The sequence below is a fragment of the Carica papaya genome, chromosome 8 (assembly GCF_054855325.1).
Source record: "Carica papaya isolate Zhongbai chromosome 8, ASM5485532v1, whole genome shotgun sequence".
Classification (NCBI taxonomy): Eukaryota; Viridiplantae; Streptophyta; class Magnoliopsida; order Brassicales; family Caricaceae; genus Carica; species Carica papaya.
In genome coordinates, this window is record NC_142316.1 from 20,485,832 (window position 1) to 20,557,920 (window position 72,089).

The following is a 72,089-nucleotide window of genomic DNA, read 5'->3' on the forward strand; positions in this document are numbered from 1 at the left end:
GATTTGGACCCACACACTGTGTGCTCGCAGTGAGCAACTCATTGCAACCATCCCCTTCGATGTCATATGGGAGGAGCCAACATAAAACGGATGAGTTCTATGAAACTCAGTAAAATATACAATATTAAATTAACATAACTAAGAATTTTATAAAAGTATAAGTGGTTTAGAAATACCTTTTTTTACTTTTCATTGCAACGATCCATGGGAGTAGGATTAATGTAAGAAAAATATTTATTTAGAAATATCAAGATCATTAAGACAATGTAATAATACAGATAATAAAACAAGAGAGAAAATCAAACAAATAAATATAATTACTGTTATAAAGTCTTTTACCATCCTCCGTACGAAGCCCGTTGCAACTTTTTATCTATTGGCTAATACTGACTTCCAACTACCACTATGGTGACACTATTGGCAATTTATGACTTGCTCAACTACATCAGATTTACAGCTCACTACACCATAACTGATTTGCAGCTAGTCACACCATAGCAGATTTATGGCTCGCCACACCATAACACGATCTATGACCATGGTTATGCCAACCACTGTAGTCCTAAAGACTATTACCATGATCGTACTTTGCCATAGTGGTTCTAAGATTTTGCTATGCACTTTCACGCTACCATTCACAAAGAGTGGTCATCTCACATCTTTTAAGACAAGGTGGGGACAATAGAAGTAGATAAAATAGTCTAACGGATTAATTTATATTTCATGTATCCACTCATGCTTTCTTGCAATGTCAACAATTTCACATAATCCTTTATTGTTTCACTTGTATTTTAATTCTTATTCATGAAATAACAACGTAAGCCTTTACATAGTGCATGTATCTAAAACATCATTATAATTAATAACTCATCACACTCTCAAAATCATATCACAAGTCATGCAATAAAATCAATATTTACTTTTTATATTTTTTAAAAAATACCTTTTAGAATGTGAAAGAAAATACTGAATACATTATCGATGACCAACGACTCTTTATAAGTTAGCCCCCCCTTTTTCTTCTCTTTTTCTTCCTTATCTCTAACTTTCTCTCATTTTTCTCTAGAATTTCGGTCTTAAGGGTGAAAATGGGTGAGGAAGAAGGATGCAAAAGGTCCTTATAAAAAAAACTGTCATATTTGTGATAAGTGTCACAAATCTATGAAGAGAGAGGAAATGATGATTTCATCATTGAATCATCCAAGTCAGTCAGCCAAAGGAGGAGGCAGGGCTACCAAGAGCGTGGTGCGCGGCACTCAAGATGCCGCACGTGCTATCCAAGTATGTGGTGTGGTAAGCTAAGCCTGACACGCGTGTATGCTGAAGTTCCTTTGCACGCAAGTTATTTTGCACAACTGAACAACAAGCTAACACGCGCATTGGGTGGGGTCAATGCGTGCGCAGTCCATCCTACACTGTCGCATTGTACAGGCGTCTGATGCGACCTATCTATGGGTGGGATCTGTGCGCAAGATTCATGCGTTAGGTTGGGCCGTGCGCTTGACATGTGCATCTGCATGCGGGATTTGTGCGCAGATTGGCCACAGTATGGGTGCCCTGGTCGATTTGACATACACCTTCATGCACGTCCTGCGGGCCTGGCACTCGTGCGCGAGGATGCATAATGCACAAATAGTTCTGTACGGGTGTGCGGGCGTCTTATGTGGGCTTGCTTGCTCACAGCATCATCGTCTCCCTTTTTTGTTCCTAATTCTCATTTAATGCATTTTTAAGGGGTTTTCTTAGAATCCTCAATAATTTTTAACTACTTTCGTAACATAAAATAAATTAAAATAATATAATATTACACCGCAGATGTTTAATGGCTAAAGGCCTGAATAAAATGAAGTCTTAATGTCATATAAAGTGTGAAGGTGCGGGGTGTTACATCCTACGTTCCTTTTCTTCTTTCCTTTCTTTCTCTCTCTCTATTTATAAAGTTTTTAAATGGACTAAAATGAAGATGGTGTGTGAAGAAGTGTTGGGAGGGGCCCCTATTTATATATTAAATGTGTCATCGAATTCTTGGCAAGTGGAAGGAATCCATGAGAAGAGAGAAGGGGGATAAAAGTTGACTGCGCAACGTGGCAACTGACAGACAACCTATAAGATGACAGTGATGCAACAGCTAGTGCGAAGGCCGAGGGTATATTGGCCAAGGGACGACAACACGATAACTAGTGAGATATGATGCACGTGTAGACTGCATGTCTCGCACCTCGTGCGGGCGGGGAAAATTTTCTTGTGGCTTTTCTGAGGGATTTTTTGTTGTTTTCCCTATTTCCTTAAATTTTAAAAATTAGTGATAAAAATTATAAAAATATATAAATAATAATAATTTTTTAAGTAAATTCAAATTTATGCAAAAATCTAAAACATCAATTTAAATAGTTAACAGCCTTTGGTCCTGAATATATAGGAGTTTTATACAACACATTAAGCACAAAGGTTCTGGGGTGTTACATTTCCCCCACCTTTAAAAGATTTTATCTCCAAATTTGTTATAAACAAGTGTGGAAATTTCTTTCACATTTTTTCCTCTAGCTCCCATGTTGCCTCCTCCGAAATGCGGTGTTGCCACTGTACCTTCACCATCAGAATCCTCTAGTTGCACAAGACCTTCTCTATTCAATCTAGAATCGAGGTTGGGACTCCTCATAAGTCATATATTCTTGAACCTAAGTTTCCTGGTGCGAAATAATATGGGAAGGGTCATGGTGGTACTTTTTAAGCATGAAAACATGAAAAACATCTTACAAACCTACGAACTTCAGAGGTAGAGCGAGCCAGTAGGCCATGGGTCCAATACACTCCAAAATCGAAAAAGGTCCCATAAATTGAGGGCTCAATTTTCTTTCTTTTCGAACCATATTTTGCCTTTATAGGGGAAGATTTTGAGGAAGACACAGTCACCAACAACAAACTCTAGTGGTCTCCTATGCTTGTCGGCATAACTCTTCTGATGACTTTGGGTAATGATAAGGTTCTTGCAAATAATGGTGACCTTGTTATTTGTTTTTTGGATCTAATCTGGTCCTAAATGATGCCTGTTCCCAACCTCGTTCCAACAAGTAGGTGAAAGATAGGGCCTTACATTCAGGATTTCATATAAAGCCATGTTGATGCTTGAATGGTAATTGTTATTATAAGTAAACTTGTAAAGGAAAAGATGCTCACTCCAATCATCACCAAAGTCGAAAATACAGGCATGCAGCATATCCTCTAATGTCTGGATAGTTCGCTTAGACTACCCATTGATCTGGGAGTGATAAGCAATGCTGAAATATAGGTCGGAGCCAAAAGTGTCCTATAAGCTATCCCAGAAATGAGAAGTGAACTAAGGATCTTTGTCAGAAACAATGGAAGAAGAAACACCATGAAGTCAAACAATTTCCTTGACGTATAGGTGGGCTAACTTGTTGGTGGAGTTTGTTGTCTTAATGGCAAGGAAATGGGCAATCTTGGTCAATCTGTCTATTATTACCCATATTACATTGCAACTAGAGCTAGTTCTGGGTAAACTAGTGACGAAGTCCATAGTCACATATTCCCACTTCCACTTTGAGATAGAGAAGCTTTACAATAGTCTGCTGGGTCTCTAATGTTCTGCCTTAATCCTCTAACAAGTAAGGCACTAAGAGACAAAATCAACAATGTCCTTCATTTCAGGCCACCAATAATTGTGCCTCAAGTCATGGTACATTTTGGTGCTTCTCGAATTGATGGATAATTTGGATGCATGGGCTACCTTAAGAACATCCATCCTAACTGCAGCAGGTAACAGACCATCATTAGTGATCCTAAAATTAGAAAATTCGTCAAAAATAAACTAACCAAGGTTATGTGAAATCTCAGAATTTGTGGACTGAGCTTTCGAAATCTTCATAAAAAGATTAGGCAGGGCCCAAATTTGAGCGAGATAAGCACCATTACCATAATTATTCAATCGAAATGATTGCATCACATCAACTAGTTTCGAACTTGAAGCCATCATCTAGGCCAACATAACAGATTCCTTCTAGCTTAATGCATCTGCAAGCACGTTTCCCTTACCAGGATGGTAAAGGATCTTGCAATCATAGTCCTATAAAAGGTCAATCCATCTTCTTTGCCTCATGTGCAACTCCCTATGAGAGAATAAGTAGTTTAAGCTTTTTTGTCATTAGTGTAGATCTTAAAGGTTTAGCCATATAAGTAGTGATGCCAAATTTTTAAGGTAAAGACAATGGCAACCAGTTCCAAGTCGTAAATGGGATAACACTCATGAAGCTTCAGCTGCCTAGAGCCATAGGTGACTACACAACTATGCTACATGAGTACGCATCCCAGACCTACACGAGATGCGTAATAAAAAACCTAAAATCATCCAGTATGATTAGGAAGGATCAATACTGGGGCAGTAGTGAGGCAATGCTTCAATTCAATGACACTTTCTTCACAATGATCATCCCAATTAAAGTATATACCCTTCCTAGTAAGATGAGTTAAGGGGGACGCAATCTTGGAGAAACCATCAATAAAACATCATCAATAACCAACTAATCCTAAAAAACTGCGAACTTCAGTAACATTGGTCGGTTGGCTCCAATTGATGATAGCCTCAACCTTGGAGGTGTCGATAGAAACTCCTTCACTTAAAATCACATTACAAAGAAAGGAAATAAGGTCCAACTAAAAAGAACACTTATTTAACTTGGCGTATAAAAGATGCCGATGGAGGGTTTACAAGACATGGAACAAATGGTCTACCTGCTCTTCACGGTTCCTAAAATATACTAAGATGTCATAAATAAAAACGATGACATACTGATCTAGTGCATGATGGAAGATTTTGTTCATCAGTCCACAAATGCAGTAGGGGCATTAGTTAATCTAAAGGGTATAACTTTAAATTCGAGATCGTACCAGCATCGGAATGCTGTCTTACAAATATCTTCTTCCTTCATTCTCAGTTGATAATAACAAGATCTAAAGTCAATCTTGAAGAAGACCGAAGCACCTTGCAATTGATCAAAAAGGTCATCAATGCATGGCAAGGGGTATTTACTCTTAACCATCACCTGGTTGAGTTCTTGATAGTCTATGTACAATATGAAGGAACTATTCTACTTTTTCATAAAGAGAACAAGGGCATCGCTGGAGAATGACTGGGCGAATAAACTTTTGCCCAAGGAGCTTAGAGAGCTGGCGCTCTAGTTTAGAAAGTTCGATATGACTCATACAGTAGGCAGGTTTCGAAATGGGTTGGGTTCCTGTGGGTAGGTCGATGGAAAAAACTATTTCCCGAAGGGGAGGTAGTCTTAACAACTCTTTCGAAGAGACATTCAAAAAATTGCAAACCATAGGGATCATAAAAACTGTTGGATCAAGGTCCATGTTCCTGTTCACCACAAGGTTAGGAAAAACAAACAATGTATAAAATTTTTTGAAGTATAAATTTTCTTTTATAGAAGAAGTTTTCAATTTACTTTATTTTGGCTGAGCAAATTATTACAACTTTATTTTTACAATTAAAAACTACCCTATATTTTTCCAACAAATCTATACCTAACATTATGTCAAATCTTGAAAAATCCAGGAGTCTGAGTACCAGTAGTTATATTCTTGAGGCTTTTATCTTACAGTTCTTATACACACAATGAGCTTCTAAATGTCCTGTAGATGGTGTTTCTACTGCTAATATTTCATTCAATGGTTTAGACTTAATGTCTAAATTATAAACAAAAGAACAAGATATAAAAGAGTGGTTAGCACCTGTATCTATCAAGGCTTGGGCACTAGTATTGTTGATAGAAAACATACCTTGAATGATGGCATGAGTGCTAAGGGCACCAGGTTCATTAAGGTGGTAGACACCCCCTTAGGCAACTGGTCAGGCCATGTCCTTAATCCTTTGAGGGCAATCCCTCAAAAAATGTTGAGTGTTCCCGCACTAGTGGTAGGAGTTGTTCAGATGTCGGCAAGGCTGATCATCATGGAAGCATTGAAAATACTAGCATGTCTAATGGTGTTTCCAATGGGTGGGGGTAGGGCAAGACCATGGGCAACACAAGGTCTCTTGTTAGGACGATCATTGCCAAGGTTAGGCAACCTTCTCCTCTATTGTTATGGCTGATGTTGTTGCCCTTTGGTGCAGATTTGAGTGATGTGTTGGTGTTGGGTCAAGATGAGGTCTTCGATCAACTAAGCATGTTCAATAACCTCAGCATATGAGCTGCACCTCAGAATTGTTACACGATCATAGATATCTACACAGAGACCCTTTAAAATTTTTTGGGCCTTACGATTTTTTAGGGTAACCATCAGAGGGACAAACCTAAACAACTGGGTGAACTAGGTGGCATACTAGTTAATAGTCATGTTTCCTTCGTAAAAGTCTTAAAATTTCTCCTTTTTCTTCTCTCTAATGTATACAGGGAGAACGTTCTCAAAGAAGACATCCATGAAAACTTCTCAAGTGACGGGGGAGGGTAGGACATCTTTCTTAAGTCGCCACTAGTGTTTAGCTTCACCGGTTAGCATGAAGGTGGCAAGAAGAACCTTCTATTCCTTTGTTAGGTCTGGGACAAAGAAAGGTTTCTCTATTTGCATAATCCAAGCTTCTACAGCCAAGGGGTTGGGTCCTCTTCAAAGTGGGGTAGGTTCAATCTCCTAAACTCGACAATGGAGATTGAGGAGTCAATAGGGCAATAGTCCTGGGGCTGGGGGATGTTAACACTAATTGCCTTGGTTCTGTCCTACAGCTATGGTTAAGTTTTGAACTGCTCAAAAAAGCCAGATAAATTTAACCCTTGTTCAGTGGGTCATGGGCCTCAGGTCTCTTGATTTTTTCTATTAATAGTCTCCCTCGAGTCATTGGTCCTATAAAAGAAAAGGGAGACAACGAGTTATTAAACTAGTTTCAAGAAAGGAAATCTCCAAAGTTCTCTAGAGTGGTTTCTAGACCATAGCCTCAGTGTAAGCGATCATTCCGCATAACTACTCTAATGCTATTTGTGACATTCTATATACTAAATATAACATAAGGGAACTAGATATAAAAATAGATTATGAGTACATTAAAAATAATTATATGTAGCAGAATAAATATTACAATCTCTTACAAAATATAAAATTTGAGTTCTAAATCTTACAATACTGAGGCAAAAGTTTGGAAAAATAATAGATACAAGCCTCTTCAAAATGGACTCATTAGAGTAAGGAACAAAACATACACTTGTAATGGTTCATAGATCCACGAGATCCTCGAAGGCTTCAATGGGTAAATCAACAAGCGATTCCTCACTGTCATCCTCAACTAGGGGGACATGGAAAGGGGTTAGTTTCATAAACTCAATAAGAAATATAGTATTTAAACAACATTTTCAAGATTTTAAAAGTACTTAATCTTTAAAGAGATGTACCATAAACCACTTACCATCGACAATCGTTGTAAGTTCATTTTAATATTAAACAAAATATTTTTTTTTTATTAAGAAAAACATCAACATCAAGCCAATCATATCGTGCATAGAATAGAGAAAAATAAAACAAATATAAATCATATCATGCTTTCTTTTTCATCATTTAATGATTATTTGCGTGAAGCCGTTTTGACTTATATCTACTGAGTGCAATATGGATTTTTGACTGCCAGTGTCGAATGACAATATCCAAATCAATTCAGCACATTTATAACTTGCTAAATGTGACATCTCAAATGCAAATTAAAGCATAATGGTGCTAGATATAAAAACATATTACGAGTGTATAATAGATAAATGTATGTAGCAGAACAAATAATTACAATCCCTTACAAAATAATAATAGAGTTCCATACAATACTGAGGTAGAAACAAAATTAATTATATACTTCTACAAAAGATGGACTCATTAGAGTGCGAGACAATTATGCACTCATATAAGTTCATGGATCCACAGGATCCTCAAAGGCTTCAAGGGATAGTTTAGCAATTGGTTCCTCACTATCTTCCTCATGTCAAGGGGGAATGAAAAATGGTGAGTTCCATATACTTAGTAAAGAAAGTAATATTTAAAAAACATCATAAGGTTTTAAAGTAATTAAAAGTACCATCATTACTTACCATCAAGAGTCATGTCAGGATTTTTTATTAATTATGAAAATGATTTATTTTAATAAAGAAAACATCAAGTCAAAGTCATATCATGTCAATCAAATCAATCATGCTGAAAAAAGAGAAAATCAAATAAATCATGACATGGACTATTTATCATTTTACTCTTCGTGCGAAGTCGTTTTGACTTCCATTTACTGAGGGCACACGGATTCCCAACTACCCATGTGGAATGACCAATTAATTTTATTTATATCAATAATTTGCGACTTACTAAACCATGACAAGCATAGTGGTCTTACATGTTAACTATGCCCATGACCGTGCTTCACCAAAGGTAACCCCTACAATCATATCACGTCACTACTTTCATCAGAGGGTACATCATCATCCACATAGAGCAGTCCTCTCACATTTTTTCAGACCAGATAAGGGAGAAACAAAAACCCCTTAGAGATAAAAAAAACCTAATAAAATTCTTTATGAATGATGCATGGCAATACCAATAGATATTTCTCATGCTTAAACATCACTTCATGCTTAATTATTTTACCATCGTATAATGTATCATATATATTAACGTTTATCCCAAACATTTAATCATTTAAATTAAACATTTAAATAATCGATTTGCTTAAGTTCATAAAACATGTATTAACATGTAAATCTTTTCATTTAAGCATATAAACTAAATCACACAACCATTTAATTTAAACTCTGTTAATTTAATCTAGAAATACTCCTTACTGAAACTTTGTTATTTCCTACGCTTTTTCTTGTTCTCCTCTCCTCCTTACTCTAGATAACTCCCTGTCTCTCTAAAACCCTTTGGTGGATAGAAGAATGAAGTGGAAGTGATGAGAAAATGGTGAAGTTAGGGTCCTTATTTATAAAAAATAAGGACCGGTAGATTTGCACCAAGTGGCAAAATTTGGTGAAAAGAGAGAAAGTCAAGGTGAAATGATGAGATGTGACAACCGACAGATGTGACTAACGGATGGACGACGCAATATGACGGTAGTGCAAAAATTAGAGGCATGTCACCTAAATGACAGTGGCACATCACCTAAATGACAGTGGCACGTTGCCTAAATGACGGCGGCTTGCTGCCTAAGCTGATAATGGCCCAACCCAACTAGCAGCGCATGCCTCCAAAAGGCGGCACATGGTGCTCGAGGGGCCGGCACAGACTGCTTGAGGCAGCGTGCGCTGCCCCAGCCTGCCGCACAGGCAGGCCTATCGTACGCAGGCCTGCTACATGCTGGCCTCCCGTGTGCAGGCCTACCACGCAGACGACGCGCACACAAGGTGCGCAGAGTTGTGCGCTCATTTGTGTGCGATGGGATGTACACGCAGACCACACCTCATGCCATGCGTGGACAGGATGTGCAGCACAGTGCATATGAAAATACCTGGAGGATTTTCTTGCATTTTTTATTCATTTTTCCCCTAAAATCTTTTTAATGAATCTAATTATAAATTATCTACAAACAAAGTAAAATAAATAATTTCAATAATTATTTAACCAAATAATGCATAAATTAAATTATGAAATTAATCCAAAATTTCAAAATAGAAAATTAAGGAGTTTAAATGGCTTTAGGGCTCGAATAAATATGGGTTCACATTACAAATTAAGCAAAAGGTTTTTGGCATGTTACACTAAATCACGACTCATTTACAGCTTCCCAAACAATGACACATTCTATGACCACGGCCATACCAATCACAGTGGCATTATCTATAAACTATAGCCATGGTTATATGTCGCCACCCCTACAGTTATATTACATAAGCACTCTTGTAAGAGGGTATGTCGTCATCCACAGGGAGTGGTCTTCTCACATCTTTTCAGACCAAATGGGGGGAGAAACAGAACCCCTTAGACATGAAATCCTAACGGATAATGATAATTTAAAATTCCATGCAATAATATTTCGATGATCATTTTCTCATGATATCCATGTTTTTCATATAATATTCATGCTTTCATGCTTCTTGAGTAAAATCATAACATCTCATGCATTACACCACATATCATCATGTTCATATCATGTAATTAAATTTCAAACGTAAATAAGTTTACATAATCATGCAAGTATTATCTTCCACTTCTCATAAGATATTTAAATAAAATGTTAACAATTACTAAACATACACATGCCATTGCTCATGTAATCAAAAAATATTCCATTTTATTATTCTAGAAATACTCCTTAAAATGTACAAGAAAATACCAAAATCTTCCGTACAGAAAACTTGTAGATTTCCTATGTTCCTTTTCTTCTTTCTTTCCTTTCTCTCTCTCTCTCTTTATAAAGCTTTTAAATGGAGTAAAATGCAGATGGTGTATGAAGAAGACATCGGGACGAGCCCTTATTTATAGATTAAATGAGCTGTCAAATTTTTGCCAAGTGGCATGAATTTGTGAGGAGAGAAAGGGAGGAAAACGTTGATCGATGCAACATGATGATTGACAGACGTGATCAATGGATGACCGATGAGATGACAGCAATGCGACAATTGACACAAAGGTTGAGGGCATGTCTGTGACATCCCAGGTGCTAGTTAAGCCCAATGGGTGCAAGATACATATTCAGAATAACAAGTGCATGATAATATTTATGCAGCGGAATCAAGGCCTTAACAAATCCCTTACAGATACATATGTATTTTTTCCAAATACATACATCACTAAGGCCAAAAGTAGGTACAAAATACAAAGCATAATAGTCACTTCTTTTTCATTATGTTATTGGAATTCATCAGAGTGCGGGAACAGACATGCACTCAGACTTGTGGATCCACGGGATCCTCATAGACTTCTACCTGTGGTTCCTCATTTTCTTCCTCATATGGGGAGGGAGGAATGAAAAAAGTGAGTTCCATATGCTTAATAAGGAAAATAATATTAAATTAACATCGTAAGGTTTCAAAAATTTATTACTTTATCTTACTATTTAGCTTCCTCGTTTACCTAACTCATCATTGGAAAAATATTTATTTGAATATCAAAATAGTACATTAGTATAGAAAATCAAATATACATATATCACACCAAATAATAGAGAAAATTAAATAAATTATAAAATGCTCAGATATTTCATGTCATGCTTCACGAAGTCGTTACAAACTTCCGTCTCTGAAGGAAGATACAGATACAGATTTCTAACTGTCCAAGTGGAATGAGTAGATTAGATATAGATACAGCAATTTGCTTAGGCTCACTTCCAGTTGGCCAAACCATAGTACGATCTATGACCACGACCATACCAACCATAGTGGTCCTAATAGATAATATATAGTCACGATAGTATTTAGAGACAAGTGACCCCTACAGATAGTGCGATATCACTCCTGTTAGAGGGCACGTCGTCATCCTTTAGGAATGGTTGTCTTACGTCTCTCTAGACTAGATAGGGGAGGGGGAAACAAATACCCCAAAAGGCAACGAGAACAGATATCCCTCACAGATAAAAAGGGTAATGAGACACTTGATGCAATATACATGTCAATACAGATATATTACGGACCATACAGGCTTTATTCCACTTTTCTATTTTTATTTTTCTTTTATTTTACTTTTAGCATCATGAACTATATATTACATTTATTACATGTAAATTCATCAAGTGTCAGTAAATCACATAGCATGTTTGAAAATTAGAAAAAATTGACTCATTCGAATACAGAGGCACACAAAACAGGCAAAATAACTATTATATTAAATTTGCTTATCTAAAAATACTCCTTAGGACGTCAAAAGTAATACTAGATTCCTTACCAAAACCATGTTTTCTCATTCACTGTTTTCTTTTCTTTTTCTTCTTCTCTCACTATTTTACTATCTCTCTCTCTCAATCTTTGAAAAACGGAAGAAATGGAAGTGTTGAGAGGAAGGGAAGGGGAAGGGCAATTTATAGACATTTAGAACCATTGGATTCACACCAAGTGGCAAAATTTGGTGAAGAGAGAGGAGGAAAAGATTCTTAGCAAAGGAGAAAACATTTCTCCACCGGCAGCGATGGTGTACTGCCCAAGGCTGTGACGGAGCTCTACTCGAGGTGGAAGAGCTTAGCTGGTGCGCTGCAAGCTAACCTGAAGGTGCAAAAGCCTGCTACTGCACATGCAGAGGCTAGCCTGTGCGCACGCAGGGCCTTAGCGAACTGGGCGCTGCGCACGCAGGCCTACTATGCACTGGCTCCAAGCGAACAGGGCCTGTTTGCATAGGCCTACTGCGCGGACGGCCCGCACATAGTGTGCAGCGCTAGTTCGTGCAAGAAGTGATGTGCGGATGGCCAGTCTACGCATGATAGGACGTGCGCGCAGGTCCTGACCCCGTGCTGTGCGCGCAGATGGGATGTGTGCGCTGTGCGCACGTCCCGTGCATGCGTGCATGCAGATGGGACGTGCGTGCTACGTACACACCTCCCAGCCACTGTGCGCGGATGTGGGCTCGCACAGTGCCCAGCACCCGCGTGGGTAAGCTACTTTCTCGCGGGATTTTTCCTGCTAGTAGGTTTTCTCCCATTTTACCATTTTCTAATTTTTTACTAAATTTTCCCTTTGAAATAAAATGAAATAATTTAAAATAATTTAAAATAAAATGAAAACAAAATTAATAAAATAAAATAATAATAAAAATAATAAAATAATTAAAAATAATAATAGATCTAAATCATAAATATCGAGAAATGTTAAAGGGTGTAAATTATTTTAAGGTCAAGGTGGCCAAAGGCCTAAATAAATAGAGTTTTCGAAGCATTTTATTGTAGTGACAAAGCGGGGTGTTACAAGGTCCCTTCAAATTTCATCCCCAAATTCTATCAATCTTGGGCCCAGGAAGTGTTTTAAGCACTAAAGGTCACTTTATATTACTAAAGAGATTTCTCTCATAATTCTTAATATTTTTTTTCACTTTTCTAAAACTTTTTCTTACCTTTTAGGATCTCTTTCTAGCCTTGAGAAGCGTTTCCGGACCTAGAAACTCAACTTTTCTATATTAAGAAACGAACTCTTTCTAATGGATTTTAGTTACCTGAATCTCATCATTTTTGCTTAGTTCACAACCGTATTACATCTTCCTTATACATATACCCACTTTAATCAACCATACCAAACACACGAGTTCAGACCACTAGTCGAGCTATTACATCCTCCCCCCCCCCCAAAAAAAAAGGAATTTTGTCATCTAAATTCAACTTACTATGAGGGTACTTTTTCCTTCACATCCTCTAGTTTGCCTCAAGAAACTCATTTATTTTCACATACTAAAATCTTGACTTTTCAATGTTTCTATTACTTTAACTTTAAGGGTCATAAGTACTCCAAGGTTAGTTATTTCTTTTTTAACTTCCAAAGATAAAAGTTCATTCATTAGGAATTTATCTCCAAATCTCATCAAATTATTTCATGTTACATAACTTCTCATAGGGTCTATACTACTATCCTCAAATGTAGTGAAGTCCAAGTGGTCTCTAAATAATAGCTCGATATTTGGTCAAGTGCTCATAGAGTCTTTAACCATTAAATTAATCAAATATGGAACTCTTCGTAACAATATAGTAGACTTTACGTCATGTAATTGCTTTTATGTTGCCTCAACATCATGCCTATGTTTGTATTATTCTAAATCAAGATATTTTCTCCTTCCCCAATGACTTGATATCCAAGCTACTTACTCTTTGTAGTTAAGTCCTATGGATCCTCAAATTATCGAGGCCTATTCTCTCCATCCAAGCCCATTAGGATTTGATCATGACTCTTTGATTTCTTTTAGAACCTCATTCTCAGGCTTATCATTTTCTAAGGGTCTTATATACTTCCAAAATAGGGCATCTCTTTTTTTACTTCCAAAAATATATGGGTGAATTTAGGAATTCGTTTGTACTTGGCATTAGAGTATACTATTAGCCTTAAGTTTTTTCAGTAAGGGACTCCCAAAATCCCAATCATTGATTGGGTTCTCTTAAAGTCTTTATGTCTGGAATTCCTTAATATTAAGACTTATTGGGATCTTTCAGTAATCAAGTCGAGCAAGGATCTTACTAAGATTGGTTACACTCAACAGTTGATTCCGTCTCTCTAAGATTAAGTACTATAAACTTCCAAAGATTTCAAATGTTCACTTTAAGGCGCGATTAGTAAATATTTAGTTTCTAAGGTGGTCTCCTCTATTTTACTTTATTCACTCAGGATATCTAAGAAACATACAAGTCCAAGTTAAATAGGACCATCAGTAATTTTTAATCATCTACTTTAACTTAGAAATGGGAAATTGGTCTTGATAGTTATTCTACTACTGGTTGTTGTTCTCCAATAATACTAGTCTATCTCATCACAAAGTTTCAAGAGTATAATTTTACTTCATTCGAAAAGCTACTTTAGGAATATGGTTTGCTTATAATCCTCAAATGGGTGATAATATACCTCTTCTTAGGTTCTCAACTTATTCTCTACTTGAAATGGAGGGTAATCTTTACAGTGGTGTTGTACACTTTCATAGTTTGAATTAGCCTTTACTAATGGGGTAATAACATTCTGTCCTTCTTTCTTTCATTAATAAAAATAGCTAACTCCAAAACACATGTTTTATTCACATGATCTCATGATCTGTAACATTCATTCTTCCAATTCATAACAATGCCTGACCTCAATTCTATCAATAAGATGTTTACACATAATCTTTTATCTCTCAACATATCATATTTTATTCCAACTCTCACCATAAAGGCATATACACTTGTCTCACTTGGTAATTTCTTTGGTGAGGGCAATTCTTTTGCATTTCTCAAGGTTCGATCATGTAGGACTCCTCTTTACTTCTCAAAACACTCATCCATATATTTGTTATTCCTTAGATCCTTAAAAATTCCATGAGTTTTAAAATATCTTGTCCACGTCTTTCATTATACGTATATGCCTTTTAACATTCTATTTGGCGAGACCTTCGTATGTAGGCTTTCTCCTTGCTTAATATTATCTTCATTCGGACACTTTAGGATCAAGAGATAGTTCCTGTTATGTTTTACTATATTCATCCTAAGTTCCACTGCACTATCCTATATTCCATGTAACCCGAAGCCTTGTATTCAAGGGATGTATCCTAGAACCGTTCTCTGGTACCACCTATTGTTGTCCCCACCCTCTCTTATAGCACATGTCCATAGCACACTTACACTTCATATAAAATTAAATTACAAAAATTAACTTTAATTAATATACAGAGTGCGCAGAAGTGTTACATCCCTTGAAACATATACATGAGATACTTACGAGACTCTAAATTTTTTTTTTCTTATAATACAAAAGTACAAACCGATAACCTGATCTCAAAGTCTAACTTCTCAACTTCTCTTCTGTATTACTTATTATTTTGAAGCAAAATCCTCAATAAGCAGATATTATGACACATAGCTAAATACATGCAATATATAGTATCATCATACACATCACTGAAGCACATTTGCCACATTTTCAAAACCATATAAAAAATGATCCTATATCAAGTCACACAGCAAGCACAGGGTATACATATCTCTGGTACAATTGTACTAGATCACACAGAAAGTACAGTGTGTCGTACATCTATACTAGATCACACAATAAGTATAGTGTACCGTACATTTATACCAAATCAGACAACAAGTGCATTGTACCTAGATCTCAAACATTCCAAATCATACAGCAAGCACAAATCACTGCATTGTATAATGTTTTTACATTCCATAAAACGTGTGTTAAAATATACAAGTGCTACATGCCATAACATCCAGTTACCTCGAGTCTGATGCAATCAATTTAAGCTTTCTCTATTTTGATAGTCTCTCACTATAGTTTCCTCAATTTTTTCTAGTTTCTCCGTTAGAGTCTTCCCTAAAAAAATACTTTGATTTTCTCTTTTTACTCGAACAGAGTCTCCTCTTATATTTTTCTCAAGTTCCTACTAAATTTTTGCTAGCATCTCCCTCTAAAATTATCATTGTTTTGCACTAAAAATATCCTCATGATAGTTAAATTGGTTTTCTTGAAGAGGAACTTGAAACTACATACCTTGTCAGACATGCTACTTTAACTCTAGCAGAGTCTCGACTTAATTTGTAAGCTTTTTCTCTCAAAAATCTGGTAGAGTTCTGAGATATTTTTTGAACAATATATAACCTCAAAAATATTACTCTTATCACTTAAAAATCATCCTCAAAGTTTCAAGAGAAACAAAATTAAAATGAAAGAGAAAACTCACCCCAAGCCTGCTAGTTCTCCCTTGGTTGGCTGTGAGCTTTTGCTCTCTTTTTCTCTTCTTTCTTTGTTTTTATCCTTTCATTCTTCCTTCCTTTCTCTTCCTCTCATAATTTAGGTAGATTTTTCTGAAGGAAAACTCCCAAATTCCATCAACTTCCCTCACTTTTATTGAGTTTCTTCCATTTTCCTCCTTTTTTTCATCTTTTATTTCTCTCTCTAACCTTACTTTCTCTCTGCTCCAAAATGCTTTTCCTTTCTTCACACACCATTATTTATAGGGGACGAACATCCATGCAAGTTGATAAGTAGGGGAGAGGTGGCAAAACGTGATTGGCCACTTAAACCTCCTTAAGCTTCATTCTTACCCTTATATCTTCCTTTCTTTAAACTTTAAGTAATTCTAGAGTATTATAATTTTATGCAGACTTCTCCCACATCTTATCCACCTTTTAAGAGCTTCCATATGAAAATTGAGCTCCATTCAAAATGTTTGGGCCGCCTAAACCCATAAGGCTAAAAATTGCACTCCATGCACATGCCTTCCCTTCAAACAACAATAACACCCTTGATTCTTATGATATTTCAACCCATTTTACCTAAACTTGCTCGTTGTGGTTTCCAATACTTATTGATAAAATTTGGGCTCCAAACGTCAACATTTTTCCTATCTAAGGTTCACCTAAGTCCCAAAAGGTCCAAACGGTGCACAAAGCTAGGCCCATGCCCATACCTTTACTTCAAAACTCCATAACTTGCTCAATTCTTAATCTTTTTGAGTAAATATTTGCTTTCCATATTTTGGTAGATAGTTATGACATGGTTTTGGTTTGGGCTTCATCTGGGTACATTTGGCCCACTTGCCCACATAAGCCCAAAAGATCAAAATTATCTTTCATGTGCATGCCTCATGAGTTTGACCTCATATCTCCCAAATTTGCTTCTATGGACATTTTTGTTTTTCAATACACTTATTCCTTAATATTTTTGCTAGTCCTTAGCCATAGGTGAGTCTCAAATTCCAAGTATTTTAGTCGCGAGACAAAAATCAAGTTAAAAAGGTCAAATTAGAGCTTTATCGGGAACTATTACATTGAGGCTTTTGTTACTTGCATTTTTCTCTCAAAGTTTCTTCTACCCAAGTCTTTATTTTCTCATGAACTTCTTTTCCCATATGTTATTTAAGGTCTCTTCACATTTCATTCCCAAATTCCATCAATTGTGGGCTTAGGAAGTGTTTTAAGCACTAAAGGTCACTTTATGTTACTCATGAGATTTCTCTCCTCTCTCGAAGGATTTTTTTCCCTCTCTTGGGGAACTTCTCTCATAATTCTTAATATTTTTTTCACTTTTCTAAAACTTTATCTTGCCTTTTATAATCTCTTTTTAGCCTTGAGAAGCGTTCATAGGCCTAAAAACTTAGTGTTCCTATGTTAAGAGAAAAGCACTTCTTAAGGGATTTTGGTTACCCAAATCTCATCATTTTCGTTTAGTTCATAACCCTATTACATCTTCCTTCATACATATACACACTTTAATCAACCATACCAAATACAAGAGTTTATACCATAGATAATCCCAACTATTACAGATCGTTTATTTATTCTATTAGTAAAAAAAATCAAAAGATACAAAAATATCTCAATTGCACGTCATAAGGCAATTGGAATTTAGTTGTTGTATCTAAAACTAAAACAAAGGAAGATTGATTGCCTATTAGTGTGAAGAAAACCTTTGAAGTGTTAAAGGAAGAATACATCAGCTACCACGTGTGTGTAGAAGCCTTGTTTCATTCTATTGCATAAACCAAAAAATGATTAACTCACTTCTATCAGTGAAAACCATTTACTTCATGTTTACTTTCTAGTGTTATATCTATATTATTCTTTGAGCTTAATTGTGTGATGTAAAGTCAATACTCCTTTGGGATTTCTCGTCAGTATCTAAAGGCTAATGTGCAAGTCCTAATTAAGGAGATTCAATTCCAAGACCTAGCATGAAAGATAACAAACTCATCATGACATTGAACATAGAAACCTTGAAGCAACTCCATATAAGGATGTATTCAAGCATTCCTAGTTACCAACCAAATTACTTTCATTTGTTTCTGATAAACACACCAGGTTATCTCAAGGACCAATGGTCGAATTTTAAGGGCGAATCTTTTTGAAGAAGAGTGAGATGATGTGATTCTCGAAAGCGCTGAATCAATGTTTGAAGAAGAGTCCCAAGGAAAACATGACACTTATGAGATTCAGAGTGCCCACAGGAAAATTACCTGTGAGCCCACAAGTATGCAATGTCACGGCCACCCTTCTCATATAGGGTGTGTCCCGAGCACACTACACCTTACACTTAATTAAATAAAACATAACAAAACTTACATTAATAAAATAGCGTAAAAGTGTTACATTCCTTGATATCTCGTGGCAATACTAATTTATAAGCAACTGCCCTAATATTCTCCAAGATCTCAAATGGTCTAATAAACTTGGGACTTAGTTTCCCATGCTTCCCGAACTACATAATCCTTTTGATTTGAAAATTTTTAAAGAATACACGGTTGTCCACTTTGAATTCTAGGTCCCATATTTTGTTTTCTACATAGTTCTTTTGCCAGATCTGTGCAGTCAGGAGATGCTTCTTGATAAGCTTAATCTTTTTGGTCATCTCTTCCCCCATCTCTGGTCTAAGTACCTTTTTGTGTAACAACCCAAATTTTTAAGTCTAATTATTATGTTTAGTTTGGATGATTAAGTGTGTATATGTATAAAGGAGGATGTATTGAGGTCAAGAATAAAGTTTCAAATCAAATGGAGCGAAAATGATGAGATTCGAGTAACTAGAATCTGTTAAAGAAGAGTTTTTTCCCCTATAGGGGAAATCACATTTTCTAGGCTTAAAAATGCTTCTAGAGGCTAGAATGGCATCACAAGATGTAAGAAAATACTTCAAGAACATGAGGGAGTAATTGGATTAAGAATCAAAAAGTAAATCCCCAAAGAGAAGGAGAAAATCCCCTGAGAGCAGGAGAAAAATGCCCTGAGTAACACAAAGTTACTTTCAGTGCTTGAAACACTTCCTGAGCCCAAGCTCAATGGAATTTAGGGATGAAATTTGAAAAGGCATTAGACAAAATATGGGGAAAGAAATTTATAACAAAATGAAGACTTTTTAAGAAGGACAATTGATAGAAAAATGGAAGGAACCAAAACCTTAGTGCAATAGTTCTCGAGGAAGTGCTAATTTGACCCTTTTAGCTTGATTTGTGTCTCGAGACTAAAATATTTTGAATTTAAGACTCAAATTTAGTTGTGGACTAGCCAAGATATTAAGGAAGAAGTGTGCTAAAAAATAAAGCACAAGGTTGCCCAAAAATATTAATAATTAAGCAAGGGTATGGGCATGGGCCTAACTTTGTGTGTGGTTTAGACCTTATGGGCTGTGGGTGAACATTAGATGCACCAGATATGGTCGTTTTAAGCCAAAATTTTGTTAGTAAGTTTCTGAAACCACGAACAGCAAGTGAAGGTAAACTGGCTAAAAACCCATAAGAATAAAAGAAGTTATGGCTATTGGAAGAGAAAGCATGTGCATGGAATGAGGTTTTTGGCCTTAAGGGTTTAGAACGGCCTAAGGCGGCCTAAAATAGCTGGAATGGAGCCAAATTTGGTATAGAATCACTCAAAGGAGGATAAAGTGGTGGGAGGGGTTTGGAAAAATTTTAAAGCCTCTAGAGTGGGAGATTAATGTGACAAAAGTCCCATATAGATTAGGAAGTTTAAAGTTACAAAGGTCCCACATCAGTTAGGAACTTAGAATGATGAGCGACAAGTCCCACATCGGATAGACATCCAACACCTTGGCATTCCTCTCCTATAAATAGGGGATAATAGGAAGGGGAAGAAGCATGCTGAAGAAGAGAGGAGAAAAAAAGGAGAAGAAGAGGAGAGAAGAAAACGGAAGCTCTCAAGGGTAACCCTTGGCCTTCAGGTAAGCATATCTCTAATTTTAATTCAATTTTTTATGAAAATTTAAGGGTTGTTTTTTGGTAATGTGCGGAATATTTTTGAGGTTAGATATTGCTCAAAAAATTCTGGGAACTCAATCATAATTCAAGGCAAAAAAGGTCAAAAAGTAAGCTAGAACTCTACCAAAATCAAGGTTGCGTGTGATATAAGGTAAGGTCGTTTGAAACCTTTTTCTAGGTATGTGATTTCTATATTAGGATGGTAATTTTGAGTTAAAATTTATCAATTTTCCTAAAGGGAGACTCTGCAAAAATTTCGATAAAAATTTGAGATAAACTGAAGGTAGACTTTGCCCGTTTTAAAATAGAAAATTAAAGTTTTCATAAGGGGAGACTCTGCCCATGCCAATAGAGAAATCTAAAGGTTTTATAGGAAAAAACTCTACCGAATTGAGCAAAGGGTTTAGAGGTTGTGTAAGAGGAGATCTGCCTAAATAAAGGTTTGCATAGGACCCGAGGTAAGTAGATATTACGATTGCATGGCCTATGTAATTTTCAAGTATTTTTCAATGTGTTATACATATTTTCATATATAACATGCAAGTGTTTTGTGAAAGTGCTATTATGTTTTAAGTGTTATTATGCCCATATGTTTTGAAAAATAATTTTGATAAGTGTGCATCACTTGTTATTTAGGCGAATCATTTCGAAAGTACCTGCATGATGTTAGGCTTCAACGTGCCCCTACATAACTGTTCCATTTTTGGGTGTAGTGGGTATGTGATAAGTGTGAACCCAGACATAACCGTTCTATTTTCGAGTGTATGGGGAAGTGTTAAGAGTTAAGTATGCACCTATGCATACATGGCAGTAGGAAGATATGAATGGCCCTCCATAGTAGTGATGGAGCTCATTGTACAATGTAGCAAAGTGCATCTATTTTTTTATTTTGGGACATATGGCTCATTGTATGATGTGGCACATTATACCTACTGAGTGATCCGGTGGTACATGTGAGAGTGTAGCGCATTGCACAATGCAACAATGTGTTTTTTAAATCATGATTCTGATTTTAATTTTCGACTGTGCATTTGTTTTCAGTGAAAGTGAAAATGTATTCGAGAAAAATACATAAGATATATATGTTTTGATGTGTGTGAAAGCCATATATATTATATGTATTAGTTGTGTTATCATAATATCTACTTATTGGGATAGTGTATCTCACTCCCCCATCATTTTTAGATAATGAGGATTTTGCTGTAGAATAGTATGTGATATGAGAGAAAAGTTGAAAAGTTAAGATCAGGTTACTAGTTCGTACTTTTGTATTATAAGAAAAGAAAAATTTTAGACACTCGTATTGTATTGTAGCTGATGTACATTATTCAAGGGATATACTGCTTCTGCATATTCTGTATATTATTAAAAGTTAATTTTTGCTATTTAATTAAGTGTGAAATGTAAGTGTGCTCTGGATGCAACTTACAAGAGAGGGATGGCCACGACATCTTGTCTCCTACCTCCTCCTAGCAAATAGGTGATCTGCAGGGTCTTCCATATAATGCCTCATATGGTGCCATCTAGATATTAGTCTGATAGTTGTTGTTATATGGGAACTCGATCAAAGGTAGATGGTCATCCCAGTTTCCTCCCAAGTTGATCACATATGCTTGCAACATGTCCTCCAACATTTGTATGGTTTGCTCTGATTTACCATCCATTTAAGGATGGAAATCTGTACTGAAAGATAACTTGGTTCCCATTGCTTTTTACAAGCTCGTCCAAAATCTTAATGTAAATCAGGGATCTTGATCAGAGACGATAGTAACTGGAATGCCTGTAGCCTCACAATCTTCTTTATGTAAGAGTCTAGCCAGTTTATCTAAGGGATCATTTATCTTGATGGTGAGGAAGTGAGCTAACTTTGTTAGATGATCCACAATCACCCATATGGCATCGTGATTTGATCTAGTCTTGGGTAGTCCTACCACAAGTTCATGATGTTTTTCTCCTACTTCAACTCTAGTATAGGTAGAGGTTGTAGTAGTCTCGCTGGCTTTTGATGCTCCACTTTAATTTGCTGGCAAGTGAGGCATTTGGACAAAAATTAAGCAATATTTTTCTTCATCTTTCTCCACAAGTATCTAGTCTTCAAACTCAGGTACATCTTCCTATTTCCTGGATGCACTTCAAACTTTGAGCAGTGCATTTCTTCTAATAAGTATTTCCTTAGTTTGTTGTCATTGGGCATGCATAGTCGATTTCTAAATCTCAATGTATCATCTTTTTCAAGGTTAAATTCTTGCTTGAGCCCCATAGTAACATCATTTTTAATGATCTACAATCTAGGGTTTGATTATTGAGCTCCATTGATCTTTTATACTAGGCCAGACTGTATTCAGATGTTGGCGAGGTATCAGCTTATTCTCTTGAGTTGAACATTCAGGTCTAGCTTCTAAATTCCTATAACAATCTCCATTCAGATGCCATCATGTGAGCCAAAGTGAATGAATGCTTCTTGCTTAATGCATCTGCAACCATGTTTCCTTCACCTGGATGATATAGTATCTTGCAGCCATAATCTTTAAGCAGATCTATCCATATTCTCTTGTTCATGTTGAGCTCCTTCTAGGAAAACAAGTACTTGAGACTCTTATTGTCATTATAGATTTTAAAACTTTCTCTATATTGATAATATCACCAGATCTTTAGGGCTAATACTATGTTTGTCAATCCAAATCATGGGTAGGATAGTTTCATTCATAATTCTTGAGTATCTAAAAACATAAGCCACGACCTTCCCATGTTGCATCAAAACACATCCCAAACCTTGTTTTGATGCATCACTATATATAAAAAATCCACCAGTATTGTCAGGAATTGTTAGTATTAGAGCCGTTGTTAGCCACTTCTTTAGTTCTTGGAAACTTTTTTAACACTTCATGCTCTATTAAAACTTCATATCTTTTCTGGTGAGCTATGTTAATGGAGTAGCTAGCTTTGTATCCAGCCAAACCATGAAAGCTTCAAATTCTATTATTATTGTTGGCCTATTTTAGTTCACTACAACTTCTACCTTTGTTGGGTTTATTGAAATCCCTTTCTTGGAAACTATATGTTTGGGGAATGAAACCTCTATTAATCAAAACCTAAATTTCTTAAATTTGACATACAACTTCTTTTCTCAGAGTATTCCAAGTAGTATAGTCAAATGTTCCACATGTTCTGCTTTGCTCCATGAATATATATTAGAATGTCATTAATGAAAACGATGACAAACTTATCTACAAATGGCTAAAATACACTTTTCGTGAGATCCTTAAATGCTACGAGGGCATTTGTTAGACCAAAAGGCATGACTAAGAATTCATAATGGCCATACCTAATCCTAAATGTTGTAGATCAATCTTAGAGAATACTGGTGCCCCATCGAGTTGATCAAATAGAGCATCAATAAATGTTAGTGGTACTTGTTCTTGATAATGACTTGATTTAACTACGATAGTCTATACATAACCTTGTAGTACCATCTTTCTTCTTTACGAATAACACTAGAGCTCCCCATGGTGAAATAGTTTCATTTTGTCTAATGAAGCCTTTGTCTAGTAACTCCTGTAACTTTTTCATCAGCTCCTCAAGTTCTACCTGTGCCATTATATATGGTGCCTTCAAGATTGGATTTATACCTAGAATCACGTCAATCGCGAACTGGATTTCACGATATGGTGGTAAGCTTAGGAGATCTTTTGGGAGAACATCAGGAAAATCCTTTACCATGGGTATCTGTTATAGGTTTACTTCTTTTTCTTTGTTTTTAGTATATATGCAAGATATCCTATGCATCCTTTCTCCAATAATCCATACACTTAAACAAAAAAAAATTAAGCATGGACATTGAGACTTTGTCAAGCCTTTAAACTAAAATGCTTTGTCATTCAGAATATTAAATGTCACATTTTCCCATGACAATCTAAATTGGTATGATATACTACAAGCCAGTCTGTCACTATATAATGTCGAAGTCATGCATATCTAGAAGTATGAGGTCTACTGGCATTTCCCTACCAGCAATCTCTATGATATAGGCTCGACACATTATAGGAGCCATTAAGTCTCTATTTGCAAGGGTGGAAACTACTAGAATGAAATCTAATGGTGCCTTATTAACATTCAGATATTTTACAAAATCAAATAAAAAAAAGAATGCATAGATCGGGGATCTATTAGGACTCTAGCAAAGGTACCAAAGATAGTATACATACGTTGGCCCGCTGGTGCCACTATGCTAAATTCTCTTCAGATATCTTTGCTCATGCCAATGCCTTCTTGTATGTCCGTATCTATATCACAAAGATTGTATCCCAATTTTTTTTGTGCAGCCCCCTCTAGAACTTCATAGCTTTTATGCTTTCTTCAGCTACCAGTTGAGATGCGGAGCAAGCCAATTCTTTAAACTTCTCTGTATACTCTGCTATTGTAATAGCCTGGATCTTTCCTAAGTTGAACTCTTGTGTGGTATGATTGATTAAGTTCTTAAATGTATGGAGGGAGATATGACAAGGTTAATAACTACGTTTCGAGTCAAATAGAGCAAAAACTATGAGATTGGGGTAGTCACAATCCATTAAGAAGTGTTTTTGCCCAATAGGGGAAACCAAGTTATCTAGGACCGAGAACACTTATTGTAATATCCCAAATTTCTCTAGTCTGATTCTTGTGTTTGATTTGGATGATTGAGTGTGTACATATATAAAGGAGGATGTATTAAGGTTAAGAATCAAGTTTCAAATCAAATGGAGCAAAAATAATGAGATCTAGGTAACTAGAATCCCTTAAAGAAGAGTTTTTCTGTCAATAGGGAAAATCACATTTTCTAGGGTTGGGAGCACTTCTTGAGACTAGAAAGACATCATAGATGCAAGAAAATTCTTCAGGAACATAAGGGAGTAATTGAATTAAGAATCAAGAGGGAAATCCCCCAAGAGAAGTAGAAAATCCCTTGAGAGGGGTAGACAAAATCCTTTGAGTAACACAAAGTGACATTTAGTGCTTGGAAAACTTCTTGAGAACAAGAGAGATGGAATTTGTCGGATAAAATTTAAAGAGACATTAGATAAAATATCGAGAAAGAAATTTGTAAGAAAATAAAGACTTATGTAGAAGAACAATTGGCAGAAAAATGCAAGGAATCGAAACCTTAGTGCAATAGTTCTCGAGGAAGTGCTAATTTTATTTGTATCCTGAGAGTACAATACTTGAAATTGGAGACTTACATTTGGTTGAGGACTAGCCACGATATTAAGGAAGAAGTGTGTGGAAAAAGAAAAATATCCATACAAGAAAAATTGGGAGAAATGAGGCAAAACCTGAGAGGCATGTGATAGTTGTGACAAATGGACTTCTTGGGCAATAACTGGGAAAAATGGACTCAGATTGTAACACCTCACCCATCACTATACTAAAATGATTTGGAAACTCTATTTATTCGGGTCTTTGGCCGCTTTAAACTTAATTAAGTTACGTTGTTTAATATTTATCGTGATTCATGATTTTGGTTAATTTTTATTTAAATTTTATTTTAAATAATGTTATTTTATTTTATTTTAAATGATTTTAATTTAACTAAATTAAATTGAAAATAAAAATTTAGAAAAAAATCAGAAAACGGCGAAACAAAAAAAAAATCAAGGTTGTGTGATATAAGATAAGGTTGTTTAAATCCTTTTTCTAGATATGTGACTTCTATATTAGGAAGGTACTTTTGAGTTAAAAATTATCAATGTTCCTAAGGGGAGACTACTAAAATTTCAATAGAAATTTGAGATAAACTAAAGGGAGACTCATCCATTTAAAAATAAAAAATTGTGATTTTCATAAAAGGAGACTCTGCCCGGGCTAATAGAGAAATGTAAAGGTTTTATAGGGAAAACTCTGCCAAATTGAGTAGAGGGATTAAAACTTGTGCAAGAGGCGACTCTGCCCAGATCAAGGTTTGCGTAGGACCCGAGGTAAGTGGATGTTGTGATTACATGGGCTATGTAGTTTTTAAGTGTTTTCAAGTGTTCTATATGTATTTTTATATAGAAAGTGTAAGTGTTTTGTGAAAATGATATTCTGTTTTACGTGTTATTTTGCCCATGTGTTGTGAAAAGTTATTCAAATAAGTGTGCATCATTTATCGAGGTGGGCTGTTCTAAAAGGAGCTGCATGATGTTGGGCTTCAGCTTGCCCCTACATAATCATTTTATTTTTGGGTGTATGGGGAAGTGTTAAGTGTTAAGTGTGCGCCAAACATGAATTGTAGTAGGAAAATGCGAATGGCCCTCCATAACAATGATGTAGTGGAGCTCATTTTACAATGTAGCAAAGTGTATCTGTTTTCTGATCCTAGAACATGTGGCTCGTTGTACAATGTGGTACAATGTACATGCTGACTGATCTGGTACATGTGAAAGTGTAGCGCATTATACAACGCAACAATGTATTTTCTGAATCGTGATTCAGATTTTAGTTTTCGACTGTGCATATGTTTTCAATAAAAGTAAATATGTTTTTGAGAAAAGTATATCAGATATATATATTGCATGTATTACTTATGTTGTCATAATATCTTCTTACTGGATAGTGTATCTCACTCCTCCATCATTTTCAGATAATGAGGATTTCGCTTTAGAATAGTATGTGATACGAAAGAGAAGTTGAGAAGTTAGAAATTAGGTTATCAGTTTGTACTTTTGTATTGTAAGTAAAGAAAAATTTTAGAGTCTAGTATTGTATGGTATCATATGTACATTACTCAATGGAAGTAACACTTATGCGCACTCTGTATATTAATTAGTTTTTATTATTTAATTTTGTATGAAGTGTAAGTGTGGTCTGGACATGCCCTATAAGAGAGGGTGTGGGATGTGACAATTCTCGAGGCTAGAAAACATCACAAAAGGTAAAAAGAGGCTTCAATAGGAACATGATGGAGTAATTGGATTAAGAATCAGAAGAAAAATCCCCCGAGAGAGGGAAAAAAATCCCATAAGTAACCCCAAGGGACATTTAGTGCTTGAAACAATTTATAAGCCCAAGATTGATTGAATTTGGGAATGAAGTTTGAAGAAACATTAGATAACATATGCGAAAAGAAATTTGTAAGAAAATAAAGACTTGCATAGAGGAACAATTGAGAGAAAAATGCAAGGAACCAAAGCCTTAATGTAATAATGCTCGAGAAAGCTCTAATTTGACCCTTTTAACTTTATTTATGTTTCGAGACTAAAATACTTGGATTTTGAGGGTCAATTTTGGCTGAGAACTAGGTAAGACATTAAGAAAGAAATGTGTGGAAAAAAAAAATTCCATAGAAGTCAATTTGAGAAATATGAGGTCAAACCCGTGAGGCACGCACATGAAGGCCACTTTTGCCCTTTTTGGATGAAGCCCAAACCTAAACCATATGATAGTTGCCTACTTGAGGAATACGTGATGCACAAGTTTGCTCATATACATTAAGAATTAAGAAAGTTGTGGAGTTTTGAAGTAAGGGTGTGGGCATGGGCCTTGCTTTGTGTATGGTTTGGACCTTTTAGGACTTTGGTGGACCATAAATGCGCCAAATGTGGTTGTTTAGAGATTAAATTTTATGGTAAGTAGCTAAAACCACAAAGAATAAGTGAAGATAAAATGGGCCAAAAACAGTTTGAGTGAAGCCCAAGTTTGGTATAGAAGCTCCTGGAAGGTGGATAAGATGTAAGAGGAGTCTAGATAAGATTAGAATACTCTAGAATTAATTAAAGGCTAAGAAAAAGAAGAGATTAGGATAAGGATGAAGCTTGAGGAGGTTTAAGTGGCCAGTCACATTTTGCCACCTCTCCCATGCTTATCAACTTGCATGATAGGGGTGTCAGAAGAAGGGAAAAACATTATGGAGTTGAGAGAAAGCAAGGTTAGAGAGAAAAAGAAGAGAGAGAAAGAAGAGGGAGAAAGAAAAGAGGAAAAAAGAGTGGAAAATAGAAGAAACCCAATAAAAGTGAGGGAAGTTGATGGAATTTGGGAGTTTTTCCTATAGGAAACTCTATCCAAATTGTGAGAGGAAAATAAAAAATTTGAATTCCCTTTGTCTTGAAATTTTGAGGATGATTTTTGAGTGAAGTGAGCAATATTTTTGAGGTTAGATATTGCGTAAAAGCATCTCAAAACTCTTCTAAATATTTGAGAGAAAAATGTTAGAAATTAAGTCAAGACTCTGCCGGAGTTAAAGTAGTGTGTTTTGCGAGGTATGTAGTTTCAAGTTTCTTTTCAAGAGAATTAATTTACCTATAATGAGAATATTTTTGAGTATAAAATGATGATAATTATCAGGGGAGATGCTAATAAAATTGCATAGGAATTTAAAGAAATATAAAGCGAGACTTTTCCCGAGTGAAAAGATAAAACTGAAGTATTTATAAGGGAAGACTCTGCCGGAGTGACTAGAGAAAATTGAGGAAAGAAATAGGGTGAGACTGAGAGAGAGATCTTGAATTGATTGCATTCGACCTGAGATAAGTGGATGTTATGGCATGTAGCAATAGTAGGTTTTGACACATGTTTTATGAAAATTATTTATGGTTTTAATAAAATGTAAAAGCATTGTAAAATATAGTGATTGGTGCCTATTGTGTGATCTGACACATATGAAATCTGGGTACACTACACTTGGCATATGATCTGGTGCAGATGTACGGTACACTATACTTGTTGTGTGATCTGGTACAAATGTACGACACACTGTACTTGTTGTGTGATCTAGTATAGTTATGTGAGAGATTTATATACCCTATGGTTGCTCTATGATTTGGTACAATATGGTTTTTGATATGATTTTAAAAATATGGCAATTGTGTTCAACTAATGTGTGTGATGATACTATATATCGCATGTGTTTAGCTATGTATCAAAATTTCTGCTTATTGGGTTATTGTATCTCACTCCCCCATCATTTTTCAGATAATGAGGATTCTGCTGCAAAATAGTAAGTGATACAGTAAAGAAGTTGAGAAGTTAGACTCTGAGATTAGGTCATCTGTTTGTACTTTTGTATTGTAAGGAAAAAAAATTTATAGCCTTGTATATGTATCTTATGTACATGTTTCAAGAGATATAACACATCTGCACACTCTGTATATTAATTAAAGTTAATTTTTGTTGCTTAATTTTGTATGAAGTGTAAATGTGCTCCGAACATGCCACAGAAGAAGAGGGGGTAGGTTGCGACAAGTGGTACCAGAGCATGATTATAGGACAAATCCCTTGAATATGAGGTGTAGGGTCACATGGAAATAGAATAATGTAGTGGGACTTAAATTAGTACAAAAGAACACAGTGGAAACTCTTTCTTGATCCTAAGGTGTTTAAATAAAGGAAACAGTGAGACCAAGGAGAGACCTTGATTATTAAGGTCCAGAAGATAGGACCAAATAGAACCTCAAAAGACTCGTAGGTACTTGGAAATGCTTAGACTACATATTTTAAGGATGTAAGGAATAAAAAAGATAATAAAAGTGTTATGTGGAGAAGTGAAGAGGATGCGCACACAAAGGCACCTGCCACGAACATGCAGGCTTCCAATCCTGCAAGAAGGAGTCCTACCCACAAAAGGACTCCTATAAGATGGAGGCCCAATTGGTGACTTCAGGCCCAAAATATGTCTAAGAAATCCCAGGACAGTTGGCTGAAGAGACTAGATCCCAAGAAATAAAGCCTTATAGGCCTTGTTTCAGAGATACAATCCAAGAGGAGCTTTCCAAGCTAAGACAAGAGAAGTCAAGGCGTGCAAGCCAAATCTTAGTTTTAGAAGATCAAGGTTTGGCCAATCCCGATGTTAGGCCATGGCCACCATGGCCGAGAGGAGACAAGTAAGAGGAAATCTGGCCGCACAAAGAGGCTCATCCTTGATAGTCTGATTTGGATAAGGAGGAAACACCCTCCATGGCTGACAAGAAAGAGGCTCATCCCACATACTTGATGGGGTATAAGAGTGCCTAATAACATAAACATACACGAATGCAATAGAAAATATATATATATAGCAGAAGTTAGAAATCCCTTACAACCAAAATATAAGATGAGTGTTTATACATCTAGGACCAATAAAAGTCATCGAATAAATACATATACAAGAGTTACTTAATTACAAAAAAACTATTTATCAGAGTGCAGACAAACTAAGCACTCGTAAATACACTAGGGATCCAAATAAGAGTCGAAGTAGGCTTTGAGAGGCAAAAATATGGGCGGTTCATTACTATAATCATTTTGGACGTCCCAACATATAAAGGGTGAGTTCCATGAAACTCAATAAGTGAAATAGCATTAAGATTATATTGCTAAGGTTTAAAAGGTTATTAGCCTCAAATAAATAAGCTAACCAAATAAATAAATACCTTAGAGATCCATGGCAAAAAGACAAAGTTAAGTATTTAAAAAATAGTTGTTCTTTTAAGAAAAACCCTTTTTTACATATCAATAGAACAATAATTTGTAGTAATAAGCAAAGGAGAAGCTATTACCAAATAAAAAAGTAATAGGCAGAGAATACAACATAAGGAATTTTCCAATTTTTACATATTTTACTATTTTCTCTGTACAAAACCGTTCTAATATATATATTAAGGGCATAAGGGATTCTTAACTACCACTATGAATGACACTAGATCGTATCATATTAGTATGTTTTGATGTGCCAGACCAAATAAGGGTGGGATTTATGACCATGACCATACACTATGGTCCCTAACTATGGTTGCATGTATATGCTCTCATAAGAGGGAACACTCATCATTCACAGGAAGCAGTTCACCAACAGATTCAGATTTAGAGACAAAGGTAGAAATAGAGGGAGAACCAGAAGCAGAAACATAAATCCCTCACAGATAATAGCCAAATGAATCATGTCCAGATTTAAGGAGTATAAAACAAATCAACATAATCAAACACAACAGTACACATGCTTTTAAAATCAGACTAGACAACAAACAATAACATACATCATCATAATTTAGTTGTTTTATCTAAAAAGGGAACTTAGAGGTATAAATAAATTACAGGATCCCTTACCGACACTTAGCGAGAAACCGAATTCTTAGAAGTGGATAAGATGAGTGCTTTGTGTCTAGAATTCCTATAGTGAGCCCTACAAATTTCTTTCTTTCCTTTCTCTTTCTAGAACTTCACTATTTCTCTCTAGAAACTCATTTCTCTCTAGAACCTCATTTGCTCTCTCTAAGATGTTACTTTCTCTCTCTAGAATAGATTGCAAAAAGAAAAGAGATGAATGTTAGTGGAAAATGAGGGGAAAGCTGCCCACTTTATAAATTTTGGGACGGTTGGATGTGTGCCATGTGGCATGTATCATGGCCATCCATATGGCAACAAGGGAAGGGCTACCACAATGGGACCTACACGGCAAGGTGACCCATGCCCTGTGCGCCACCGTGCTGTAGTGCAGGCGCTAGTGGGCACATCTGCGTGTAAGGCACTTGTACGTGCACCTGGCAACTAATAATGCCATGCGCGAGTGCATCTACGCACATGATGCAAGTGTGCGGGCCTACAGGCCCGTGACCATAAGATTTTCCCCGCATGTCCAGGTATTTTTCTCGTGTGTCCAGGGATTTGTCCCTCGTCTTATGTATTCTAATTTTTCACTATTTTTATCTCTTTTCCCTGAAATTATCCAAATACTATATACACATATATATTTAAAAATTCTCTAAAATACAAGTTAGTTCTTAAAAGCAAGAAATTTTACATTATACGCAAAATATTTAAATATAACTGCCTTTAAGACCTAAATGGAGTTTTCAACACCATGTTTAAGTATAGAGGTCTCAGGGTGTTATAGAAGCAGAATTGCAAAAGTAATCTGATGCTAAGAAGGAAAAGAGTTTCTTTCTCCCATACCAACTTCAAGACTGAGAAAAGATCCTTCTTTTCATAGGAGATTTCAAGCTTGAAGAAGAAGAATTCAATCACAAAAAAAAATATTTAAGAAAAAGAGGAAAGAATTCAACATGAAGGAGGAGTCCAAAAGCACTCACCAATCGGCCAAGGAAACCTTCTCCATGTTGAAGTCCTTTTATTAATTTGTACTTCAAGTCCTGTAAAATTCTAGCAAAGTAAAACTCAAAGACCTCTCAAGAAACCATTAAAGGATGAAGAGGAAGAAACAAAATGCAAGATGAAAGTTTCTAACTTAAGGAGGAGATTGAGTTCGACTGTGAAAGGAAGATTCAAGTTTTAGTTATTTTATTCCTTTTTAAGTATCATATTTAGATAAGAATTTAATTATTTAATTATTTTGTTTAAAATTTTCTAGTTTAATTAAGTTTAAGTATTCAAGTAGGAATATGTAATCCTACTTTTATTCGTATTAGAAGAGCGAAGTGTGACACCCCGTTACCGATAGGGAACAATGTCCAAAAATAGAGCAGCAGTGAATGCGATAAAAAATAAACTATACCGCGGAAGTTAGATTCATCCCTTACAAAATATACAATTGTATTTATGAGGGAATGAAGTTAGTAATCAAAATAATTACAAATTAACTTTTGAGCTACTTGACGTGACCCTAGGAGTGCTTTTCAGTTACCCGAGAAGCAACCATAAAATTTCACACCAATATAAAGACAAGGCCTAGGAGAAGTCTGGACCAAGGAAATGGATTCAAGATTCAGCGATAAGCCCAACTCCCATGAAGCCCAAGGATCCAGTTCATGCAAGCTTAGATAAGGTAAGATGGATTATTGATGCCATCAAGACCGACAAGCCTTATGAGCTACCAAGACAACCGGCCCAAGGAAGCATCAATGAAGATGAGTTGTGGGCTTGTGGATTGATCCTAAAAGACGAAGATGGCATGTCCGAGGTTGCGCATGGAGAGAGGCACTCGCGAGGGAGTGACCTGAGTCACTCGGCCCTCTATGCCCAACTCACAGGATAAGAGGTCGAGCACCTAAGAAGATCATGCAGCCCATGACGCACGTCCCTGTAGATGGGCCGACCGAGGCCCCACAGGAAGATTTGAGGGGTGGCCCTCATCTCAAGGCTTGATCCAGTGGACCCACACCTGAGGGAGAAGAAACAAAGCTAAACACTAAGCCCAGCAAGCTGGCCCAGCGACCTAGCCCAACAACAACCATGAGCCAAACCGAAGAGAATCTTTGGTGGGTCATGGTAATTATCACCTCATTATTTAATTATTATTAATTAAGCTTATCCTAGGATTAATTATATAATATTTTAATCTTAGGGTTATCCTAAGCTATTATTTTATTATATTTTTAATCCTAATATTTATCCTATTATTTTAATGTAATTTTTTCATGTCTTTTGCATAGAAATCACATGGGATAAGTATTAGGTTATTTTAATTATTATTTTATTATAAATTCTATCTCTAGGATTGGTTAATTAATAATTCTATCTCTAGGATTGGTTAATTAATTTTTTGGGATCGAATAATTATTTTATTATGTAATTATCATAGATTTAGATAAAATTTTATCTGGGTTATAATTTTTTATTAATTTATTCCAAGAGTTTGTACTCATTTAGATCGCCCGGGAAAGGCTATAAAAAAGCATTTTCCCATAGGTTGAAAAACACCAAGTACAATCAATTTGAGAGAAATTCTTGAAAGCTTAGGCTTTTCTTCTTTTAGTATTTTTGCTAATTTAGTTTCTTCAAGTTCTTCCAGAAGTAGGAGTCTTCAAAAGCCTTGTTGAGCCAAGGAGCGACGATCAACTTATCGGTAAGTCTGTAACATTTTTTTTTTCCTTGTTTATTTTTTCTACTCTTTGTTTTTGCATTCCTTTTAGGATTGTAAATTCAATTAAAGAGAGGAGTTTTTCTAGGTAATTAAAGTTTTATTATCGCATACGTTGAGTGGGTTATAGGAGCTTAGTTGATCCTCCCCACACCCTCCTGCGTCATCTAGTATCAGTACTTGGGCTCCTAGAACCAAATCTATCTTTATTACTTTCAATATTTTTGTTCTTTAATTAACAATTCAAATTAAATTTTTTGATTTGTTAATTCGTATTGCATCCTACTTGAATCCATATCTATCTGTTCAATTCAAGTAGTTCATGTTTATTATTAAAAAAAATTATATATATCAAAATTACAAAAATATCACAATTGCACCCCATAAAGCAATTCGCACGTTGTTTGCATCTTACATGACAAAAGTAGAGTAATCACCTATTAGATTGTTGGAAAACCAACGAGAGGAAGAGTAAGTCATCTCGTAGGTACAAATGAAAACTTTATTTTTCATTCTACTACATCATTCATACTGTATTGCTTAGTCCACTTTTCCTTACATAGTTTGGGAATCTAGAGATTGTTAGGAAATTTTCTTTGTGACAAACTTTCCTAAATTGTAGGGACTTGACTAAGGGGATCCCAGCTCCAACACTTAACTTGATCAAAGAGTGAGTGTGGTTACAGAGGCGAGTGTAATAGGAACAACATGAATTTTGGCACTAAGACATTAGCGCAATTCCATATGCGCATGCGGTCCACGAGACCCCGGTACCATCCTAACACCTTCAACTACTTTTTAGCTTCCTTATTGTATCCAGGATCACTACGCAATAGTGACATGGATTTGAGGACGAATTCATTTAAAGAAGAGGGGCATGACATGACCCTAAGAAGGCTTTTTAGTTACCCAAGAAGCAACCATCATAGTTTTTGCCAATCTGGAGACAAGGCCCAAGAGAAGCATGGACCAAGGAAGCAGAGTCAAGATTCGACGACAAGGCCTAATCCCATGGAGCCTAGGGATCTAATTCGTGTAACCTTAGATCTAGTAAGATGGATTGTTGATGCCATCAAAATCGGGATGCCTTATGGGCAGCCAAGGCAACTGTCCCAAGGAAGCATTAACAGCGATGAGTTATGGTCTTTCAGATTGATCCTAGAAGATGAATATGGCATGTCTGAGGCTACACATGGAGGAGAGCACCCGTGGGTGGGCAACCCGAGTCACCTGGCCTGCCACCCAGCTCACTAGGCCTATCCCACAAGCTAGCCAACTGCGTGCCCAAGAAGAACATGTGGCCCATGCTGTACGTCCCTGTCGATGGGCCGATAGAGGCCCATCAGAAGATCTGAGGGTCGGCCCTCATCTCGAGGCCCGATCTAGCAGACCTAGACCTAAGGGAGAATAAACTAGGCTAAAAACTAGCCTAGCAAAGCGACCAAGTGTTCCCCCCAACAGCAGTTGTGGGCCCAATCAAGGAGAAACCTGAGCGGGTCGTTAAGCCATGAGGCCTAATGGCCTCGTGCGTGCAGGCCCAGCCTTAGCTATGCGTGCATGAGCAGGCTTCCCTAGCCTGCATGGGTGAGGTGTGTGATGTGTGTGGGAGAGGGGAAGAAGTGGCAAGCTTTTTGGACTTCTTCTCACCACATGTTCCATGTGATTTTTCATCCTAAAATTTAGCCAATTCACATGGTAATTATCACCTTATTATTTAGTTATTATTATTTAAATTAAGCTTATCCAATGATTAATTATATAATATTTTAATCTTAAGGTTATCCTAAACTATTATTGTATTATATTTTTAATCTTTTTATTTATCATATTATTTTAATGTTATTTTCCCATGTGTTTTACAGGAAAATCACATGCGATAAGTATTAGGTTATTTTAATTATTATTTTATTGTAAATTCTATCCCTAAGATTAGTTAATTAATTTTTTAGAATAGAATAATTATTTTATTATTTAATTATTCTAGATTTGGATAAAATTTATATAGGGTATTATTTTATTAATTTATCCCAAGAATTTGTACTCATCTAGATTGCTTGGAAATGTTGTAAATAGACCTTTAACTATAGGTTGAAAAACACCAATAACAATTAATTTGAGAGAAATTCTTGAAAGCTTAGGCTTTTCTTATTTTAGCATTTTTGCTAATTTAGCTTCTTCAAATTCTTCGAGAAGCAAGAGTCATCAGAAGTCTTGTTGAGCCAAGGAGCGGGGATCAACTAATTGATAAGTTCGTGGCCTTTTTTTTTTCCTTGTTTATTTTTCCTATTCTTTCTTTCTACTTTCCTTTTAGAATTGTAGATTCAATTAAAGGAAGAAATTTTTCTAAGCGGTTAAAGTTTTCTTTTTACATTGAGTGGGTTATAGGAGTTTATTCGATTCTCCCTATACCCTCCTGCGTCACTACTTCTATAAATTACAAAATATTTGTCCACCAGAGTAAAACGCACTTCTGCACTCAAACATCTAATGATCCATGAACAGATCCAAATAAGCATCAAGGGGCAGGTTGAGAGGCAGATCGTCTTCTTCAACATCATCTAGGAGAAATAGATTGGGGTGACTTCCATGAAACTCAGTAAGGAAAAACAGCATTATAACAATACCAATAACATTTCAAAAGCTCATAAAGACAATAAGTGAAACACCTTTTTGTCATTTAAACAATCTACTACGTGATAAAGACTACTGAAAATTTCATAATAAAATTTAACTTACATTTATTTAAAATAGTAATTTCAACCAATTCCTAATTGTATGATCAAATGGATGATAAAAAATTCACTTCAGAGCAAATTAGAACCTAATCAATGAAATGACAACTAGATGTTTTGATCGTTTCATTTATTCTGACTCATTTTTGTTTCCATTATTTTTACTGAATTTCATGCAAAGCTATTTAGACCTACATCAACATATGGTAGAGAGGATCCTCCACTGTTACTGTGAATTAGGAAAAAATTTCAGTTCAAAATTCAGTAGTTTAGTAAGATTCTGTGATCACAACATTACTTTACCACTGTGACACCGATAGTCAGTCACAATCTACTCTCGTCAGAGGGGATGTAAAAATAGTATCCATTCTCAAAGAGTGGTTCACCAATAATTAATAAACAGACAGAAAACATAAACTCCTTTGTGATAATGGTGAAACAAATTTAGGACTTCCTTTTTTAAGTTTAAGTTTCCATAAAACTAATAACCGTTTCTAAAGTTATTCTCAATTATGTTATGTATTTTAGATAACTGTATAATTTCTTACTGTCCAGCCTATTGGGCTCAGAAATATGATTTTTAATTATTTTCTGGCCCTAAAAAGGCCCATTTAAATTGGTCCTTGGTTCACTGGACCCATAAAATCCAAACTGAATCCTTTGGGGTCCATTACCAATATCTAGGCTCTGTCAAGCCTAATAACATTTCTTTATAGTCTTCTTGAAGACTATCAAGCAACCCAGCCCATTTGGGCTCACTTTTAGTCCAAGGCCCATAGAGAATCCCTTGTTACACTTGTCACTAGTCGAGACAGGGGCCACCCATTCGACGTTCTTGGCACAAGGGTGTGCTTAGCAAAGGTGCATAGCCCAGACAGGTCATGCATTACAGCACGCCTCAGGTAAGCTATCTGGACACCATGGGCATGTCTGAACAGGCTCCTATACACAAATGCCCATGACCTTTCACACAAGGCGACATGTGTCACAACCTGCACCTTCTCTTAAAGGGCGTGTCTAGAGCACACTTATCCTTCATACAAAATTAAATAACAAAAATTAACTTTAATTAATATACAACGTGCGAAGAAGTATTATATCCCTTAAGATATGTACAACAGATACATATATACGAGGCTCTAAAATTTTTCATTTTTAACAATATAAAAATATAAATTAATAATATGATCTCAAAGTCTAACTTCTTAACTTCTCTTCCGTATCACTTACTATTTTGCACCGAAATTCTCACTATCTTAAATGATGGAAGAATGAGATACACTATCTCAATAAGTAAATATTATGACACATAGCTAAATACATGCAATATATAATATCATCACACACATTAGTGAAACATATTTGCCACATTTTTTAAACCATATCAAAAACCATCCTATATTAAATCATATAGCAAGCACTGGATATCATACACTGGTACCAGATCACATAGCAAGCACTGGATATCATACACCTGTACCAGATCACATAGCAAGCACGAGGTACATAGATCTCTCACATAATTGTACCAGATTACACATCAAGTACACTGTGTCATACATCCATACCAGATCACATAGCAAGTACAATATACTGTACATCTACACTAGATCACACAGTAAGTTAATGTACCCAAATCTCAAACATGCCAGATCACACAGTAGGCACCAATCACTACATTGTAAAATGCTTTTACATTACATAAAAACCATAAATACATTTCATAAAAGATGTGTCAAAACATACTAGTGTTATATTCCATGACATCCATGTAACTCGAGTTCAATGCAATCAATTTCAGTTTTCTCTATTATAATATATTCTCCCCCTATATTTTTTCTCAATTTTTTTTACTCACTTTATCAGAGTCTTTCTTCAAAAATACTTCAATTTTCTCTTTTCACTCGAGCAGAGTCTCCCCTTATATTTTTCTAAATTTCCTACTGCAATTTTGATAGCATATCCCTTCAGAATTATCATTATTTTACACTCAAAAATATTCTCAAGATATGTAAATTGATTTTCTTGAAAAGAAACTTGAAATTACATACCTTGTAGGACATGCTGTTTTAACTCCAATAGAGTCTCGTCTTAATTTCAAAGCTTTTCTCTAAAAAATCCAGTAGAGTTATGGGATTTTTTGAGTAATATCTAACCGCATAATAACTACTCATATCACTTAAAAATCATCCTCAAAGTTTCAAGAGAAATGTAATTAAAATGAAAGAGAAAACTCACCTTAAGCCTGCAGGTTCTCCCTTGGTTGGTTGTGAGCTTTAACTCTCTTTTTCTCTTCTTTCTTTATTTTTCTTCTTTCATTATTCCTTCCTCTCTCTTCCTCTCACAATTTGGGTAGAGTTTTCTCAAGGAAAATCTCCCAAATTTGATCAACTTCCCTCATGTTTTTTGGGTTTATTCCATTTTCCTCTCTTTTTTCTTCTTATCTTTCTCTTTTTTTTTCTCTCTCTAACCTTGCTTTCTCTCAACTCCAAAATGTTTTTCCTTTCTTCCCACATCTCTATTTAAAGGGGAGGGATGTCAATGGAAGTTGATAAGCATAGGAGAGATGTCAAAATGCGATTGGCCATTTAAACCTCCTCAAGCTTCGTCCTTATCCTTATCTCTTTCTTTCCTTAGCCTTTAAGCAATTCTAGAGTATTGTAATTGTAACTAAACTCCTCTTCCATCTCATCCACCTTTTTGAACAAAATGGACTCCATTTAAAATGTTTTGTGCCGTTTTAGGCCCACTTAAACCTATGAGGCCCAAAGCTGCACTCCATGTACATGCCTTCACTTTAAACAGCCATAAGTCACTTGATTATTTTTGATATATTAACCAATTTTATCTTCATTTACTCATTGAGGTTTCAACTACTTACTGACAAAATTTGGGCTCCAAATGACCATATTTGTCATAATTAAGGTCCAAACCACACACAAAGCTAGGCCCATGCCCATACCCGTACTTCAAAACTCCATACCTTGCTTAATTCTTAATCTTATTGGGAAACCTTATGCTTCACGTGTTCCAAAAGTAGGCAGCTATCATATAGTTTTGGTTTGGACTTCATCCGAGTAATGACCTAGATTTTCTCTAGATGAATTTCTCGTATTTTGAATGGCTATATGACGTGACTCTAGAAGGGTGTTCTAGTTAAGCGGGAAGAAACCATCAAATTTCACACTAATTTAGAAACAAGGCCTGGAAGAAGCCTAGACCAAGGAAACAAACTCGAGATTCAACAACAAGACTCAATCACATGAAGCCCAAGGATCCAGTTCATGCAAGCTTATATAAAGTAAGATGGATCATCAATGACATCAAGATCGGGAAGCTTTATAAGCTGCCGATACAATCGGCCCAAACAAGCATCAACAATGATGAGTTATAGGCTTTCAGATTGATCCTAGAAGATGAAGGCAGCATGGTCGAGACAATGCACGGAGGGAAGGTATCCACTGGCAGGAGACCCAAGTCACTCGGCCCTCCACCCAGCCTGCTAAGCCAAACCTGTAGCCTAGCAAGCCGCGCGCTAAAAAAGATCATGCGGCCCATGCCGGACATCCCAGCATATGGGCTGACCAAGGTCCATTGGGAAAACCTGAATGGTAGTTCTCATTCTGAGGCCTGATCTAGCAGATCCGTATCCTAGGGAGAAGAAACTATGTCGAATGCCTAGCCCAGCAAGCTGGCCAAGTAGCTCGACCCAACACCAGCCACAGGTCCAGCTGAGGAGAGACTCATGGGCCATAGAGTTGTGAGGCCCAAAAGTCACACGTGCGGGGCTAGCCCAAAGCTACACGGGTTCGTACGTGCTTCCCTAGCCCTCACAGGTGAGGTATGTTTGTGTGGTAAGTTTTGGACTTCTTTCCGCTAGATGCCCCATGTGATTTTTCAGCCCAACTTAACAAAATTCACATGATAATTATCACTTCATTATTTAATTAGTATTACTTAAATTAAGAATTAATTATATAATATTTTAATCTTAGGGTTATCCTAAGCTATTATTTTATCATATTTTTATTTTTATTATTTATCCTGTTATTTTAATGTGATTTCCACATGTGTTTTACATAAAATCACATGGGATAAGTATTGGATTATTTTAATTATTATTTTATTGTAAGTCTATCCCTTAGGATTATTTACTTAATTTATTTAGGGATAGAATAATTATTTTATTTTGTAATTATCCTAGATTAAGATAGAATTTTATCTAGAGTATTATTTTATTAAATTATCTCAAGATTTTATACTCATCTAGATTGCCTAGAAAGGCTATAAATAGGTCTTTGCCCCTAGGATGTAAACACAACACATTTGACAGTCAATTTGAGAGAATTCTTGAAAGTTTTGGCTTTTCTTCTTTTAATATTTTTGCTAAAATTAAGTTCTTCAAGTTTTTCGAGAAGCAAGAGTCTTCAAAAGTGTTGTTAAGCCAAGGAGCAAGAATCAACTTACCGGTAAGTCCGTGGTGTTCTTCCTTTCCTTATTTATTTTTTCTAGTCTTTATTTTTGCATTCCTTTTTGGATTGTCGATTCAATTAGAGGGAGAGGTTTATTGTAGGTGGTTATAGTTTCGATATTGCATGCATTGAGTGGGTTTTAGGAGTTGATTTGATCCTCTCTATACCCTTCTGCGTCATCTGGTATCAAAGCTTTGGCTCCTAAAAACTCAAATCTATCTTTATTTGCTTTAGCATTTTGTTCATTAACAATTCAAATTAATTTTTTGATTTGTTCATATTGCATCCTGCTTGAATTCATATCTATCCATTCAATTTAAGTAATTCATGTTATTATTCAAAAAAATCATATATACCAAAATACAAAAATATCCAGTTGTACCCCATAAGGCAATTGGCACGTTGTTTGCATCTTGCATGACAAAAGTAGAGTAACCACCTATTAGATTGTTAGAAAACCATCAAGATGATTCATAAGTCATCTCGTAGGTGTGAGTGAAAACATTTATTTTTCATTATATCTGCATTATTCATACCGCATTGCACATTGCACTCGTGCTTACATAGTCTGGGAATCTAGAGTTTGTTAAGAAATTTTCCTTGAGGTAATTTTTCATAACTTGCAGGGACTTGACTAAGGGGATCCCAACCCCAACGCTCAACTTGACCAAAAGAGTGAGTGTAGTAGTAGAGATGAGTGCAGTAGGACAACATGAACTTTTGCACCAAGACCTTAGCGCCATTCCACATGCACATGTGTTCCACAAGACCCCGGTACCATTTTAACACCTTCCACTACTTTTTAGCTTCTTTCTTGTATCTAGGATCACTACATAGCAGTGAGATGGATTCGAGGACAAATTTTTTTAAAGAAGGGAGGATGATGTGACCCTAAGAGGGAATCCCAAATACCTAAAACGTAACTATCAAATTTCACGCCAATTCAAAAATAAAGCTCGGGAAAAGCCTGGACCAACGAAACAAACTCAAGATTTGACAACAAGACCCAATCCAATGAAGCCCAAGGATCTAGTTCGTGCAAGCTTAGATAAGGTAAGATGGATCATCAGTGACATCAAGACCGAGAAGCTTTATGGGCTGCCAAGATAACCTGCCCAAAGAAGCACCAATAATGATGAGTTGTGGGTTTTGGATTAATCCTAGAATATGAAGGTGGCATGTCCGAGATAATGCATAAAGGAGAGGTTCCCGTGGACGGGTGACCCGAGTCACCTAGGCTGCTAGGCCCAACCCACAACCTAGTAAGCCGCACGTTCGGATAGAACATGCGACCTATGATGCATACCTCTATAGGTGGACTGATCGAGGCCCATCAAAAAGACTTAAATGCTGGCCCTCACCTCGTGGCTCGATCCAATAGACCCACACTCGAGGGAGAAGAAATTGAGTTAGACGCCCAACAAAGCAAGCTGACCTAGCATCAGCCGTGGGCCCAGCAGAGGAGAGACCAAGGTGGGCTTTCGAGTCGTGAAGTGCAAAGGTCGCGCTTGCACATACGGGTTTCCCTAGCTCGCATGAGTGAGGTGTGTGTATGGTAAGTTTAGGATTTATTTCCTCCACATGTTCTATGTGGTTTTTCAGCCTAAATTAACAAAATTAATATGGTAATTATCAACTCATTATTTAATTATTATTATTTAAATTAAGGATTAATTATATAATATTTTAATCTTAAGGTTATCCTAAACTATTATTTTATTATATTTTTAATCTTATTATTTTAATGTGATTTCTACATGTATTTTACATGAAATTTGTCATACTTCGAAGACCTTCATGCTTAATTTGTAATATGAACCCCTATTTATTGGGGGCATAAGATCGTTCAAACTCTTTGAATTTCGTATTTTAAATTTTTGGATAAATTTCATAATTTAATTTCAGCTTTATTTAGTTAAATAATTTTAAAAATTTTTATTTAATTTATTTGTAAATAATTTATATTTAAATTTAATTAAAAAGATTTTATGGAAAAAAAATAAAGAAGAAACGACAAAAATCCTGAGGGAATGCCTACAGGAAGAACACGTCCTATCCCTATACACATGTCCCATCCGCATGGGCCGTGAGGTGCGGTCTGCGCACGTAACCCATCCTGCTTGGGCTGGCCTGCAGCTCCAAGTGCCTTATACGCACGTCGTCCATGTAGTAGGCCTACGCGGGGCAGACTTGCATGCAATAGGCCTGCTTTCGCGGTAGGCTGGGATAGCAAACGCCGCCTTCAGGCTACGAGCGCCCCCAGTTATGTGTTAGTGCATATTTTTATTTAACGTATGTAAATCGATTACTGGCTTGTTTAATTAAAATAATTAAATGTTCGTGATAATTGTTGATGCATGATACATTGTACGATGGTGAAGTAACAAAGCATAAAGTTATATTTAAGCATGAGAAATATGTATCGGTATCAGCATGCATGATTCATAAAATGTTTCATTAGGCTTTTTATCTTTGACGAGTTTTTATTTCTCCCCCATCTAGTCAGAAAAGAAGTGAGAGGATCGCTCCCTATGGATGGGGGCGTACCCTCTGACGAGAGTGGTGATGCGATATGATCGTAGGGATCACCTTTGGTGAAGTACGATTGTGGCTATAATTAACATGTAGGACCACTGTGGTTGGCACGACCGTGGTCATAGGTCGTGTGATAGTTTGACAACCCATAAATGTGTTGTTATATCGTAAATTGAATTGATCATTCCACATGGGTAGTCTAAAATTCATATTATCCTCAGTAGGTGGAAGTCAGAACGACTTCGCAGGAAGTATAAAATGAAATAAAGAGCATGACTTGAGTTGTTTGATTTTCTCTATTTTTAGCATAATTAATTTGATTGATATGATATGACTTTGGCATGATAGATTTGATGTTTTCTTTAATAAAATAAATTACTTTCATAATTAATAAAGAACCCTTGACATGACTCTGGATCGTAAGTAATGATAGTACTTTTAGTTACAATTAAAATCATATGATGTTATTTGAATAATATTTTTTTACTGAGTATATAGAACTCATCCCTTTCTATGGTCCCTCCAGATGAGGAAGATAGTGAGGAACCAATCACTGATCTACCCCTTGAAGCCTTTGAGGATCCCATGGATCCATGAACCATTATGAGTGCATAGTTGTCCTACACTTTGATGAGTCCACCTTTCTAGAGGGTTGTAATAAATTTTGTTTTTGCCTTAGTGTTGTATTGAGCTATATTATTATCTTGTAAGGGATTTGTAAATATTTATTCTGCTGAATACATTTTATCTCTATGCACTTGTAATTTGTTTATGTATCTAGCACCCTTATGCCTTAATTATCATTTGGGATGTCACAAATTGTATCAAAGCTATTATGAAGAACAATCCCTTACAACTGAGCTTATCCTTCTAAGATATTTAGGATATGTCTTCTTTAAAAAAAAAAATAGACCACCAACTCATGTCTTCCTTTTCTTTTATAGGAATGATATGAGGAAGACCTTGTGTAGAGCAAACAAAGATTATTGAGTTTACTAAGTTTTTCTGAGCCATCTAAAGTCTAACCGCAGTTGTTTGCCAAAACCAAGTAAACCAATACCAACACATCTCTGTCTCTTACTATCACCGAGCCAAAAGGTCTATCTCCTATAACATAGTAGAATTTAGGAAGCTTAACCCACTCCACTTTGAAATAGGCCCTGATCCCTTAGTAGCCAAAGCTTGGATCCTGCAAATAGAGAAGCTTTTCTTTGTGTTAGACCTAACTGAGATACAAATGGTTCCCCTAACAGCCTTTATGCTAACTGGTAAAGACGAACATTGGCGGCTTAACCAAGAAGTCTTACCTACCCCTACAACTTGGGAGGTTTTTACAAATGCTTTTTTTAAAAACTTCTTCCCTTTCTATATCCAAGAGAAGAAAGTGGAGGAATTTTAGCACCTCTGCCAAGGAAATTTGAAGGTTGCCCAATTTGTCCAACTATCTAGGTTTGCACCACTAATGGTCACCCCTAAAAGTTGTAAGGTTAGAAAGTTTTTAAATAGCCTTTATGTAGATATGTATGACCAAGTCACGATGTTAAGGCCCAGCTCGTATATCGAGGTGATGGAACATGCCAAGTTTGCCAAAGATCTTATCTCGACTCGACACCAACACATTACCCGAGTCCATATTCAACAACAAAACTCTAACAACCTAGAAAGAGATTGCCTGACCCAATTAGTAGTGATTTTGGTAAACGATCCTGAGTTACCCCTCCCCCTACTTTACCTCCACCTACTGGACACCCTGTTTGACCTGCCTAAGCGTGTCAGCACTATGGTCGCTTGTATGGTGATCAACCCTGTTGGTGTTTAAACAACACCTACAATAAGTGCAGAAGCACTCAGCACTTCTTGAAAGACTGTCCCTAGTGGCCAAAGGACATGGCCAACCTAGTAGCCCAAGATCGTGTATACCACCCTGATGAACTCGATGCCTTCGTCACTCCTATTCTTACCCAGGGCCTGCTTTCTATTGATGATATTTTTTCTCTAGTTCTGATTGATACAAGTGCTACCCACTCTTTTATTTCTTGTACTTTTTATTGTAAGTTAGATATTAGGCTTGAACCTTTAAATGAAGTGTTAGAAGTAGAAACTTTCTCTAAAGGTCTATTAGAAGCTCATTGTATTTATAAAAATTGTAAAATAAAAGTCTCAGGAGTAGAACTATCAGTAGACCTTATTCTCTTAGATTTTTCAAGATTTAATATTATCTTAGGTATGGATTGGTTAGAGAAGTATGAGGCAATCATTAACTACGAAAGTAAGATTATATCTTTGCATTAATTGAAAATGAAATCAAAATCTTATGAAATTGTTTTGCTATTTTCTAGCCTCTGAACAAACAGGAATATGGATGTCGATCTTGCTGTATACATCATTTCTACTATTTGTAACTTTTTGAATGTCTTTTTGGAGGATTTACCGTATTGATAATCTTTTCGATCAATTGCAAGGTGTTATGGTTTTCTTAAAGATCGATCTTAGATTAGAGTACTACCAGTTGGGTGTAAAAGAAAAAATATTCTAAAGATGACCTTCTGATGCCAATACGATCAGTATTAGTTCAAGGTTATGCCTTTTAGATTAACTAATGCCCTTGCTGCTTTTGGGGATCTTATGAAAAAGGTTTTTAGGCATGCAATAGTTCAATACATCATCGTGTTCATTGATGACATCTTAATGTATTCTAAGAGCCATAAAGAACATACAATTCAGCAAATGCTCTTTTTGGTTGGATTGAGTCGCCTTCCTTGGCCACATAATTTCTGATGAAGGAGTTTCTATGGATCTATCCAAGGTTGAAATAGTGATAAATTAGAACCTGCCAAGAAATGTCGCTGAGGGACGTAGTTTTCTTGGTTTGGTAGGTTATTACCAATGATTCATCGATGGGTTCTCCAAGATTACAACTTTGTTGACCCATCTCATCAAGAAAGGTGTACCTTTTATTTGGGACTATGAATGTGATGAAACTTTTGCTGAGTTGAAGTATCGTCTCAACTCTATTCCAGTGTTGATCCTCCCCGACAATACTAGAAGATTTCAAGTTTACTGTGATGCATCTCACGTGGGTTTGGGATGTGTCTTGATGTAGCATGATCAGCTAGTTGCTTATGGATCTTGACAATTGAAATCCCAAGAGCATAACTACGCTACTCATGACCTAGAGTTGACGAGCATAGTCTTTGCCTTGAAGATTTGGTGCCATTATTTATACGATCAGACATTTGAAATCTATGCTGATTATAAGAGTTTGAAATATATATTTTTGTAAAAGGAATTGAATATGAGACATAGACATTAGATGGACCTTCTGAAGGACTACAACTATAAGATTATCTATGTGACATCCCAAATGCAAATTAAAGCATAAGGGTGCTAGATACAGAAATAGATTACAAGTGCATAATAGTTAATTGCATGCAGCGGAGCAAATTATTACAAATCCCTTACAAAATATATGAGTTCCAATTACACATATAACTGAGGCAAAAAGTGGCAACAAAATACAAAATATTAAAATACAAAAAGGGCCACTTCTTTCACTATGTGAATGGACTTATTAGAGTGCAGGACAAGTCATGAACTCAAGATTTGTAGATCCACGGGATCCTCATAGACTTCAAGGGGTAAATCAGCGATCAGTTCCTCACTATCTTCCTCATCTGGAAGGGGGCATGAAAAGGGATGAGTTTTATTTACTCAATAAGGAAAACAATATTTAAGTAACTTCATAAGATTTTAAAAGTGAATAATTATGTCATCGCATTTACCATCAGGAGTCACGTCAAGATCTTTTCTTAATTTATGAAAATAATTTATTTATTAAAAAAACATCAAATTCATCATGTCATGGTCATATCAATCAAATCAATCATGCTGATAATTGAGAAAATTAAATAAATCATGATATACACAGATTTTTAGTCATACTTCACGAAATCGCTCTGACTTCCATCTACTGAGGGCATATACAGATTTTTGACTACCCATGTGAAATGATCAGATTAGATATAATAATAATTTGCAGCCTGCTAAACCAACATCACATTTGTAACTTGCCAAACCATGACACGATCTCGTCAGAGGGTATGTTATCATCCACAGGGAGCGGTCCTCTCACATCTTTTCAGACAAGATAAGGAAAAAATAGAAATTCCTCAAAGATAAAAAGCCTAATGAAACACTTGATGTATTATGCATGTCAATATAGATAGATATTTTTCATACCATTTCATGCTTAATCTCCTTTTCACATTTCAGTAATTGATCATAAAAATTATATCATTTAAATCACATGCAAATCATCAAGTGCATATATGATCATATAACATGCTTTATCAAGTAAAATTTACTACATTCGGACATTTAAACATAATCATGCAAATAATAATTTGAAGCTTCATAATTTCGACTCTAGAAATGCTTCTTAAGATGTTTAAAAGTAAATACTAAATTTCTTATCGAAACCTCAAAGTTTTTCCCACACTTTTTCTTCTTCTTCTCCTCTTATTCTCTCTCTCGATCACTCCCTCTCTATTTAAGCTCTTGGAGGATGGAAGAATGAAATGGAAGTGATGAGGAAATGGGAAGGGAGGGGTTCTTATTTATAAAAAATGGGGACTATTGGACTTACGCGAAGTGGTAAAATCTGGTGAGGAGAGAGAAAGTCAATGGGAAAGGAGTGATGTAGTGACTGACGGATGTGATTGATAAACAAATGATGTGACGTGATAGCAACACAAAAAATGGAGGCACGCCACCCAAATGACAATGGCACAAAGCCCAAACAGCAGTGGCACACCACCCAAAACAGCAGCAACACACAGCCCAAGATGGGGGTGGCGCCGGGTGCCTAAGGAGGCGACGCACATAGCCTAAGGCAGTAATGCACTACCCCAATTGGCTGCATGCGGAGGCCTACTACCCGCACACCCACACGCGGACAGTGCGCGCATAGGGTGAACAAAGCCATGCTAGTCTACGGGCAATGGGATGCGTGTGAACTGCACCCATCAGTTCACGATGGAACGTGTATGCAGACCAGCCTTGCGCCCCACGCAGATAGGACAGGTGTACAATGCGCACGTCCTGTGCTGGCTGTGCGCATGCACACATGTGCGGCGCGCGATACCCACACGAACGGGTCCTTCCCCGCGGGCATTTTTCCCACTAGATTTCTTCATTTTCACTATCTTTTTCTCTTGAAAATTATTTTTAAATAAAAAATAACAAAATAAAATTCTTATAATAGAATAATAATAAAACTATAAATTTAAGAATAAATTTTAATAAATTAAAAATATGAATCTAATTTATGAACTACAATATTTAATTAAAATTAAAAAATTACGAAATAATTTAAAGAGTTTAAACTATCTTAAGGACTGAATAAATAGCGGTTCACAATTACAAATTAAGTGCGAAGATTTACGGGGTGTTACAATCTACCACCCCGGTAGGGGTAATGTAGTTATTGATGCTCTAAGCCGGAAGGAGTCTACTTTGTTGGCCCAAACTGTCACCTCCAGTTGGAAATTAGTTGATGTTATGCAGGCACTTCGCCTTAACAATTATGGCAATGGTGCCTAGCTAGCCTAGATCTGAGCTTTGCCTGATTTTTTCGTAAAGACTTGGGAAGCTCAATCCATCGACCCAGAAATAACCAAAAATATGAGTAAGTTTAATTCTCACAAATTTCCTAATTTTAACCACACAGATGATGGACTATGCAGATTTCGAGATCGTATTTAGGTCTACACTGCTATCAGGATGGATGTCCTCAAGGCTGCCCATGCCTCCAAATTGTCCATCCACCGCAGAAGTATCATGATGTATCGAGATCTGAGGCGTCAATATTGGTGGCCTAGAATGAAGAAAGACATTGTCAATTATGTCTTTCGATGTCTTATTTACCAGCAAGTTAAAGCTCAACACCAGAGGTTCAACAATTTATTCCAAGATCTCCCTATTCCGAAATTGTGGGAGAATGTGACCATGGACATTGTTATCGGTTTACCCAGAACCTATTTTAGTCGCAATACAATCTGGGTCATCATTGACAAATTGTTCAAGACTGCCCATTTTCTACCAATCTGAACCACAGATTCAACCAACAAATTAGCCCGCCTGTATGTCAAGGAGATTATTCGACTCCATGACATTCTTCATCTATTGTATCATATAAATATCCTCAATTCACCTCCCATTTCTGAGATAGCTTTTAAGAAGCACTTGGTTTGGGGTTGCACTTCAGCACTATCTATCATCCTCAGACCGATGACCTGTCTGAACATACTATCCAGACACTGAAAGACATGTTGCGCGTTTGTGTCCTTAACTTTGATAATAACTTGTATGAGAATTTTTCCTTATGTAAATTTGCTTATAATAATAGTTATCATTCCAACATCAGCATAGCTCCATGTGAAGCCCAGTAAAGTAAGCCTTGTCGTTCACCCACTTGCTAGAACGAAGTCAGGAACTAGCATCGTATAGGATCTGATTACATCCAAGAGACTATTGAGAAAGTCACCATCATTCGTAGAAAGTTAACCACTGCTCAGAGTCATCAGAAAAGCTATGCTAACAACCATAGAAGACCCCTTGATTTTGCTGTTGGTGATCAAGTCTTCCTTAAGATCTTCCCTTACAAGGGAAAAATGTAATTTAGGAAGAAGGGTAAGCTGAGCCCCCGTTATATGGGATCTTTTGAGATCATAGAACGTGTCAGACCTGTGGTATACCACCTTGTTCTACCTCTAGAGTTTGGGAGTCTCCATGATGTTTTCTATATCTCCATGCTTAAAAGGTACCACCCTAACCCTCCTCACATCATTCCTCACAAAGAAATGTAAGTTCAAGCATATATGACTTATGAGAAGCACCCCGTGGAAATCCTTGATTGGATTGATAAAGTTTTACGCAACAAGAGGATCCCTATAGTGAAGGTGCAATGGCAACACCCCAGTCCGGAGGAGGTAACATGGGAATTGGAGAGTGAAACGCGAGAGAACTTTCTTGACATTTTCATGACCAATTTGGGGACCAAATTCTCCAAAGTGGGGGGAATGTAACACCCTGAAGACTTTCGTGCTTAATTTCTAATGTGAATCCCTATTTATTCGAGCCTAAGGCCGTTTAAACTCTTTGAATTTCATATTTTAAATTTCTGGATGAATTTCATAATTTAATTTCATTTTTATTTAGTTAAATAATTATTAAAATTATTTTATTTTATTTATTCGTACATAATTTGTATTTAAATTTAATTTAAAAGATTTTAGGGAAAAAATGGAGGAGAAATGGAAGAAATCGCACAGGAATTCTGCAGGAAAGATGTCGCCCACGCGATCTTCGCGTGCCACGCTCGTGCCCAGCACAGGATGTACACTTTTGCACACGTCCCTTCCGCATGAGGCATAAGGCGTAGTCTGCGCATGTGTCCCATCACACACAAATGGGTGCACGGCTCCACACGCCATATGCGCACGATGTTCGTGCGATAGGCCTGCGTGCAGTAAGCCTATGTGTAGTAGGCCTTCACGTGCAACAAGCTAAGCTTGTAGTGCTCGGTAGGCTAGGGCAATACGAGCTGCCTCCTTGGGTGCCGTGCACCGCTGTCGTTTGGATTACGTGCCTTTGATTTTTGCATCACCTCATGTTGTGTCGTCCATCCGTTGGTCACATCCACCGGTCGTCAAATCTCATCTTTTCACCTTGACTTTCTCTTTCTTCATCAGATTTTACCACTTGGTGCAAATATAACGGTCCCTATTTTCTATAAATAGGGACCCCCACTTCACCATTTCCTCATCACTTCAACTTCATTCTTCCATCCACTAAAGGGTTTTTGAGAGAGAGAGAGATCTTGAGAGAGAAGGAGAGGAAAAGAAAAAGAAGAGGCATAGAAAACACCAAGGTTTTAGTATTTACTTTTAAATATCTTAGAGTATTTTTAGATTAAATTAACAAAATTTTAAATTAAACGGTTGCATGCTTTATCTTATATGTTTAAATAAAACGATTATGTGTTAATGCATATTTTTATTTAACATACGTAAAACGATTATTGGCATGTTTAATTAAAATAATTAAATGTTCGTGATAAATGTTGATGCATGATACATTGTACGATGGTGAAGTAATAAAGCATAAAGTGATATTTAAACAAGAGAAATATGTATCGGTATCGGCATGCATGATTCATAAAATATTTCGTTAATCTTTTTATCTCTAAGAGATTTCTATTTCTTCCCCATCTGGTCTGCAAAGACGTGAGACGACTGCTACTTATGGATGACGGTGTACCCTTTGATGAGAGTGGTAACACAATATGATTGTATAGGTCATCTTTGGTGAAGTATGACCGTGGACATAGTTTACATATACGACCATTGTGGTTGGAACGACTGTGGTCATAGATCGTGTCATGGTTTGCCAAGCCGTAAATGTGTTGTTTGTTTAGCAAGCCGCTAATTGCTATTATAACATGAATTGAATATGTCATTCCATATGGATAGTCGGAAATTCGTATTACCCTCAGTAGATAGAAGTCATAACGACTTTGCGCAAAGTATAAAATTAAATAAAGAACATGGCATGACTTTTTTTATTTTCTCTACTTTCAGCATGATAATTTGATTGATATGATATGACTTTGACATTATAGATTTGATGTTTCTTTTAATAAAATAAATTGTTTTCATAATTATAAAGAACCCCTGACATGACTCCTGATGGTAAGTAATGATGGTACTTTTAATTACTTTTGAAATCTTATAATGTTATTTAAATTACTATTTTCTTTCTTGAGTATATAGAGCTCACCCCTTTTCATGCCCCCTCTAGATGAGGAAGATAGTGAGGAACCAATCGCTGATCTACCCCTTGAAGCCTGAGTCCATCTTTTGTAAAGGCTTGTAATTAAATTTTTTTTTGTCTCAGTGTTGTATGGAACTTTATTATTATTTTGTAAAAGATTCGTAAATATTTATTCTACTGCATACACTTTATCTTTATGCACTCATAGTATGTTTCTGTATCTGGTACCCTTATGCCTTAATTAGTATTCGGGATGGCACAGAATTCACATGGGATAAATATTGGATTATTTTAATTATTATTTTAATGTAAATCTATTCTTTAGTATTATTTAATTAATTTATTTGGGGATAGAATAATTATTTTATCCTAAATTAAGATATAATTTTATCTAGGGTATTATTTTATTAAATTATCTCAAGATTTTGTACTCATCTAAATTGCATGAGAAAGGCTATAAATAGTAAGCATTTGCCCTTAGGATGTAAACACAACACATTCAACAATCAATTTGAGAGAATTCTTGAAAGCTTTGACTTTTCTTCTTTTAGCATTTTTTTCTAAAATTAGCTTCTTAAAGTTCTTCAGGAAGCAGGAGTCTTCAAAAGTCTTGTTGAGCCAAGTAGCGGGGATCAACTTATTCGTAAGTCTGTGGCATTTTTTCTTTCATTGTTTATTTTTCCTAGTCTTTGTTTTTGCATTCATTTTAAGATTGTAGATTCAATTAAAGGGAGGGACTTATTCTAGGTGGTTATAGTTTCAGTATTGCATATGTTGAGTGGGTTTCAAGAGTTGATTCGATCCTCCCCATGCCCTTTTCCGTCATATGGTATCAGAGTTTGGCTCCTAGAAACCCAAATCTATCTTTATTTGCTTTAACATTTTGTTCATTAACAATTGAAATTAATTTTTGAATTTGTTTGTATTGCATCCTATTTGAATTCATATCTATCCGATCAATTCAAGTAGTCCATGTTATTATTTAAAAAATCATATATATTAAATACAAAAATATACCAATTGCACCCTATAAAGTAATTGACACGTCGTTTGTATCTTACACACAAAAGTAGAGTAACCACCTATTAGATTGTCAAAAAATCATTGGAAGGAAGAGTAAGTCATCTCATAGGTGCGAGTGAAAACTATTATTTTTCATTCTGTTTGCATCATTCATACCACATCGCACATTCCACTCATGCTTGCATAGTTTGGGAATCTAGAGTTTGTTCGAAACTTTTCTTTGTGGAAATTTTTCCTAACTTGTAAGGACTCGATTAAGGGGATCCCAACTCCAACGCTCAACTTGACCAAGAGAGTGAGTTTGATAGTAGAGACGAGTGTTGTAGGACAACATGAATTTTGGCGTTGAGACCTTAGTGCCATTCCACATGCGCATGTGTTCCACAACACCCCAGTACCATCCTTACTCCTTCCACTACTTTTTAGCTTTCTTGTTGTATCCAATATCACTATGCAATAGTGAGATGGATTCGACGACAAATCCTTTTAAAGAATGATGGGTGACGTGACCCTAGGAGGGCATTTCAGTTACGCGACAAGCAACCATCAAATTTCGTACCAATTTAAAAACAAGGCAAGGGAGAATTCTTGACCAAGGAAACGAAGTCGAGATTCCATGACAAGGCCAAATCCCATGAAGCCCAGGGATCCAATTTGTGCAAGCTTGTATCAGGTAAGATGGCTCATCGATACCATCAAGACTGGGAAGCCTTATGGGCTACTGAGACAACCGGCCCAAAGAAGCACCAATGATAATGAGTTATGGGCTTTCAAATTGATCCTAGAAGATGAAGGTGGCATGTTTGAGACAAGGCATGAAGAGGACCCATGGGCTAGTGACCCAAGTCACCCAGCCCGCTGGGCACAACCCACAGCATAGCAAGCTGCACACTCGAGAAGAATATATGGCCCATGCTGCACAACCCTGTAGGCGGGCTGACCGAGGCCCATCAGGAAGACATGAAGGTCAACTCTCATCCTGAGCCCTAATCCAGTGAACACACACCTAAGGGAGAAGAAGCGAGGCTGGACATCGCCCCAGCAGCCAACCCCAGCAATAACCATAGGCCTAACCGAGGAGAGACCCAGGCGAGCCATAGAGCCATGAAGCCAAAAGGCCACGCGTGTATGGGCCCAGCCTGAAGCCACACACGCACATGCGGGCGTCCCTATCCCAGAAGGGTGAGGTTTGTGTGTGTGGTAAGTTTTGGACTTCTTTCCTCCATATGTCCTATGTGATTTTTCAACCCAAATTGACAAAATTCACATGGTAATTATCACCTCATTATTTAATTATTATTATTTAAATTAAAGATTAATTATATAATATTTTAATATTAGGGTCAACTTAAGCTATTATTTTATTATACTTTTATTCTTATTATTTATTCCATTATTTTAATGTAATTTTAACATTTTTTTATACCAAATTCACATGGGATAAATATTGGATTATTTTAATTATTATTTTATTGTAAGTCTACCCCTTATGATTAATTAATTTATTTATTTAGGGATATTATCTTATATTAAGATAGAATTTTATCTAGGGTATTATTTTATTAAACTATCTCAAAATTTTGTACCTATCTAGATTGCCCAGAAAATGCTATAAATAGGCCTTTTCCCCTAGGATATAAACACAACACATTTGACAATCAATTTGAGATATTTCTTTAAAGATTTAGCTTTTCTTCCTTTAGCATTTTTGTTAAAATTAGCTTCTTTAAGTTCTTTGGGAAACAGGAGTCTTTAAAAGTTTTGTTGAGTCAAGGAGCAGGGATAAACTTATCGATAAGCCCATGGATCCTTTCCTTGTTTATTTTTTCTAGTCTTTATTTTTGTATTCTTTTTAGGATTGTAGATTTAATTAGAGGGAGGGGTTTATTCTACGTGGTTATAGTTTCGGTATTGCATACGTTGAGTGAGTTTCAAGAGTTGATTTGATCATCCTCATATCCTCCTGCATCACTATTTGAGCATGTATATGTATGCAGAGAGATGTAATAAGGTTAAAGACTAAGTTTTAAGTCAAACAGAGCAAAAATGGTGAGATTCGAATAACTAGAATCCCTTAAGAAGAGTTTTTCTCGCACAAGAGAAAGCTGGGTTTTTAGGTCCAAAAACACTTCTTGAGGCTAAAATGATCTCATAAAAGGTAAGAAAAATGTTTTAGAAAAGTGAGAAAATAATTGGATGAAGAATCGAGGGAAAATCCCCAGAGGAGCTCTTTTTTACGCTTTTAGTTTGATATCTGTCTCGAGACTAAAATACTTGTATCTTGAGACTCAAACTTGGCTAAGGACTAGCCAAGATATTAAGGAAGAACTATGTGAAAGAAAAAAAATGTCCATAAAAGAAAAATCAAGAGACTAAGGCCAAAACCAAGAGGCATGCACATGAAGGATAGTTTTGAACTTTTGAGACTATTTGGGCAACAAATGGGCCAAATGGACTTGGATGAACCAAAACCATGTGATAATAGCCTTCTATAGGAACACATGAAGTACAGGTTTACCTAAATGGATTAGGAATTGATCAAGTTTTAGAGTTTTGACATAAGGGTAGGGGCATGGGCATAAATTTGAGTGTGGTTTGGCCTTTTACACTTTAGATGGGCCAAATGGGGTTGTTTTGAGCGCAAATTAGGTTAATAAGTAGCTAAAACTATGATGAGCAAGTGAAGGTAAAATGGGCCGAAGATGCATAAGAATTGAGCAAGTTATGGCTATTTGAAGTGAAGGCATGTGTGACATCCCAGGTGCAAATTAAGGCAAATGGGTGTCAAATACAAATTCAGAATGACGAGTACATGATAATATTTATGCAGTGGAATCAAAACTTAATAAATCCCTTACAAATATATATAATATTCTGAATACATACATCACTGAGGCCAAAAGTGGCAATAAAATACAAAACATAATGGCCACTGCTTTCACTATGCTACTAAAATTCATCAGAGTGAAGGAATAGTCATACACTCAGACTTGTGGATCCATGAGATCTTCATAGACTTCCAAGAGTAGGTTTGCCTGCGGTTCCTCATCTAGGGGGAATGAAAAGGGTAAGTTCCATATGCTCAGTAAGGAAAATAGTATTAAATTAACATCGTAAGATTTTAAAAGTTTATTATTTATCTCACCGTTTAGCTTCCTTGTTTACCTAACTCATCATTAGAAAAGAAAACCATTTATTTGAATATCAAAATAGTACGTAAGCATAGAAAATCAAATAAATCATGAAATGCACATATATTTTGTGTCATGCTTCGCGAAGTAGTTACAAACTTCCATCTCTGAGGGTAGATACATATTTCCAACTACCTAAGTGGAATGACTAGATCAGATACAGATACAAAAATTTGCTCAGGCTCACTTCCAGCTAGCCAAACCATGGTACGATCTATGACCACAGCTGTACCAACTATAGCGGTCCTAACATATATCTATAGTCACGACATTACTTAGCCACGAGTGACCCCTATAGATAGTGTGATAGCACTCTCATCAGAGGGCACACTGTCATTACTAAGAACGGTTCTCTTATGTCTTTCCAGACCAGATAGAGGAGGGAGAAACAGATACCCTGTAGGGCAAGGAGAACACATACCCCTCAGAGATAAAAAACTTAACAAGACACTTGATGCAATAAGCATCTCAATACAGATATACTTCGAACCAAACAGGCTTCATTCTACTTTTCTATTTTTCTTTTCTTTTATTATTGCGGACTACATATTACATTTATTATATGTAAATTCACCAAGTGTCAGTAATTCATATAGTATACTTGAAAATCAAAATAATTCAACTCATTTGAACACATAGGCATGCAATACAGATAAAATAACAATCATATTAAATTTACTTACCTCAAAATATTCAAAAGACATCGAAAGTAATACTAGATTCCTTACCGAATCCTTGATGTTTTCTTCTTTATTGTTTTTCTTTCTTTGTCTTCTTCTCTCACTATTTTACTATCTCTCTCTCTAAACCTTTAAATAATAGAAGAAATGAAAGTGTGGAGAGGAAGGGCAATTTATAGAATTTTGGAACACTCGGATTTGCTTCAAGTGGCAAAATCCAGTGAAGAGAGAGGAAAAAAAGATTCTCGGCACGAAAAAAAATAGAAAAAAATTTCCTCCATCGATGGTGACAGCGCACTGCCTAAGGCAGCGGTGGTGCACTATCCAAGGTGGCAGTGCCTAGCTAATGTGCTCCAGGCTAGCTTGCAAGTGCACAGGCCTGCTGTTGCGCGTGCGGGGGCGAGCTTGCGCGCACGTAGGACCTAGGCATACTGGGCATCGCGTGCATAAGCCTACATGCATAGGCCCTAGGCGCACAGGGCCTTTCTGCTCAGGCCTACTACGCAGACGATGCACACACAATGTGCGGCGGCAGTCTGTGCGCGAAGTGCCGCACGGACAGCCCGCTTGCGTGCAACAAGATACACACGTAGGTCCTGATGCCATGTCACGTGTGCGGATGCGATGTGAGCACTATGGGCGCATCCCATGCGAGCATGCTTGCGGATGGGACGTGCGCGCTGTACTCACGTCCCATGTGAGTGTGTGTGTGGATGGGTCGCGCGCACTGTGCACACGCCCCGCGACCACTGTGCTCGTAGGCAAACAATTTTCTCATGGAATTTTTCTCGAGAGATGATTTTCTCCTATTTTGCTGTTTTCGGATTTATTTCTAAATTTCCTTCTGAAATAAAATAAAATAATATAAAATAATTTAGAATAAAATAAAATAAAAATAATAAAATAAATAAAAATAAAAATATATCAAAATCACAAATCTCGAGAGATATTAAACAACATAAATTAATTTAAGTTTCAATGTCCAAAGGCCCAAATAAATAGAGTTTCCAAATTATTTTAGCACAGTGATAGGCAGGGTGTTGCAGCATGTGCATGGAGCGCAGTTTTGCGCTTTATTGGTTTAAATGGGCTTAAGGCAGCCCAAAACATCTCGAATGGATCCCAAATTTGTTATCGAAGCTCTTGAAAGGTGGCTAAGACATACGAGGAGTATGGATAGGATTAGAATGCTCTAGAATTACCTAAAGGCTAAGGAAATGAAGAGATAATGATAAGGATGATGCTTGAGGAGGTTTAAGTGGTCAATCACATTTTCCCACCTCTCGCATGCTTATCAACTTGCATGGATGTCCCTTCCTTATAAATAGGGATGTGGAAAGAAAGGAAAAGCATTCTAGAGTTGAAAGAAAGCTAAGGTTAGAAAGAGAAAAAAGAAAGAAAGAGAAGAGGAATAAAAGAGAGGAGAGGGGAAGAAACTCAATAAAAGTAATTGAAATTGATGGAATTTGGGAATTTTCACTTGAGGAAAACACTACCTAAATTGTGAGAGGAAGAGAGATGAAGGAAAGAGGAAAGGAGAAAAACAAATAAAGAAGAGAAAAGAAGAGCGAAAGCTCAAAGCTAACCAAGGGAGAACCCATAGGCTTAAGGTGAGTTTTCTCTTTCATTTTAATTTCATTTCTCTTGAAACTTTGAGGCTAATTTTTAAGTGATATGAGTAGTATTTCTGAGTTTATATATTGCTAAAAAATATACCAAAACCCTATCAAATTTTTGAGAGAAAAAGTTCAGAAATTAAGCCGAGACTCAACTAGAGTTAATGCAACATGTCCTACAAGGTATGTACTTCAAGTTTCTTTTCAAGGAAATAAATTTACCTATCATGAGAATATTTTTGAGTATAAAATAATGATAATTCTAAGGAAAAATGCCGTTAAAAGTTTGGTATAAAATTGATGAAAATATAAGGGGAGACTCTACTCGAGTGAAAAGAGAAAATTGAAGAATTTTTAAGGGAAGACTCTGACAGAGGGACTAGAGAAAATTGAAAAAAATATAGGGAGACACTCTGTTAGAATAAAGAAAGCTTAAATTGATTACATCAGACTTGAGGTAAGTGGATATTATTATTATGTGGCATATGTAGTTTTCAAGTGCTTTATGGGGTTTTATGCATATTTTCATATGTAAAGTGCAAGTGTTTTATAAAAGTGCTATTGTGTTTTAATGTTATTTTTCCCATGTGTTGTGAAAAATGATTTTAATAAGGGTGCATCACTCGTTATCAAGACGACCCATTCTGAAAGCACCTGCATGATGCTAGACTTTAGTGCGCCTGTAACACCCAGACAACCTTCGTGCTTAATTTGTAATGTGAACCTCTATTTATTCGAGCCCTAAGGCCGTTTAAAACTCTTAAATATTTCGTATTTTTAATTTTTTGGATGAATATCATATTTCATATTTTTAAATTTTGTATTTTATTTGATTAAATAATTCTTAAAATTACTTATATTATTTTGTCGTAGAAAAAATTATATTTTATCTATTATTTAAATAAATTTTAGGAAAAATGGAGAAAAAGGTGAAAAATGCTACTAGAGGCTCGCGAGAAGGATCTAGCCTGTGTGAGCTTCGCACGCCACTCATGCGTGCGCAAGCGCGACCAGCACACCATCACGTCACATCATCTATCCATCAGTTACATCTGTCAGTTGTCACATATCACTTTTTCCATTAACTTTTCTCTCTTCACCAGATTTCACAACTTGGCGCAGATTTGATGATCCTCATTTTCTATAAATAGGGACCCTTCCTTCACCATTTCCTCATCACTTCCATCCTCCAAGAACCTTAGAGAGAGAAGGGGAGAGAAGAAGAAGAAAAGACGTAGGAAATATTGAGGTTTCGGTAAGGAATTTAGTATTTACTTTTAAACATCTTAAGGAGTATTTCTATAGCAAAATTAATGAGGTTTAAATTATGATTTCATGGTCACGGTTTATGCCAAAACGAAGTTATTTTACATGTTACTGAATGTTTTATAATCACTTATGAACTTGTTATTTTGCATGCATAATTTAAATAATTTAATGCTTGAAATAAATATTGACATGTGATACAATTGACGGTGAAAAAATGATTAAGCATGAAAAAATGTATAGACATGAGAAATATGTATTAGTATTGGCATGCATAATTCATAAAGTATTTTGTTAGACTTTTTATCTCTGAGGGGTTTCTATTTCTCCCCCATCTGGTCTGAAAAGACTGCTCCCTATAGATGAGGACGTGCTCTCTAATGAGAGTGGTGACATAATATTATTGTAGAGGTCACCTTTGGTGAAGTGCAACTGTGGCCATAGCTAACATATAGGACCACTGTGGTTGGCACGACCATGGTCATAGATCATGTCATGGTTTGGTAAGCCTTAAACGTGTTGTTGGTTTGGCAAGTCGCAAATTGTTGTTATAAAAAAAAATGAATTGATCATTCTACACGGGTAGTTGAAAATCCGTATTGCCCTCAATAGATAGAAATTGGAATGATTTCGCGAAGAATAACACGAAAAATAGTGGATATCATGATTTGTTTGATTTTTTTTTATTTTCAACATGATATATTTTATTGATATAATGAGTTCAATGATTTCTTTAATAAAATAAATTGTTTTCATAATTTAATAACGGACTCTAACATGACTCTTGATGGTAAGTAATGATTATATTTCTAATTACCTTTAAAATTTTATGATGTTATTTAAATATCATCTTCCTTACTGAGTATATGGAACTCACCACTTTTCATGGCCCCAAATGAGGAAGATAGTGAGGAACCGATTGCTGACTTACCCCTTGAAGTCTTTGAGGATCCCGTGGATCCATAAACTTTTATAAGTGCATGACTTGTCCCCCACTCTGATGAGTCCATTTACATAATGATAGAAGTGACATTCTTTTGTATTTTGTTATTTTTTATTTTTTTGCCACTTCTTACCTCAGTTGTATATGTACTTGGAAACTCATATATTTTGTAAGAGATTTGTAATTATTTGCTCCGGTGCATATATTTAACTATTATACACTTGTAATCTATTTCTGTATCTGGTACCCTAATGCCTAAATTAGTATTTGGGATGTCACAGTGCCCCTATATAACCGTTCTATTTTTGGGTGTAGTGGAAAAGGGATAAGTGTGAACTCATACATAAATGTTTTATTTTCGAGTGTATAAGGAAGTGTTAAGTGTGCGCTTATGCATGTATGGTAGTAGGAAAATGTGAATGATCCTCCACAACGATGTTGAATTGGAGCTCATTGAGCAATAGAGTGAAGTGCATCTATTTTTTAAATTTGGGACATGTGGCTCATTGTACAATATGGCGCATTATACCTGCTGAGTGATCTGATACATGTGTGAGTGTCGCACATTGTATAATGCAACAATGGGTTTTCTGAATCATGATTCTAATTTCTATTTTTGACTGTGCAACTATTTTCAGTTAAAGTGAATATGTTTTCTAGAAAATTATATTAGATATGTATGTTTTGATGTATGTGAAAGCTACATATATTGCATGTATTAGTTGTGTTATCCTAATATCTGCTTACTGAGACAATGTATCTCGCAGCCCTATTAATTTTACATAATAAGGATTTTTCTGCAGAATATTATGTAATATGAAAGAGAAGTTGAGAAGTTAGAGACCATGTTACTAGATTGTACTTCTCTATTTTAAGAAAAGAAAACTTTTAGAGCCTCCTATTTTATTGTAGCTGATGGACATTATTCAAGGGATGTAATGCTTCTGTGTATCCTGTATATTAATGAAAGTTAATTTTTTTTATTTAATTAAGTTAATGTGGAAGTTTGCTCTGGAAATGCCCTATAAGAAGAGGGGGCGGGCCACGACAATCCAGGTCTTTTTTGGCCTACTTATGGCCCAAATAAGTCCAAAAGGTAAAAAATGTCATTCATGTGCACGCCTCACGGGTTTGACCTCATATTTTCAAATTTTGCTTCTATGGACATGTTTCTTTTTCCACACACTTCTTCCTTAATATCTTGGCTAGTCCTTAGCCAAATTGGAGTCTCAAATTCCAAGGATTTTAATCTTGGGACATAAATAAAGTTAAGAGGGTCAAATTAGAGCTTTCTCAGGAACTATTGCATTAAGGCTTTGGTTCCTTGCATTTTTCTCTCAATTTTTCATCTACCCAAGTCTTTATTTGCTTACAATCTTATTTCCTCATTTGTTATCTCATGTCTTTTCAAATTTCGTTCACAAATTCCATCAATCTTGGGCCCAGGAAGTGTCTTAAGCACTAAAGGTCACTTTATGTTACTTGAGGGATTTTCTCGCTCTCTTGGAGGATTTCTCTCATAATTCTTAATATTTTTTCACTTTTTTAAAACTTGTTCTTTCCTTTTATGATCTCTTTCTAGCCTTAGGAAGTGTTCTTGGGCCTAGAAACTCACATTTCCCATATTAAGGGAAAAACTATAGTAGCCTAAATTTTCTATGGTCTAAACTCTTGTGTTTTGTATGGTTGATTAAAATGACTATATGTATGAAGGAAGATGTTACAGGGTTATGAACTAAGTGAAAATGATGAGATTCGGGTAACCAAAATCCATTTAGAAGATATTTTTGCCTTATATGGGAAAGCTGAGTTTCTAGATCTGGAATGCTTCTCAAGGTTAGAAAGAGATTGTAAAAGGCAATAAAAATTTTTAGAAAAGTAAAAAATTATTAAGAATAATGAGAGCAATCCCCCAAGAGGGAGAGAAAATCCCGAGAGAGAGGGAGAGAAATCCCCTAAGTAACATAAAGTGACATTTAGTGCTTAAAACACTTCCTGATCCCAAGATTGATTGAATTTGGGGATGAAATTTGAAGAGACCTTAGATAACATATGCGGAAAGAAGATTGTAAGAAAATAAAGACTTGGGTAGAAGAAAAATTGAGAGAAAAATGCAACGAACCGAATTCTTAGTGCAATAGTTCTCGAGAAAGCTCTAATTTCACACTTTTAACTTGATTTGCATCTCGAGATTAAACTTCTTTGAATTTGAGACTCCAGATTGGCTAAGGACTAGCCACGATATTAAGGAAAAAATGTGTGGAAAAAGAAAAATGTCCATAAAAGCAAAGATGGGAAATATGAGGTCAAACCCGTGAGGCATGCACATGAAGGACAATTTTAAACTTTTGGAATTATTTGGGCAATTAATGGGCCATATGGCCCCGGATGAAGCCCAAACTAAAACCATGTGATAGCAGCCTGCATTGGAAACACGTTATGTACAAGGTTGCCAAATAATATTAAGACTTAAGCAAGGTATAGAGTTTTGAAGTAAGGGTATGGGCATGGGCATAGTTTTGTGTGCAGTTTGGACCTTTTGGGCTTGAGGTGGACCTGACCTTATATGGGACAAATGTGGTCATTTGGAGCCCAAATTTAGTTAGTAGTTAATTGAAACCATGACAAGTAAGGGAAGGCAAAATGAGTTGAGATATCATAAGAATAAAGGGAGTCATGGTTGTTTGAAGTGAGGGTATGTACATGGAATGCAGCTTTGGGCCTTATGGGTTTAAGTGGGCCTAAGACGGCCTAAACCATTTTAAATGGAGCCCAAATTTGGTTTGGAAGCTCCTGGAAGGTGGATAAGACATGGGAGGAGTCTAGATAAAATTTGAATACTTTAGATTTACTTAAAAACTAAGGAAAAAGCATTCTAGAGTTGATAGAAAGTAAGGTTAGAGAGATAAAGATAGAGAAAAAGATAAGAGGAAAAAAAAGAGGAAAAGGGTAGAAACCTAATAAAAGTGAGGGAAGTTGATTGAATTTGGGAGTCTTTCCTTGAGAAACCTCCACTCAAATTGTGAGAGGAAGATAGATGAATGAAGAGTGAAAGGAGAAAAGTAAAGAGAAAAGAGAAAAAGAGAGTGAAAGCTCTTCGCCAACCAAGGGAGAACCCGTAGGCTTAGAGTTTTCTCTTTCATTTTAATTTTGTTTCTCTTGAAACTTTGAGGATGATTTTTAAATGAATAAGTAGTATTTTTGAGGTTAGATGTTTCTCAAAAAATCTTAGAAGCCTACTAGATTTTTTAGAGAAAAAACTTAGAAATTAAGCCGAGACTCTGTTAGAGTTAAAGCAGAATGTCCTTCAAGGTAGTTTCAAGTTTCTTTTCAAAGAAATCAATTTACCTATCATGAGGATATTTTTGGGTGTAAAATAATGATAATTCTAAGGGGAGATGCTGCCAAAAGTTTGGTAGAAAATTGATGAAAATATAAAGGGAGACTTCATTCGAGTGAAAAGAGAACATTGAAATATTTTTAAGGAAAGACTCTGACGAAGTGACTAGAGAAAATTAAGGAAAATATAGAGGGAGACTCTATCAGAAAAGAGAAAGCTTAAACTGATTGCATCATACTCGAGGCACGTGGACGTTATGGCATGTACTACTAGTATGTTTTGACACATCTTTTATGAAATGCATTCATGATTTTTATGAAATGTAAAAGGCATTGTACAATGTAGTTATTGATGCCTGTTGTGTGATCTGGGGTAGATGTATGGTACACTGTACTTGTTGTGTGATCTAGTACAAATATACGACACACTATACTTGTTGCATGATCTGGTACAGTTGTGCAAGAGATCTGTGTACCATGTACTTGTTGTGGATCTGGTACAGGTGTAAGATATCTTATGCTTGGTATATGATCTAGTACATGATGGTTTTTGATATGGTTTTGAAAATGTGGCAAATGTGTTTCACTAATGTGTGTGATGATATTATATATTGCATGTATTTAGCTATGTGTTATAATATCTGCTTATTGGGATAGTGTATCTCACTCCCCCATCATTTTTAAGATAGTGAGGATTCCACTACAAAATAGTAAGTGATATGGAAGAGAAGTTGAGGAGTTAGACTCTAAGATCAGGTTATCAGTTTGTACCTTTTTGTTGTAAGAAACGAAATTTTTTAGAGCCTTGTATATATGTGTCTAATGTATATGTTTCAAGGGATGTAAAACTTCTGCGCACTCTAAATATTAATTAAAGTTAATTTTTGTTATTTAATTTTGTATGAAGTGTAAGTGTGCTCTAGACATGCCCTGTAAGAGAGGGTACGAGCCGTGATAAAAACTATTCTTAATGGAATTTGACTACTCGAATCTCATCGTTTTTGCTTTGTTCATAAACCTATTGCATCTTTCTTCATATATATACTTACTTTAATCAACCAAACTAAGCACAAGAGTTCAGACTATCAATAATTCGGGCTATTATAACATGCCAGTGCACTTGCACAACACAGAAAACCATCCTGCATTCGCGTGGTACAGCAAATCCACGTGCGCTCGTACGACACAAAATGTCTTTGCTTCTTCACCCATGCGGCACAGAGTGCCTTTGTGTATGCTCACCTGTTCCTTGACACTCGATCAAGAAAGCTTTAGTGTGCACACTATGTGAGCTGAGGACTAACTATACTTGCTAGTGCACCAAGGCAACCCTCATGCAGGCACGTGTTGGTCTTTCATGAGCTCCCTCAATGCGCATGCATGCCTGGAAAAACACATATGCGAGTGCGCTGTTGTGTGCACGCACTGCCCACCAGGGATGCTATCCTGACACATACGCGTGCACGAATAGTGTCCGTCGCATATCCAACATGTAATCGTGCCTGTGCTACAATCTTTTATGGAACATTAGTGCCTTTCCCTTGATTCCCAAACATGCAATTCTCAATAAGATCACATTAAAACATGCGACTAATAACTTATTCAAACATCATTTTCATGCACGCATTTCATACCATTTCTTTCATGTAATTTTCCTTGACATTTTAACGATTTTAAAAGAGATATAAATTAATTATCAACATTCAATATTGCTCCCATCCTTACCAAAAGTATACTGTGGTTTGAATTCCAAAAATCAATGGAATAAAGCTCTCGGGTACGAAGAAGAAAATTGTTGCAACAGTAGGCAGAGGGTTGTTCCCAAAAAATTCAAAACTCGTCTGCATTTGATCTTGAAATGAAGAGGAAATGGTTGTTGTGAGGTGCATTGGCATCAAAGAAAAGTGCACTGAGGAAAGGTTGATGTTTATCTTTCAGGGAAGGAAGGATGAACTTGGTGACAAGCTTGTTGCAGTAGAGGAGAAGGAAGCTCACGACTCTTCTCTCTCTCACTCTTGGGCTCTCTCTTTTTTTCTCTCTGAAACTTTCCTCTCTTGGATTGTGAAACAAAATGGAAGAATGAAAAGAAGAAGGGTTTTAAAATATGCATGGTCAAAGCAATGTGATCCGTTAGATCACATATAGGAGGGAGAAGTCCTTGATCCATTAAGTCGCTGATCGTGCATGGCTGGTGCACACCAAGTGGCTACATGGTGTAGCGGAGGGTGATCGTGGCCTATTCAAACAGTAACTAGTCATTGGAGGGAGTGGACAGGACCTGTCTGCATACGTGTAGGTGCGAAGTTCCTGTTAAGTAAATGGGGGATTTACTTGCGAGGCTTTTTATGTGCTTGCGCAAATTGGCTTCCTAATTCAAATCCTGCATGCTGTTATTCTCTCTTTCTCTTTTTTTGTGAAAACATGAAATTGATTTCTTAATTTAGAATTCGTAAAATAAAATTAAACATAAAATTATCCAAAGTTCATCAAAAAACAAAGGGAGGGATCTCACACGTCACATTCAATTTCAAAAATTTTAGGAAAATTTGGTAAACAAATAACTGATGCATAACACAATTTATCTTCCAAAGTTTTGAATGAATGCTCTTACTCCTCTCCCCATTTGAATCCAACCTACTTTTTAACTACTATAATTAAAGGAGTAGCAATAGTTGAGAAATCTTTCACAAATCTTCTGTAAAAACTAGTTAGCCTGTGAAAACTCCTCATATCAGACACACTCCTAGGTATTGGTCATTCTTGTATAGCTTTCACTTTGTCACTATCAATCTCAACTCCCTTTGCACTAACAACAAATGTTAAATACACAACTTGATCAATGAAAAAAATAATTGCTCATTTCTCAAAACTTCTAGAACAGTTCTATCATGCACAAGATGATCATCCAAAGACTTACTATAAATCATAATATCATCAATATAAACCACAACAAACTTTCAAAGAAATTCATGTAAGAAATGATTCACTAACCTCATAAATATATTAGATGCATTAATTAATCCAAATGGAATAACCATCCACCATGCAAACCACATTAGTTTTGAATGCAGTCTTCCATTCATCACTTGGTTTCATGCAAATTTGGTGATATCTATTTTTCATATCAATCTTTGTAAAAATGCATGCACCATGCAATTCATCTAACATGTCATCTAATCTACGAATAGGATGACGATACTTTATAATGATTTTATTGACTGCACAATAGTCAACACACATCCTACATGAACCATCTTTCTTATGCACTAGCAACACACAAACTGCACGTGGACTCATGTTTTCCCTTATATAACCTTTGTCAAGAGTTTATCCACTTGCATTTGGAATTCTTTTGTTTCCTCTACATTACTCCTATATGCTGGTCTATTAGAAATTGCATAGCTAGGAATGAAATCAATTTGATGCTCAATACCCTTAGAGGTGGCAATCCATTTGGCATTTCATTAAGAAACACATTTTTGAACTCCTATAACAAAGAAACCAATATACTAGATAGATTTGGATTAAGGTTAGTTTTAAAGAAATAAACCTCAATAAACCTAAACACTATCTCTTACTTGCATAAGAACTCTTTACTTCCCTCTCCTTTAAATACAAACTTAGTTTGTTTCCACTCTTTTCTTTTCTAATTATACTCTTCTCTCTTGCAAATCCCTCTTTCTTTTTTCTCACCCACTTTCTTTTCTAATTATACTATCTTGCATCGTCGTGGTCATAGATCTAGTGAGATGGATTTTTGATACTATCAAAGAAGGTTGACCATATGGTTATTAGAGACCAACATACAAAATGGTTAGAGGAGGAGATGAAGAGTGGGATTTTGGGGTAATTTTGGACCCTACAGAGGAAGGTCCATGGAAAAGGACCCAAGGGAAAAGCCCATACAGCAACATGGGTTGACCCACGAGTAGGAAGTGACCATTCGTAAGCCTATGCATGCGCAAGCCACATGGACAACCCACACATGTGGGAAAGAGCTCTACGCGTGTAGGCTACCCTACCTGCAGTGCATGCCTCGCCCCACAACTCACTAGGCCACGGGTTAGTAGGTTGTCGTGCACTAGCCCAACACGCATAGCAATGCATGGCACAAGCCACACACCTAAGGAGAAGAACCTGTAGGCCCAACTGGGAGGCCCAGGATACCGAACGTGTGACATCCCAAATGCAAATTAAGGCATAAGGGTACCAAATACAAAAACAGATTACCAATGCATAATAGTTAATTGTATCCAGCGGAGAAAATTATTACAAATTCCTTATAAAATATATGAGTTCCAATTACACATATAACTTAGGCCAGAAGTGGCAACAAAATACAAAATATCAAAATAAAAAAACAAAGAATTCTTTCACTATGTGAATTGACTCGTTAAAGTGCAAGACAAGTCATGAACTCAAAGTTTGTGGTTCCATGGGATTCTCATAGACTTCAAAGGATAGGTCAGTGATTGATTCCTCACTATCTTCCTCATCTAAAGGGGGCATGAAAAATGGTGAGTTCCATATACTCAGTAAAGAAAATAATATTTAAATAACATCATAAGATTTTAAAAGTGAATAATTACGTCATCAACACTTGCTATCAGGAGTCACATCAGGATCATTTCTTAATTTATGAAAAAAATTTGTTTATTAAAGAAAACATTGGATCCATCATGCTATGGTCGTATCAATCAAATAAATCATGATATAACAGAGTTTTATGTCATGTTTTGCGAAGTCATTCTGACTTCCATCTATTGAGGGCAGATACGGATTTTTAACTATCCATGTAGAATGACCAGATTAGATAAAATAACAATTTGTGGCTTGCTAAACCAATAACACATTTACAGCTTACCGAACCATGACACGATATTTGACAACAGCATTGCCAACCATAGTGGTCCTATCAGATAGTCTATGACCATGATTGTACTTCATCAAAGGTGACCCCTATAAATATATCTTGTCACAATTCTCGTTAGAGGGTACGCCGTTATCCACAGGGAGTAGTTCTCTCACGTCTTTTTAGAGAAGTTGGAGGATAAACAAAAACCTTTCAGAGATAATAGGTCTAACAAAACATTTGATGCATTATACATGTCAATACAGATACATGTTTTCATACCATTTCATTCTTAATCTCCTTTTAACATTTCAGTAATTAATCAAAAGAATTATATCATTGAAGTCACATACAAATCATCAAGTGCATAAACGATCATATAACAGGCTTTATCAAGCATAATTTACTTCATTTGGACATTTAAACACAATCATGCAAATCATTATTTCAAGCTTCATAACTTTGACTCTAGAAATTCTCCTTAAGATGTTTAAAAGTAAATACTAATTTTTTTATCGAAACCTCGAAGTTTTTCTTGCACCCTTCTTCTTCTCCTCTCCTTCTCTCTCTAGATCACTCCCTCTCTCTCTAAGATCTTAGAGAATGGAAGAATTAAATAAAAGTGATGAGGAAATGAAAGGAAGAGCTCCTAATTTACAAAAAATGGGGATCATTGGATTTGCGCTAAATGGCCAAATCTGGTGAGGAGAGAGAAAGTTAATAGGAAAGGAGGGATGTGACAGTTGACGGATGTGACTGATAGACGAATGACGTCACATGATAGTAGTGTGAAAACTAGAGGCGTGCCCCCCAAACGACAGTAGTACACTACCCAAGATGACGACAACACACTGCACAAGGCAGCGCACGATGCCCAAGGGGCAGCACGCACTGCCTGAGGTAGTAACTCGCTGCCCTTATTGGCCGCGCATTACAAGTCTATCCCGTAGGCGTGTCAACCTAGGCTTCCACGCGCAAGGCTAGCCTGTGTGCTCACAGGACCTACAACGCATAGGGCGCATGGAGCCACACCTGTCTATGCATGATGGGACGGGCGCAAAGTGCTTACATCCTACGCTAGCCAAGCGTGCGCACGTGTGCGTGACGCGTGATGCCCATGCGGACGGGTCCTTTTCCACAAGCATTTTTCCCATGGGATTTTTGCCTTTTTCTCCATCTTTTTCTCTTGAATTTTTTTTAAATAAAAAATAAAAAAAATAAAATTCCTACGAAAAAATTATTATAAAAATATAAATTTTAAGAATGAATTTAAATAAATTAAAAATATGAATCTAATTTATGAAATATGATATTTGATTAAAATTTTAAAACTACGAGATAATTTAAAAGATTTAAGCGGCCTTAGGGCCTGAATAAATAGTGGCTCACAATTATATATTAAGCGCAAAGGTTTGCGATTCCCCCCCACCTTAGAAAATTTGATCCCCCAAATTTTTCATGAATAAGTCTAGTCTCTCATCTCACTTTTCAACTCCCACGTCGCCTCTTCTGGAGTGTGGTGCTGCCACTGCACTTTCACCATGGTGATCCTCTTATTGCATAAAACATCATGTAGATTCACAAAATCTTAGGGTAGAGTGAAGCAATACACCACAAGTCCACACGTTCCACAATCTGAAAAGGTCCCACATATCGAGGGTTCAACTTTCCACTCTTTTCGAATTGCATTTTTCCCTTGTAGGAGAAAATTTTGAGGAAGACTCAGTCACCAATGACAAATTCTGAGGGTCTTCTACGGTTATCAGCGTAACTCTTCTGGTGACTCTAGGCTGTGGCCAAGTTCCTACAAATGATAGCAACCTTCTCGATAGTCTCTTGGATAAAATTAAGTCCCGAATGATTTTAATTTCTGACTTCACTCCAGTAAGTGGGAGAACGACAAGACCTATCATACAGGGCTTCATATAAAGCTATGCCGATGTTGGAATGATAACTATTATTATAAGCAAATTCATACAGGAGAAGATACTTATACCAGTTATTGCCAAAGTTGAGGACACAAGTACGCAACATGTCTTCTAATATCTGGATAGTGCGTTCAGACTACCATTAGTCCGAGGATGATAAACAGTGCTGAAGTACAATTCATACCCAAGAACTTCTTGAAAGTTATCCCATAATTGGAAAGTGAATTGAGGATCTTGGTAGGACACAATGGATGAAGGAACATCATAGAGTCAAACCATTTCATTGACATACAAGCGGGAAAATTGGCTGGTGGAGTCAGTGGTTCAGATGGTTAAGAAGTGGGCTATCTTAGTTAATCTATCAATGATGACCCATATGGCATTACAACCAAAATAGGTCCTAAGGAGACCAGTGACAAAGTCCATGGTTACATGTTCCCATTTTCATTCTAGAATCGGGAGGCCCTGCAACAAAATACCATGTCTCTAGTGTTCTTCCTTAATGCATTGACATGTAAGGCATCTGGAGATGTAGTCGATCATGTCCTTCTTCATTCTCGGGAACTAGTATTGATGCTTCAAGTCCCGGTACATCT

The 72,089-nt window shown here is 36.3% G+C and overlaps 1 protein-coding gene across 1 annotated transcript; it reads right to left on the reverse strand.

Annotated features, from left to right (window-relative positions):
* Window positions 1-22,085: 22,085 nt before the first annotated feature.
* On the reverse strand, window positions 22,086-22,603 carry LOC148251272 (uncharacterized). The gene is made up of 2 exons (XM_088210346.1): window positions 22,452-22,603; window positions 22,086-22,356 (listed from the first exon to the last, which is right to left on the reverse strand). The coding sequence occupies exons 1-2, from the start codon at window positions 22,601-22,603 to the stop codon at window positions 22,086-22,088; spliced, it is 423 nt and encodes a 140-aa protein (XP_088066472.1).
* Between the last annotated feature and the right edge of the window lie 49,486 nt (window positions 22,604-72,089).

What these genes read in the sequence shown, in the direction of transcription:
- LOC148251272 (XM_088210346.1), bottom strand. Translation starts at nt 22,603, where the DNA reads ATGGGGCTCAAGCAAGAATTTAACCTTGAAAAAGATGATACATTGAGA. An exon ending in CATCCAGGAAATAGGAAGAT is followed by an intron (nt 22,357 to 22,451) that starts GTACCTGAGTTT and finishes AGCAAATTAAAG; the next exon opens with TGGAGCATCAAAAGCCAGCG.